The sequence below is a fragment of the Lagenorhynchus albirostris genome, chromosome 2 (assembly GCF_949774975.1).
Source record: "Lagenorhynchus albirostris chromosome 2, mLagAlb1.1, whole genome shotgun sequence".
Classification (NCBI taxonomy): Eukaryota; Metazoa; Chordata; class Mammalia; order Artiodactyla; family Delphinidae; genus Lagenorhynchus; species Lagenorhynchus albirostris.
The window spans coordinates 20027765-20099853 of record NC_083096.1 but is presented as its reverse complement, the minus strand read 5'-3'; positions in this window follow the sequence as shown (position 1 = coordinate 20099853).

Below are 72089 nucleotides of genomic sequence, written 5' to 3'. Positions count from 1 at the left end.
GTTGATTTACAATATTGTGTTAGTTTCAGATATACAGCAAAAGAATTCTCGTATACATTTTTTTAATCTAAAAAATAATACATAAATGAATCTATATACAAAACATTAACATTTTTGATTATTTTCTCGAGATGAATTTTTTATTTCTCCACAACTCCCCACTGACCCTTCAAGCCACAGTCACACATGCAGGTCTATGTCTGTTGGAGACCAAATACCCAAAGACCCTTCTGTCCAGGACACCTTTATCCCTCCTCACCCACTTTCCCCAGATCCACCCATCCTGCCCCTCTCAGCTCAAATGTCACCTATTCTAGCACTATTTCCCCAAACCCCACCCAAGATGGAGAATTCATGTATTTCACATGGGCTTCTATGATATCTTGTGTCTATCTCTATCTTCGCATTTATATTATTTTTACTGATCTGTTTAGATATCTGCTTACTCCATTAGACTGGACATATTTGTGTCTTACTCATTTTTGTTTTCCTGACACCTAGAATAGTGCCTAGGGCATAATAGGTGAAAAAAGGAGTGAATGAACTTAGGAGAGAAACTGGACTTGTTTTGTAAGGCTCCAAGGGTTAAAACTAGGACTAGTGGTTAGATACAACTAACACAACATTGTAAATCAACTATACTTCAACAAAAAGTTGTTTTTTTGAAAACAAACAAACAAAAAATAGATACAATGGTATAACAGATTTTGTTTCAGTGGAAGACAAAATTAGAGAATGTGTAAAGGGAATGGGCTACTTTGGGAGTTAGTGAGTTTCTGGCTGCTGAAGGCTTGGCAACCACATTAGAAATACTGTAGAGCATGGTCAACCTCTAGATTAATTAATGTTAATCTAGAGGACTTTTAAGGCTCATTCAATATTGAGATTCCCTAGTCTTGTATTTTGGAAGTCATAAAATGATGTAATTTGTGATCAGAAATTCCAAGTCTTGGTAGCCTTGACTAAGGTCTGGCCCTTAGGTGCTCATAGATAAGATGAGAGGTCTCACTTCGGTTTTTATGGGCAGAGGATGGAAGTGGAGGGTGGCACCATAGGGCCTTTCTATCCTCAGTGGATCCAGAATCTGCCCCTTTTCTGGGGACCACATCTTAGATCCTTCAGCCTGAACCATTCCTCCAGGGTCCATGCAGCTACCCACTTTTGGAGCTTGCAATTTTGCTCTTGGGTCATCTCACCTTCATGGTTATAATCTAAAAATATTCAGTTTTGTACGTTGACAATATAGTTTCAAGCTTGCTGTGTGATACATTATTTTCTTTTAAGTTTTCTTATAAAATTTTATCATTTATGTCATATTTTATGTTTTGAATAGGTAACAGATACAAAAGTGTATGGTAGTAATAAAAATGTCTCCTTCCTCTTGCTTTCTTCTAGTCCCTGAGTTCCTCTTCCTAGAGGCAATCACCACTGTCAGATTCTTATATCTTCTTCCAGAGATTGTGTTTGGATATATAAACATATATATCTTTCTTTTCTTATAGAAATAGTAGTATGTGATATTTGTTTTTACATCCTGCTTGAAAAAAAGTTACCAATACAGCTCAGAAAGAGCTCCATGTTGGTTCATGTAATGCAGTAATGACCTTTTTAGAGGCTCCACAATATTTCATAGTATGGAAGTTCCCTAATTAGTTTAACCAACCCTTTTATTGAGTCCTTGAAATTTAGTGCTTGTCTGGTCTTTTGCTGTCACACACAATGCCACAAACCCTTGTGCACAATATATCTTGTACAGACAAGTGAATCCATCTATAGGTAGAATAAATTCCTACAAGTAGGATTGATGTATGAAAGGTATGTACAGTTCATCCTTTGTTAATGGTATTAGTAATTTATTAGCATGAGGGATAGTAGCAATGACTCACTCAGTTTTTTACTGTGTCAGTCACTATTTAATTGTTTTGCGAGTAATATATCTCATTCCTTCTTCGCGACATTGAGGGAGGTACTATTATCATCTCCACTTTCCAAAGGAGCAAACAGGCATAGAGAGAGCAAGTAACCTGCTCTTATATTCACAGAGTAAACAGCAGAAGTGAGGTTCAACCCAGGCAGTTGGGCTTTGGACAGCTTAAGGTTCTTCACTGCCCCTTTGCCCTTCAGAGTGGTTGGACCACCAGTAAATGAGAGGAAAGCATACTTCCTACAGACACAGACACAAATGCTCACACACACACACGTTTTTCTTGGCTTCGGTTTAGAGCTAGTTCATGAACCTTTTTGAAGACGCTTGCAGAAGAATAACTTATGATAAATTCTCTTCCTAGAAAATAGCAGAAATACCAAGGAGGTTTTTTATTTTGGGTGGAAAATGCATCTCCTTCTGGTCAGTCAAAACATGTTGACTGTGACAGCCTACTTGAAAAATAAGAAAAGGACCTCAGAATAAATGAGTAACAGCGTTTCTTATTAATTCATGGCCAGTGAAAGCTACGGTCTCCTCAAAGACAAATGGTACTTTTGCCCTTTACTGGTGGGCTTTAAGCCTGTTGGTTTAATCCCACTAGACCAAAGCTATTTTGAAGCCACAAATGAATCATATGATCCAATTGGATCCTTTTCTCCTGTCACCCATGATGAAGACTTTTTTTTTTCTTTAAACCAGGAAAGGACAAAATAATGATATTTTCAGAGGATTTTGCCACTTGAGTTCTGGACATGATCTGATCCAACAGAGTAAAAAAAAACCAGTTCTGGATGTGAGTGGACCACAGGACTTTCTCACACATTATCCATCTCTAAGGATATCTTTTTTAAAATTAGGACTGAAAAAAGAAATACAATAACTTTTTGATTTTTGTTTGTTTGTTTTTCAGTCTCTGCCGATGAGCAAACTCCCCCTCTCCTAGGAAAGTTTTTTCATTCTTGGATTCATCCAATAACGATCTGTGAGTGTCCAGTGTATGTTAATCAGTGTGCCAGGCAGTAGACAAGAGGTGAGGGGCCAGGCAGACATAACACCCACCCTCACTGCTTATCAAGGCTGAGAAAGGCTGCATGAGGCTGTGGAGGAAAGTCTCGTGTTTTATTACTAGGCCAGATTCCCTCTTAGCAAAGCAAACAGTCTTTATTTTTGGCAGGGGTTGCGTGGGAGGGACCACGTGTGTGGCAACTCTACAGATCCAAGAGGGAAATATCAGTATGGCAAACACTAGATAAGAGTAGAACTGGGTGAAGAATACCAAGTTCAAAAAGATGAGATGGGATTTCATCAATTTTTCTGCATATGCCTGCAGGCCCTCTTTCAACTAGGATTTTAAAATGTTGAGGATTTCTTAGAAAGATGTATTAAAATAATCGCAAGTATGAGACTCTCCTAACTGCCATTTGTAAATTGCATCCGCTTTCATGCAAGCCCTTAGAGGCTCTTTCAACCATAGGCTATGGCAACTGGAAAACTTGTAAATTATTTATTTTGGCATTTGTAGTCATTTGTGGTATAAAAAAAGACATTTAAAGCCAAATAACTCAAGGTCCCAGGGTTAGTGCGAGAAAAGAATTGTGGTTTCCTTTATCTGAGATTACCCTTAAATTTCATTATGTCAAGGTATTTTTCCTCCATTGGTGATTCCACCAGAATCTCTGCTGGAAGGATCTGTGAGGTCTCTTTAGTTCCAGACAGGCTCAGGGAACCTCTGACCTGCCATCAATATCTGAAAACTAATGGAGCAATTCGGTGCTCCTGGAGCTGAAAGAACGCTCTGCCTTTGACTTGAGCAGGGCTGCTCTATGATGAATAAGGCACTTAATGAGCAGAGAAATGGGCAGGTCATGGTCAGAGGTGCATCAAGGTCTAGGATGTGACGGAGTGAAGAGATTCATTTTGCTTGTGACTTCTTTGCAGGCAGGGAGGTGAGATCGCTCCTATTTTCTGAAATGCCCTTTTTTCTTCTGCATTTTGCAAAATGGAGGATAATTTTACATGCTTGTGTCTTGGAAATACAGCATTTGTTCTGATCTATGAAGTTTCTTATTTGGACTCCTAAGCAGGAGAACTTGCTACTCCTTTCCTGATTTTGGTGGAAATGTGTGAATATGAGTATTTTTAACCTCAGTGGTAAAACTCCATTTTCTATTGTCTTCAAATTCTTTGTAGTTGAGACCAATACCTCAATTTACTGCTGATGACTCTAAATTCCTGGCTGTGGGTTTGACTGATGACACTTCAAGTGGTGAGGCATCATCTCCTCCCATTACTCTATGCATAGAGGGAGAAGTGGTGATTTGCCCTTGATCCATGTGCTTGGTACCGTGGTGATTTTTATGCAAAGCTGGATAAGGAGCAAATATCTCATTTAGCTGCCAAATTACCTCGCGGTTATGATCACTTCAGTCTTGGGAAATGCACGTTGGTATTCTGCTCTAATCCAGAAAGCACTGAGATGGGGCATTTTTCTCCCTGTTCCACTGGCTGTAATCAGTCCCCGAACAGAATTTATCTACTGCAGGCATTATTTACTATGGGGTTCAAATGAAAGGGATGGAAGCTACCTATAGTTTTATCAATCCTGGGCTCCCAGGGCATGAGATTACGAAGAAGACCTATTTCTATGCACTGGAGCCAGGGTTATGGACATAAAGTAAATGTGGATTATTTGTAGCTACAGGAAAAACTTTTAGCAAATTCAGGAGTGATAGATCTTTTTTTCACTTTCGTTTTCCTGGAGAATCATCATTCTGTTATTTTTTTATTTTTTCCGGTACGCGGGCCTCTCACTGCTGTGGCCTCTCCCGTTGCAGAGCACAGGCTCCGGACGTGCAGGCTCAGCGGCCATGGCTCATGGGCCCAGCCACTCTGTGGCATGTGGGATCCTCCCGGACCAGGGCACGAACCCATGTCCCCTGCATCTGCAGGCGGACTCTCAACCACTGTGCCACCAGGGAAGCCCCATTCTGTTATTTTAATGAAGATTTTATGCCTGAATTTCTTTGTGGGAGGCAGCACAGGAAGTGATGAATGGAAAGATTTTAAATTTAATTCAAACCTTTTCAATGATTCAAAGCTATTCATGTTAATGATGTCATTCACGTGAATGTGAATGTGAATGTTAACATGTTAATGTTAATTCAAGAATTAACTTGATGGTAGACATGCATGTGACAGATTGTGGACATGCATGTGATAGCATTGTGATTTGGTTAGTTGGTCTGAGCTACAGGCAGCTACAGGGTTTGGTAGTAGAAGGCAACACATGACTATCCAGCCTCAGATTCATGACCTTAATAATGGGGTAGAAAAACAGACTTCCTGGGCCTCTCATGTGATCCACTCTACCATTTAGAACTGCTACACTTCGTTCCCTCCTGTATCTGGCTCTCTGATCACACCTCCTGGCCTTTCAGACTGTTTACCTTTCCTTGTTCTCATCCTTCTTATTCTTAGACCCCAGGGACCTCTGTGTTTCATGCCTCTCTCCTCTTCCCTACTTTATCAAGTGTTGAAGGCCTCATGCTTCAGCATCTAAACCAGGGATTGGCAAACTTTTTCTGTACAAGACCACATAGTAAATATTTTAGGCTTTGTGAGCCATAGTCTTTGTCACAACTACTCAGCTCTGCCTTTGTAACATGAAAACAGCCACAGAGAATACGTAAACAATGGGCATGGCTGTGCACCAGTGAAACTTTATTATGGACCCTGACATTTGATTTTCATACCATTTTCTATCATGAAATAGTCTTCTTCTTCTGAATTTTTTCCACTGTTTAAAAATGCAAAAACTAATCTTCACTTTTGGCATAAAAACACAGGTGCTGGGCTTGACTTGACTTGAGAGCTCTGGTTTACTGACCCTTTACATCATTCTTTTCTCAACATTCTTGATTTCTTTACTCCATTTTGTTCTGCTCAATGACCCAGAAAAACCTCAGCACTGGGGCTTTCTTTTCTTACCTCCTCTTCACTCTTTTAGTTGAAACCATCAGCTAATGGTCTCCTGTTAATTCAAGAGAATTAATTAATTCTCTTGAATTAATTAATTCATTAATTTAGTTGAAACCATCAGCTAATGATCCCAGAGAGGAGATAGTTGAGGAAGACAGGTTCTGGAGAAAGTTGGAGGAAATGGGACTAAGGACATAAGTCAATGGTTGGATTAGGATGGAGAATCGTACGTCTTCTGTAGGGGGAAGGAAGGACCAATGAAGTTATACAGGTATTTGAGTTGGAGAGAGAGAGACGAGAAAGCACCTTCATTCTCCAGAGCTTGAGGGAGACAAAAAGTTTGGGAAATCTAAAGCTACTAAAAATGCTTTGGAGGTAGATTCCCTCTGTGCCCACTTTCTGGAGAGTTTTTATCATAAATAGTTGTTGAATTTTATCAAAAGCTTTGTGTGCATCTATTGAGATGATCATATGGTTTTTATTCAATTTGCTAATATGGTGTATCACACTGATTGATTTGCAGATATTGAAAAATCCTTGCATCTCTGAGATAAATCCCACTTAATCATGGTGTATGATCCTTTTAATGTATTGTTGGATTTGTTTTGCTAGGATTTTGTTGAGGATTGTTAGGTCTATGTTTGTCAGTTATATTGGCCTGTAATTTTCTTTTTTTGTGGTATCTTTGTCCAGTTTTGGTATCAGGGTGATGGTTGCCTCATAGAATGAGTATGGAAGTGCTCCTTCCTCTACAATTTTTGGAATAGTTTCATAAGGGTAGGGGTTAACTCTTCCCTAAATGTTTGATAGAATTCTGTGAAGCCATCTGGTCCTGGACTTCTGTTTGTTGAGAGTTTTTAAATCACAGATTCAATTTCAGTACTTGTAATTGGTATGGTCACATTGGTACAGCCATTATGGAGAACAGCATGGAGTTTCCTTAATAAAACTAAAAATAGAGCTACCATATGATGCCACTCCTGGGAATATATCTGGAGAAAAACATAATTCAAAAAGATACATGCACCTCTATGTTCGTAGTAGCACTATTTACAATAGCCAAGATGTGGAAGCAACCTAAGTGTCTATTGACAGATGAATGGATAAAAAAGATGTAGTACATATATACATTGGAATATTACTCACCCATAAAAAGAATGAAATACTGCCATTTGCAGCAACATGGATGGACCTAGAGATTATCATACTAAGTGAAGTAAACCAGGCAAAGACAAATATCACATGATATTGCTTATATGTAAAATTTTAAAAAATGATACAAATGAACTCATTTACAAAACAGAAATAGACTCACAGACATAGAACACTAACTTCTGGTTACAAAAGGGAAAATAGGGGAGGGATAAATTAGGAGTTTGGGATTAAAATATACACACTACTATACATAAAATAGATAAGCAACAAAGACCTACTGTATAGTGCAGGGACCTACACTCAATATCTTGTAATAATCTATAATGGAAGAGAATGTAAAAAATGAATATATATATATATAAAACCAAATCACTTTGCTGTACACCTGAAACTAACAACATTGTAAATCAATGTAAATCAATGATATTTCAATAAAAATTTTTAAAAAAGAAAAAAATGCTTTGGAATAATTCATGTGAGGAACAGGATAGGGTTCAGAGGAAGATGAACTGATTGATTGTTAAACATGATTATAGGAGGGGTCAGGGAGATGGGGGTGGTCCTTCTCCCTGTGCAGAGATACTTTAAGAGTAAGTGGGTGTCTGTGGAGCAGTTGTCACCTCTAATTGCTTGAAGTGAATGAAGTCAATTAGTATATAAAGACATGATTCAGGTCTGTGGTTGTTTGGAATGGAAATGAAATAGTTAGACCTGAACAGCAGAAAGGAAGAACTTTCTCTGGGACTTCTTAGTTCAGTTCTGGGTAACTGACTCCAGACCAAACTGGGGGTGGGAAATTGGGTGGCTTATAAAGGGACAACTCATGCTAACAGTGGACCACTTTATTGAGTTGGAGGGTGCTCCCAGTTACTAACTGTATTTACACAGACTGAATGATCATCGATGAGGTTTACTGCAGATATATTTGCTACTTTTGAGTCAGAAATAACAGATCACCAGTAAAATTCCTTTTTTTCCCTGAGGTTTTATGAGTATGTTGCATGTATAATTCTCATACATTCTAAAGTACAGTAGAACTCCACACCACCACATTCAACATCACCTGGATTCAGAGTCTTCACAGGTTGAATCATGTCTTTCAGACATAACTACAGACTTAAAAAATCTTAGCCAAACCTGCTCATCTTCTGAGGTGAGTAATAAATCGATCACCAGAATCAGCACTATGAAACAGAAAGAAATTAGCATTCAAACAGCTTGCCGTTATGAGGCAATAGATTCTATGGAGTTCTATGCCTCTGATTTTGAATCTTGATTCCACTGTATGAAATTTTTTTTTCGACATTATTGTGTGACCTTGGACAAGTTACCCTTTAAACTTCAGATTTTCATTAGTAAAGTGGGGACAAAAATAGCATCTACTTCACGTGGTTAGTGTGAGGATTAAAGGAGGTAGGTTCACGCGAGGCACTCAGAGCATCTGGTAGAGCGAGTGGTAGGTGAGTGTGAGTCACTGAGTGCACTAAAAAGGGCAGAGTCAAGCGCTTCAAGGCATCAAACCAATGAACTTGGGGACAAGGAGTTTATGAAGGAGATTTGGCTAAGTAAATCTTAAGCACGGGAAGGGGCTGGGCCTGAATGACACAGTAAGAGATGGGATTTTCTCTTTAGGAGCATGGCATTTCCTGTATTTTCCTAGTAAATATGACTAGATTTTTTTTTAAAAAATGGGTAATTCACTTAAATTTATCTAATTACTGAAACAGTAAAACTCTGCATGAATTCATAAAGGCATCATATAATTTCAATGAATAAGCTTTTCACAAATGCCATAACAAAATCTTTGCACGTGGTCAAAACACAGTATAACTTGTCATAGGAAATCACCCTAGTGGTAGTGGCTGGTAGTTTTCGGTGTAGTGACCATTTGTTCTTTGGTCAAGATTCAGCCTCTGGATGAATAGGGACCAGAAGAGATGTTTAGTCCCTTTAATGATGAAGAGATTATAATGTACCCTTCCCTCAGTATTTTAACTTCTAAAAATGTACTGGAAATTTATATTTTCTAGGTTAGTGGGCAGTGGAGACCTGAAGGACTAACCCGTTGGTAGTATAGCAGACACTGCTGGCTATCTACTCCAAAGATATTTACCTTCTTTCTTTCATAGTAGAACCTCAAATCTGTTCAAGGGTGTGTGTTTTTTTCCTCATACCAATCAATTAATTCTCTGACTCCAACTGGGTATCCAACAGTTTAATTCAAATTTGATATTAACTATCCAAAGTTCCTGTAAGAACTATATTAACTTTGTATCCTGTATAATATCAGCAAACTTAAGGACTTGTTATGAAAATCAAATGAGCAAATGGACATAAAGACCTTAGCGCCTTTGTGCTTAGCACAGAGTGAGTACATGATAAACAGAAATTTAAAAAGAGGGGTTGTAGAATCAGAGAGCTCAGGTAACATCACATGAATGTGTGAAGAGGTTAGATAGCAGTATCCCTAAGCTGCTGATGCTGGAGGAGTGTGTTTCACATGTGCTTAATGCTGATTCAGAGGAAATTTAATAGCACTGTGAGTAGGAAGTGGCCATTCTTTAAAAATGAGCAGAAATGAACACACCCACCTTCACGTCAATCTGGTTTTAATAGTAGTGTAACCAGGACAGGTAGCTTAACCTCTCTGGGCTTCACTTTTTTCACCTGTAAAATTAAATGATTCAAGTTATGTATTCATTACATGTTTATTGAATGGCTGATATACACAAAGCCCTACGCTAGGCTCTAGGGACAAAATGGTGAGCAAACCAAGCATGATCTCTACCTTCATGGAGTTCATAATTAGTAGAGGAAATCTATACAGTCACATAGCCATACAACTATATGCAAAATTACCACTGTGATAAATGCTCTGAAGGAAAGGTAAGGCTGGTGTTATAAAAGCATGTCAAAGAAAGATCCAGATCTGGCCTAAGGGATCCATGAGAGTTTTCCAGAGGAAGGGATTTTAGTTGACATCCAGTATTAGTAGAATGATCTAGGTGACTTCTATAGTCTGTTCCAGCTGTAACATGTTACCATGATTTGACACCCATGACAGAATTATGGTATCCTCTGAACTATGATCAACAGTCATCTTAATCAAATTCCATCCTGCATTGTCCCACCTCTCTTCTCTCAAGTTACTTTAAAGGATGGTTTATGCTTACGCCACATCTTACACCATATTTCATATGCTCAGTCACTCTTCAAACCACTGCAATCTGATTTTCTCCTTACTTCCAAATTAAACAACTATCCCAAGTATAACCAAGGGTCTCAGTTAATAAATAGACTACTTTTTGGTCTTTATCTGAACATTTGGGCAGTATTTGACATTGGGCTTCACTTCCTTGAGACATCTGTCTCTTTGCTTTTGGGGTAACATGCTTCTCTTCTACACTTTTAGCTGTTCCCTCTCAGTCTTTCTCCCAGTCTTGTCTTTCTCTGTGCATCTTTTGAATAGTGTTTTTTTGAGGTCCTCATCTGTGGGCTTCTTCTCTACACACATGTACTGACTAATCTCATCTATTACTATGGCATGATTACCAACTCTGTACTGATAGCCCCAAATCTGTCCTTTTTGTTCTAATCTTTCTCTCTAAGCTACAGACTCAATGCTCCTATAGTTCTTTGGTCATTTCTTCTGGAAGCTCCAAAGACAATTCAGTATATCCAAAGATGAACACATTTCTCCCACTGAAATCCATTTCTCTGTGGAATTAACCTCATCTATTTTTTACTTAACATAGAAACACCAAAAAACTTGAACGTTTTGCTCAAATTTACCATGATATTTCTCATTTGGTGACTTTGTACTTGCTAGTAACTGTTTAGAATAGTCTTTCTCCCTCTGCATCTCTTTCTACTCCCATTCAACACTTGCTCTGGTATCATTGCCTTTAGGAAGCTACTGCAGGTACCATCTTGGGGTAGGTGCCTATAGTAGACAGAGTTTGAAGGAGGTTCCCAATGTTTCCCACCCCTATGTAGACTGCATACTCATATAATTCTCTCCCTTTGTGTGCAGGACCTGTGCATATAATGGGATATCACTCCCATCATTAGGTTGTATTACTTGGCATAGATGAAAGAATTTTGCAGATGCAATTAAGGTCCTTAATCAGTTGACTTCTGCATTAATCAAAAGGGAGATTATCCTAGGTGAGCCTGACCTAATTAGGCGAGCCCATAAAAGGGGGTCTAGGATTCAGAAAGATTCTCCTACTGCGTTTGAAGAAGGAAGCTGCCGTGTTATGAGATGATCTGTCAGGGCCACGTGGCAGGGATCTGTGGGAACCTCTAGGAGCTGACAGTGGCCCCTGGCTGACAGCCAGAAAGAAAGGGGACTTCAGTTCTACAACTACAAGGAACTGAACATTCACACAAGCTTGGAAGAAGACCTGAGCTCCTGAAAGGAAGGCAGCCTGGCTGACACCTAGAGAGGAGCTTTGTGGGACCCTGAGCAGAAGACTTATGTAAGTTGTGCCCAGATTCCTGACCCACAGAAACTGTGAAATAATAAAAGAATGTGGTTGTAAACCACAGATTTGTGGTAATTTGATACACTGATCCAGTGCCCCTGCTGGCAGTTCCTTTAAGACTCTGATCTCCATCATAGCCTGGACCCCACTGACTTGAGAATCCATTGACTTATCTGTTCTCTGCTCCAGACTCTGAGCTCATTAAGCTCAGGAGAAACTTCTTTTCTTTGTATCACTACTTGGTACCGTGTCTTAAACAACATTCACAATCAAGAATTATGTGTGGAATGAATGAATACATGAAATGACTCATGAAGAAACAAAAACATATATGGTTGGAACAGATTAATTCTGCCTTTTCCATGGAAATTCTCATTAAAAAAAAAAAGATTCTGAAATGGAATTTCTCAGTAGGTTTCCTGCCAATAATGAGTGAGCTTTTTTTGTGGTTATGTACCTCATTTTCTCAACCCCCAGGCTTTAACTAAGATAAAAGTTTTGAAATGCATAGAAGTCTAAAAGTTCCCACAAAGCTAGATTTTGCAATAACTATTCACTAACCAGTACTTAGTGGGTCAGGAAAATGAATTTGTGCCTTAAGTATCTTGGCTTATGCCAGGAACTGATGAAGGCATCAGGGAGAATTGGGCTTAGTAGTCTGTTTTATTGTTCAGATGACATGATACCTTCTTTCCAACAAGTTATATCAGCTAATGAGTTGTGTGTGTGTATGTGTTCCAACATTGTACTGCTTTTAAGTTATATCAAGTTGGCTTGGATGGATTTCTCTGCTGGGGAGAGTTGAAGAGAACTAAAGGGAGGATATGATGTACGCTGCCACTGTATTTTAGCTGAGGTTCTAAGATATAAAAATCAAGGCAACATGTGTAAGTGATGAGGCACAGTGGTGAACTCTGCAAGACCAGCTCCACGTCAGATCCCCTGGGGGAGAAGGGGCATAGCCAGGGCAGGAACTTAGATGAGTTCCTTTACAAATCGTTTTCCATTTTAATAATGTGACTTCTACATTCCACTGTTATAAAAATGATATATACTTACTATAAAAATCAAGTAATAGTGAAAAAGAGAAAAAACCTACTCATAATTTCACTCATTAAAGACAATTAAAATCAGTGATTCACTTTGGTATATTTCATTGCAGTCTTTTTTCTTTACTTAAAAAAAAAAAACCCATAGGGACTTCCCAGGTGGCACAGTGGTTAAGAATCTGCCTGCCAATTCGAGCCTTGGTCCGGGAAGATCCCACATGCCAAGGAGCAACTAAGTCCGTGTGCCACAACTCCTGAGCCTGCACTCTAAAGCCCACAAGCCACAACTACTGAATCCTGCGTGCCTAGAGCCTGTACTCCGGGACAAGAGAAGCCCCGGCTCACCGCAACTAGAGAAAGCCCAAGTGCAGTAACGAAGATCCCTCGCAGCCAAAAATAAATAAATAAAATAAATAAATTTTAAAAAAAGGACCATAGCTATGCTCTATAATTTCACTCTCTGCTTTTTTCTACTTTATAACATTAACTTTTTTTAGTTTCAATGTGCCTGTGATTCTTTTTTTTTTTTTACGGTGTGCGGGCCTCTCACTGTTGTGCCCTCTCTCGTTGCAGAGCACAGGCTCTGGACGCGCAGGCTCAGCGGCCATGGCTCATGGGCCCAGGCGCTCCGCGGCATGTGGGATCCTCCCGGGGCACAAACCCGTGTCCCCTGCATCGGCAGGCGGACTCTCAACAACTCTGCCACCAGGGAAGCCCCATAAGCATTTTTAATGGTAATTTACTTTAGGGAGATAATTATAAATAAGGAAAAAAATTTCTGGATGATCTAAGATGTTTACCACAGAAGTATTTCATAATAGAAATATCATTGGAAGCAAAATTAGTATACAAAAATGGAGGAATAGCTATATAAAACATGAGACAACCATACCACAGAATACATTCCATTAAAATTATTTCCTCAGGAGAAATCATCAAAAATTGGATTACTGGGTAAAAGGAAATTAATATTTTCACAGATCTTGGTAAATAGGTTTAAAAGTTTACTTTTCATTTATTTTTGTTTTAAAATACATTTTTAGGCTAAAGTATAATGTAAGTACATAAAATGCACAAATCATATGCACAGCATCACAAACTGAACATATCCACTGTGGTTACCATGACCACCTATGCTACCAGCACCCCAAAAGCCTTCATCTTACCCCTCCTCTTTCCTAAAGATAATCCCTATTATATCTTCTCACACAATAGTTTTGCCCGCCTTTCCCCCTTCCCCATCATTATGTAATTGGAATCATTCAACATGTATTCTTTTGTGCGAGACTTTATTCACTTAACATTATGATTATGTTTGAAAGATTTATCATTGTTGCTGTGTATATTTCATTATTTTTAAAATATTTTTTAAAAATTAATTAATTAATTTATTTATGGCTGTGTTGGGTCTTCATGGCTGCTCACAGGCTTTCTCTAGTTGCTGCGAGTGGGGGCTACTCTCCATTGCAGTGTGCGGGCTTCTCATTGCGGTGGCTTCTCTTGTTGCAGAGCGTGGGCTCTAGGTGCATGAGCTTCAGTAGTTGTAGCATGTGGGCTCAGTAGCTGTGGGCCTGTGGGCTCCAGAGTGCAGGCTCAGTAGATGTGGCACACAGTCTTAGTTGCTCCATGGAATGTGGGATCTTCCCAGACCAGGGATCGAACCCATGTCCCCTGCATTGGCAGGTGGATTCTTAAACACTGTGCCACCGGGGAAGTCCCAATACTTCATTCTTTTTAATTGTTATGAGATTTTCCACTGTATGAGTATAATACAGTTTACTCATTCATCTACTTAATCATTGGAGTCATATTTAGCTAATATGAATAATACTGCTATGGATATTCTGGTACATGTTTTTTTGTTGTTGTTGTTTTGTTTTTTTTAAGCAAACTTGTGTTTTACTGATCACAACATCACTCCAACCATTTGGAAAACTGTAGCATATGTATATAAACATTTGGATTTTCAGCTCTCTGGCAGTAAGTCTTTGCCATGACCTTCTCCCCTCACTGTTAACCATCAAGCTTCACAGCTTGCAATTTGGGAAGACCATGTGAGTTTTTTTTTTTTTAACATCTTTATTGGAGTATAATTGCTTTACAATGGTGTGTTAGTTTCTGCTGTATAACAAAGTGAATCAGCCATACATATATATATATCCCCATATCTCCTCCCTCTTGCGTCTCCCTCCCACCCTCCCTATCCCACCCCTCTACGTGGACACAAAGCACTGAGCTGATCTCGCTGCGCTAGGCGGCTGCCTCCCACTAGCTATCTATTTTACATTTGGTAGTATATATATGTCCATGCCACTCTCTCACTTCGTCCCATCTTACCCTTCCCCCTCCCTGTTTCCTCAAGTCCATACTCTACTTCTGAGTCTTTATTCGTGTCCTGCTTCTAGGTTCTTCAGAACCATTTTTTTTTTTTTAGATTCCATATATATGTGTTAGCATTCGGTATTTGTTTTTATCTTTCTGACTTACTTCACTCTGTATGACAGTCTCTAGGTTCATCCACATCACTGCAAATAACTCAATTTTGTTTCTTTTTATGACTGAGTAATACTCCATTGTATATACGTGCCACATTTTCATTATCCATTCATCTGTCGATGGACACTTAGGTTGCTTCCATGTCCTGGCTATTGTAAATAGTGCTGCAATGAATATGGTGGTACATGACTCTTTTTAAAATTTAATTTTATTTATTTTTTTATACAGCAGGTTCTTATTAGTTATCCATTTAATACATATTAGCATATATATGTCAATACCAATCTCCCAATTTATCACACCACTCCACCCCCTGCCACTTTTCCCCCTTGGTGTCCATATGTTTGTTCTCTACATCTGTGTCTGTATTTCCTCCCTACAAACCCGTTCATCTGTACAATTTTTCTAGGTTCCACATATATGCGTTAATATATGATATTTGTTTTTCTCTTTCTGACTTATTTCACTCTGTATGACAGTCTCTAGATCCATCCACGTCTCTACACATGACCCAATTTCGTTATGTTTTATGGCTGAGTAATATTCCATTGTATACATTTACCATATCTTCTTTATCCATTTGTCTGTCAATGGGCATTTAGTTTGCTTCCATGACCTGGCTATTGTGAATACTGCCGCAATGAACATTGGGGTGCATGATTCTTTTTGAATTATGGTTTTCTCAGGGTATATACCCAGGAGTGGGATTGCTGGGTCGTATGGTAGTTCTATTTTTAGGTTTCTAAGGAACCTCCATACTGTTCTCTATAGTGGCTGTATCAATTTACATTCACACCAACAGTGCAAGAGGGTTCCCTTTTCTCCACACTTTCTCCAGCATTTACTGTTTGTAGATTTTTTGATCTAGGCCATTCTGACCCATATGAGGTGATATCTCATTGCAGTTGTGATTTGCATTTCTCTAATGATTAGTGACGTTGAGCATCCTTTCATGTGTTTCCTGGCAATCTGTATATCTTCTTTGGAGAAAGGTCTATTTAGGTCTTCTGGCCATTTTTGGATTGGGTTTTTTGTTTTTCTTAATATTGAGTTGCATGAGCTGCTTGTATATTTTGGAGACTAATCTTTTGTCAGTTGTTTCGTTTGCAAATATTTTCTCCCATTCTGAGGATTGTCTTTCTGTCTTGTTTATAGTTTCCTTTGCTGTGCAAAAACTTTTAAGTTTCATTATGTTCCATTTGTTTATTTTTGTTTTTACTTCCATTTCTCTAGGAGGTGGGTCAAAAAGGATCTTGCTCTGATTTATGTCATAGAGTGTTCTGCCTAAGTTTCCCTCTAAGAGTTTTATAGTGCCTGGCTTTACATTTAGGTCTTTAATCTATTCTGAGTTTACTTTTGTGTATGGTGTTAGGGATTATTTTAATTTCATTCTTTTACATGTAGCTGTCCAGTTTTCCCAGCACCACGTATTGGAGAGGCTGCCTTTTCTCCATTGTATATTCTTGCCTCCTTTATCAAAGATAAGGTGACCATATGTGTGTGGGTTTATCTCTGGGCTTTCTATCCTGTTCCATTGATCTATATTTCTGTTTTTGTGTCAGTACCATACTGTCTTGATTACTGTAGCTTTGTAGTATAGCCTGAATTCCAGAAGCCTGATTCTTCCAGTTCCATTTTTCTTTCTCAAGATTGTTTGGCTATTCGGGGTCTTTTGTGCTTCCATAAAAATTGTGAAATTTTTTGTTCTAGTTCTGTGAAAAATGCCATTGGTTGTTTCATAGAGGTTGCATTGAATCTGTAGATTGCTCTGGGTAGTATAGTCATTTTCACAATGTTGATTCTTCCAATCCAAGAACATGGTATATCTCCACATCTATTTGTATCATCTTTAATTTCTTCCATCAGTGTCTTATAGTTTTCGGCATACAGGTCTTTTGTCTCCTTAGGTAGGTTGATTCCTAGGTATTTTATTCTTCTTGTTGCAGTGGTAAATGGGAGTGTTTCCTTAATTTCTCTTTCAGATTTTTCATTATTAGTGTATAGGAATGCAAGAGATTTGTGTGCATTAATTTTATATCCTACTACCCTACCAAATTCATTTATTAGCTCTAGCAGTTTTCTGGTAGCATCTTTAGGATTCTCTATGTATAGCATCATGTCATCTGCAAACAGTGACATTTTACTTCTTCTTTTCTGATTTGGATTCCTTTTTCTTGTGTGATTGCTGTGGCCAAAACTTCCAAAACTATGTTGAATAGTAGTGGTGAAAGTGGGCAACCTTCTCTTATTCCTGATCTTAGTGGAAAGGGTTTCAGTTTTTCACCATTGAGAATGATGCTGGCTGTGGGTTTGCCATATATGTCCTTTATTATGTTGAGGTAAGTTCCCTCTACTCCTACTTTCTGGAGGGTTTTTATAATAAATGGGTGTTGAATTTTGTCAAAAGCTTTTTCTGCATCTATTGAGATGATCATATGCTTTTTACCCTTCAGTTTGTTAATATGGTGTATCACATTGATTGATTTGCATACATTGAAGAATCCTTGCATTCTTGGGATAAACCCCACTTGATCATGGTATATGATCCCTTTTATGTGCTGTTGGATTTTGTTTGCTAGTATTCTGTTGAGGATTTTTGCATCTATGTTCATCAGTGATATTGGCCTGTAGTTTTCTTTATATGTGACATCTTTGTCTGGTTTTGGTATCAGGGTGATTGTAGCCTCACAGAATGAGTTTGGGAGTTGTCCTCCCTCTGCTATATTTTGGAAGAGTTTGAGAAGGATAGGTGTTAGCTCTTCTCTAAATGTTTCATAGAATTCGCCTGTGAAGCCATCTGGTCCTGGGCTTTTGGTTGTTGAAAGATTTTTCATCACAGTTTCAAATTCATTACTTGTGATTGTTCTGTTCATATTTTCTATTTCTTCCTGGTTCAGTCTCGGCACATTGTGCATTTCTAAGAATTTGTCCATTTCTTCCAGGTTGTCTACTTTATTGGCGTGTATTTGCTTGTAGTAATCTCTCATGATCCTTTGTATTTCTGCAGTGTCAGTTGTTACTTCTCCTTTTTCATTTCTATTTCTATTGATTTGAGTCTTCTCCCTTTTTTTCTTAATGGGTCTGGCAAGTGGTTTATCAATTTTGTTTATCTTTTCAAAGAACCAGCTTTTAGTTTTATTGATTTTTGCTATCGTTTCCTTCATTCCTTTTTCATTTATTTCTGATCTGATATTTATGATTTCTTTCCTTCTGCTAACTTTGGGGTGTTTTTGTTCTTCTTTCTCTAATTGGTTTAGGTGTAAGCTTAGGTTATTTATTTGAGATGTTTCTTGTTTCTTGAGGTAGGATTGTATTTCTGTAAACTTCCCTCTTAGAACTGCTTTTGCTGCATCCCATAGGTTTTGGGTCATCTCGTTTTCACTGTCATTTGTTTATAGGTATTTTTTAATTTCCTCTTTGATTTCTTCAGTCATCTCTTGGTTATTTAATAGTGTATTGTTTAGCCTCCATGGGTTTGTACTTTTTACAGATCTTTCCTGTAATTGATATCTAGTCTCATAGCATTGTGGTTGGAAAAGATAATTGATGTGATTTCAATTTTCTTAAATTTACCAAGGCTTGATTTGTGACCCAAGATATGCTCTATCCTGGAGAATATTTCATGAGCACTTGAGAAGAAAATGTATTCAGTTGTTTTTGTTTTTTTGGTCCCACTGTGTGGCATGTGGGATCTTAGTTCCATTGTTTTTGAATGGAATATCCAGTTGTTTTTGAATGGAATGTCCTATAAATATCAATTAAGTCCATCTTGTTTAATGTGTCATTTCAAGCTTGTGTTTCCTTATTAATTTTCATTTTGGATTATCTGTCCATTGGTGAAAGTGGGGTGTTAAAGTCCGCTGCTATGACTGTGTTACTGTCAATTTTCCCTTTTATGGGTGTTAGCATTTTCCTTATGTATTGAGATGCTCTTATGTTGGGTGCATAAATATTTACAATTGTTATATCTTCTTCTTGGATTGATTCCTTGATCATTATGTAGTGTCCTTCTTTGTCTCTTGTAATAGTCTTTATTTTAAAGTCTATTTTGTCTGACATGAGAATTGCTACTCCAGCTTTGTTTTGATTTTCATTTGCATGGAATACCTTTTTCCATCCCCTCACTTTCAGTCTGTATGTGTCCCTAGGTCTGAATTGTGTCTCTTGTAGACAGAATATATATGGGTCTTGTTTTTGTATCAGTTCAGCCAGTCTATGTCTTTGGTTGGAGCATTTAATCCATTTACCTTTAAGTTAGTTATCGATATGTATGTTCCTATTATCATTTTCTTATTTGTTTTGGGTTTGCTTTGTAGGTCTTTTCCTTCTCTTACGTTTCCTGCCTAGAGAAGTTCCTTTAGCATTTGTTATAAGGCTGGTTTGGTGGTGTTGAATTCTTTTAGCTTTTGTTTGTCTGTAAATGTTTTAATTTCTCTGTCAAATCTGAATGAAATCCATGCTGTGTAGAGTAATCTTGGTTGTAGGTTTTTCTCTTTCGTCACTTTAAATATGTCCTGCTACTCCCTTCTGGCTTGCCGAGTTTCTGCTGAAAAATCAGGTGTTAACCTTAATGGGGATTCCCTTGTATGTTATTTGTTGCTTTTTCCTTGCTGCTTTTAATATTTTTTCTTTGTAGTTAATTTTTGATATTTTGATTAATATGTGTCTTTGCATGTTTCTCCTTGCATTTATCCTGTATGGGACTCTCTGTGCTTCCTGGACTTGACTGACTATTTCCTTTCCCATATTATGGAAGTTTTCAACTCTAATCTCTCAAATATTTTCTCAGTCCCCTTTTTTTTTCTCTTCTTCTTCTGGGACCCCTATAATTCAAATGTTGGAGCATTTAATGTTGTCCCAGAAGTCTCTGAGACTGTCCTCAATTCTTTTCATTCTTTTTTCTTTATTCTGCTCTGTGGTAGTTATTTCCACTATTTTATCTTCCAGGTCATTTATCAGTTCTTCTGACTCGGTGATTTTGCTCTTGATTTCTTCTAGAGGATTTTTAATTTAATTTATTGTGTTGTTCATCATTGTTTGTTTGCTCTTTAGTTCTTCTAGGTCCTTGTTAAACGTTTCTTGTATTTTCTCCATTCTATTTCCAAAATTTTGGATCATCTTTACTATATTACTCTGAAGTCTTTTTCAAGTAAGCTGCCTATTTCATCTTCATTTTTTTGGTCTGGTGTGTTTTTACCTTGCTCCTTCATCTGTTGTGTATTTATCTGTCTTCTCATTTTGTTTAACTTACTGTGTTTGGGGTCTCCTTTTTGCAGGCTGCAGGTTCGTATTTCCCATTGTTTTTGGTGTCTGCCCCCAGTACATAATGTTGGTTCAATGGGTTGTTTAAGCTTCCTGGTGGATGGACCTGGTGCTTGTGTTCTGGTGGATGAGACTGGATCTTGTCTTTCTGGTGGGTAGACTGTACCCGGTGGTGTGTTTTGGGGTGTCTGTGACCTTATTATGATTCTAGGCAACCTCTCTGTTAATGGGTAGGGTTGTGTTCCTGTCTTGCTAGTTGTTTGGCATAGGGTGTCCAGAACTGTAGCTTGCTGGTTGTTGAGTGGAGCTGGGACTTAGCGTTGGTATGGAGACCTCTGTGAGAGCTTTCACTGTTTAATATTACATGGGACTGGGAGGTCTCTGGTAGACCAATTTCCTGAACTTGGCTCTCCCACCTCAGAGGCTTAGGCCTGACACCTGGCCAGAGCACCAAGACCCTGTCAGCTACTCAGCTCAGAAGAAAAGGGAGAAAAAAAAGAAAGAAAAAAGAAATGAAATAAAATAAAATAATTAAAAATAAAAAAATTATTAAAAATAAAAAAGTAATAAAAAAAGAAAGTAAGAAGAGAACAACCAAACCAAAAACAAATCCACCAATGAAAACACACGCTAAAAGCTATACAAAAAACCCTCAATAAACGGGCAGACAGAACCCTAGGATAAATGGTAAAAACAAAGCTATACAGATAAAATCACACAAAGAAACAAACACATACACATTCACAAAAAGAGAAAAAGGAAAAAATATATATTAAAAAAAATAAAGGAAGAGAGCAACCAAATTAATACACAAATCTATGAATGATAATAAACTGTAAATACTAAACTAAAAGACACATAAAACCGGAAAAAAATTAGAGGCAGAAAGTAAACCCCAAGTCTGCAGTTGCTCCCAAAGTCCACCACCTGAATTTTCAGGTGATTCGTTGTCTATTCACGTATTCCACAGATGCAGGATACATTAAGGTAACTGTGGAGATTTAATCCACTTCTCCTGAGGCTGCTGGGAGAGATTTCCCTTTCTCTTCTTTGTTCGCGCAGCTCCTGGGGTTCAGCCTTGGATTTGGCCCTGCCTCTGTGTATAGGTCGCCTGAGGGTATCTGTTCCCACCTAGACAGGATGGGGTTAAAGGAACAGCTGATTAGGGGGTTCTGGCTCCCTCAGGTTGGGGTGAGGGAGGGGTAAGGAATGCAGGGCAAGCCTGTGGCAGCAGAGGTCAGCATGACCTTGCAACAGCCTGAGACGCACGATGTGTTCTCCTGGGGAAGTTGTTCCTTGATCACAGGACACTGGCAGTGGCAGGCTGCACAGGCTCCCAGGAGGGGAGGTGTGGATAGTGACCTGTGCTTGTACACAGGCTTCTTGGTGGCTGCAGCAGTAACCTTAGCATCTCATGCCCGTCTCTGGTGTCTGCACTGTTAGCCACGGCTTGTGCCCGTCTCTGGAGCCTGTTTAGGCGGTGCTCTGAATCCCCTCTCCTCACGCACCCTGAAACTATGGTCTCTTGCCTCTTAAGGAGGTCCAGACTTTTTCCTGGAGTATTGGTTAGGTCTCCCGGCTAGCTGTGGTGCAGTAGTCCCCTTCAGGCTGTGTTCACGCAGCCAACCCCTGTCCTCTCCCTGGGATCTGACCTCCGAATCCCGAGCCTCAGCTCCCAGCCCCCGCCCACCCCGGCGGGTGATCAGACAAGCCTCTCGGGCTGGTGAGTGCTGGTCGGCACCGATCCTCTGTGCGGGAATCTCTCCACTTTGCCCTCTGCACCTCTGTTGCTGTGCTCTCCTCTGTGACTCCAAAGCTTCCCACCCCCGTCCACCCCCCATCTCCACCAGTGAAGGGGCTTCCTAGTGTGTGGGAACATTTCCTCCTTCACAGCTCCCTCCCACTGGTGCAGGTCCCTTAGCTATCCTTTTGTCTCTGTTTTTTCTTTTTTCTTTTGCCCTACCCAGGTATGTGGGGAATTTCTTGCCTTTTGGGAAGTCGGAGATCTTCTGCCAGCATTCAGTAGGGGTTCTATAGGAGTTGTTCCACATGTAGATGTATTTCTGATGTATTTGTGGGGAGGAAGGTTTTCTCCACATCTTACTCCTCCGCCATCTTGAAGGTCCCTCTTGTCAGTTTCTTTAAATTCTGCTGTGTGCAGATATAACAGTATCTCATTATGGCTTTAATTAGCATTTTACTAATGCCTGATAAGGGCGATCACTCTTTGGTAAGTTTCTTGGCCATTTGGTTATCTTCTTTTGTGAAGTGCTTATTAAATTCTTTGAGTACCTTGTTTTCTATTGGATTATCTGTTTTGTCCTTACTGTATTATAGAAGATTTTTGTTTTGGTACACATACATATTTAGATTAAATGTTTAATATAATTTACTGTCCTGCTCAATTAGCTAGTTATTTATATATTCTTTTAATAGTTACTCTAGCAATTACAAATATATCCTTAGATGTTTTACATTCTGGTATAATTTAGTATTTTACCACTTGGTGAGTAATGCGGGGTCTTAGAACACTAACTTCTTTTAACTCTTCCCATGTTTTGTGCTATGTTTGGCATTTATTTTAAATCTGTTATCTATCTATCTATCATCTATCTATTGCAAATCCCATAGAACATTATTATTATTGTTTTTTACTGTCAATGATCATTTATATATTTAAGTTTTTATTGCTCTTTATTCCTTCTTGGGTTTCAACTTTCCTTCTGGGACTATTTTTTTTATTTTTAGCTTGAAGAACTATCTTTAGTACTTCCTTTAGTAGAATTACTCTGTTAACAAATTCAGTTATTGTTTGTCTGAAATGTCCATATTCATCTTTATTATTATTATTATTATTTCAGCTATCAGTTTTATTCCTGTTCTCTTGGAGGTAGTATGTCCCTTTTCTCTAGTTGCTTTCTCCTTGTCCTTCATTTTCTACATCAATTTATTGTGATGTGCATAAGTTTCCTTTTATGGCTCCTGCTTGGTGTTTATGGTGTTTTTTGAATCTGTGGTTTGAAGTGTTTCATCAGTGTTTAAATATTCTCAGCCATTACTTTCTTAAATATTGCTTTTGCCCCATTGCATCTCTTCTCCCTTTATGAGACACCAATTAAATGTATGTTAGAATTTTAAAAATTGTAACCCATATGTCTCTTGTTTTCTTTCTTGTAATTTTTATCCTTTTGTCTCTCCATGCTTCAGTCTGGGTATTTTTCCTCTGACCTATCTTCTCTCTTCAGAGGAATTTAATATTTTGTTAAATCTATCCATTGAGCTCTTAATTTTTATTAAGAATTCCTATTTATCTTCTTTTTGTAGTTTCCATTTCTATCCTAAATTTTTTCATCTTGTCATTTATTTCCTTGAACACATTCAACATAATTACAATATCTGGATCTCCTGTTTATCTGCTTCTATTCTACTCTATTGTAGTTTATTCTATTTCATTGTATTTTTCTTTTATTTTATGATCAATCTTTATCTTTTTGCATGCTGGTTTTACTTTTTTATGTGGGTGCTGGACATTTTGTTGAAAAATTATAGAGATAGTTTGAAGTTGTGAATAATATTTTCCTCCAGGAAAGGAAAATATTTTACTTCTAGCTGGATGTTAGGTGTGGGGTTATTATCTGAATCCAATCAGGAAATGAGCTGTTTGAGGCTAGGCTTTAGTTCTTGTGAGTGTACTTCTACTTCACTCTTTTTCATTGGTTGTAGTCCTTGTATGTCACAACCCAAAACCTGGAATATTTTCCAGGGACCCATCTTCTTTGTGGCTCTAAACTCCAACTTTTACACTCCTTTCCTTGTGAGACTTATGAAAACTCTGTTAGTTTTTCAAATTCTCAGTTGCTGCTTTTGAACTGACAAATGCCTTCATAGAGAGTAAAACACCAAAGGTTAGATTCATTTCTCTGAGATTCCTTCTCTCCAGGATATCAAATTCACAAGTCCTCAGTGGCTTTGTAGCTGTTAGGTGTGTTCAAACAGATATTTCAAAGTATTTTGCCCGTGTTTCCTAGTTGTTGTCAATGAGAGGGTTGGTCCAAACAAGTTACTTCACTTTGCCAGAAGCAGAACTGTTTTTATTTTATTTTAAACAGACAGAAAAAGACCAGAGGCAAGAACTCAGAGGACCACTTTGTGGGCATGTGTGGGAAGACGAGGCAAATATCCAATGTGAGCCCACTGGAACAGACTGTTGGATTGATGATGCTTGTGTACAGAGCACAAACATTTCTTTCATAGAGCAAATCTGATTTTATACCTTCCCATCATTTCAGCATGGAGAACTCTCTCCCAGGCTTAAAAAGAGATCTCCTTTGGAAGTGGAAGCTTTCATCGATGGGAATGTCATCTAATATGACTAACTCTTATAATGATCTTAACACTTGAGATCTAGTTTCCCTATCCTAAAATTTTAAAAGGGTATAAAATACCTTCTCTGGGTTTTTGAAAGAACAAAGTGATATAATGTGTACTTTTGCTGAGTTTGTGAAAGGACTAAGTGAGATAACGTGTGTGAAAGCACTGTGTAAATTTTAGGGTGAAACTCAAATATAAATATAAATGTTTATTTATAATCAAATATAAATGTTTATTTCTGCTTCCTCCAAATTCTCATATGTTTTAGACTCTCTGTGAAAAATTCCAGCTGAAACAGCAGTAATGCTTGCACAACAGGAGTTTTCCCACTAGGCATAGCTTACTTGATCACATAACATTCATGAGTTTGGAAAAGGCTTGGCCTTTTGTTTTTCTCTTATCTATAAAGCATGTCTTGTGTTAATGCTTGGGTTTTATCCTCTGCAAATAAACTTTAATACTGCTATTGTTATTATTACACAATCTGCTCTATTATATCTGCTGAATAATTCCTTGACCAATTCAGTGTAAGTGGAATGAAAGCCAAAGTTTTTTTTTTCTCTTTTATTCATAGACTGTTCACCTGAAAATTAAACTTAAGCAAGCATCAATGAGCAGATTTCTCTGAGTGCTGAAAAGAGGACATTTTAAAGACAGTGATTGCAAAATATATCTCACAATAGACAGTTAAACTGTATTTTAGACCAAATCAGTAAAACTGGCTGTTGGTAGTTTCCTTTCATAAAATTTTCACCAATAAAAATACTACTTCCCAAGACATCTCTGATTTCTTTTCTGGCTCTTTGTTCCAGATTAAAGGAAAAATATTATTCAATTTTCTCTCGTTCTCATTAACTACCACCATTTAAGATGTAACCTCTTCACAAAGGGCACTCTTTTTAGTGTAAGCCTTCAGAAAAATACAAGATCCATTTCATGCTCTCAGAGGGCTTCGGCATAGTTGGGGAGATAGGATATGTGCATGAATATGTATAAATAATAAGTAAGGTATTAGAGACTAAATGATTGGTACAGGGGTGTGTTTGGTTGGAAGTTAAAAAAGTCCTCCACCAGGGCAATTGGGGAAAGAGTCATGGAGGAAGTATGAGTTGAGCTGCACTTTAAAGATGTTAGAAATTAGTTAAACGGAAATGATGAGGGATGGGAGTCAAAGCAGCTGGAACAGAATGAGCAAAGGCTTATCAATGCTAATCCATATAGCACAATGTAAGCTCCACACAACAAAAACACTAGAAGGTAAACTCCAAGGGAGCAAAGCCTTTGTCTGTCTCATTCATGGCTTTATTCCTAGTATCTAGGTCAATTCCTGGCCCACAGCATATGCTCAATGAATACTAATTGATTGCATGAATAATCAGAAACCAAGGAGCCCACCAGTTTGTGTGGTATGGGATTCTTTGCAGGAAGTTCTCAAGGAGAGAACAGGAAGTTGAAACCTCCAGGGAATTAGAGTCCAGTGTGAGAGCCACAGGCAAGGACCGTGAAGGATCTTGTCCTTCAGCTCATATCAGTGGGTTGCATCTTAGGCTGGAGCCATTTGCATTATGCGTGTGGGGAAAGATAAAACAACAATTAGCAAAAACTGCCTACCACAATTGGGCCTTTCTAGATGGTAGTTCTCCCACCCCTACTTTTTGTGAGCTTTTTTGTTTGTTTGTTTTAGTATTGATAGTAGAGACTTTGTGTGGGAGTCCTAATGGAAACTAAAGTTTGGAGATGAAATACAGCTCAATTAATGAAAGGCCATTTTTGAGAATGGGACATGTTGGGGTTTGGAAGGAGCAAACTTCTAAGTCTGATGCCCTTGCAAAGGCTGGAGTTATATATTGGACAGGCGGTTTGAATTCTTTGAGGAACCAGTGATGACTGTAAAAGCCGACACCAATTCATTGAGAACATGTCACGCTAACCTCACTTCATTTTGTGATGGGGTCACTAAACTGATAGACCAGGTAGTGTTCATCAATGCTTGTTATAATCCAATTTTCTGCTGAACAGCCTGTGAATGGAAAGGGGAAAAAGTATCTTGAGCATTAGTTTCACTCTAAACTGAACCCAGCAAGAAGTTGCTCAGCTGGAGTAATGTAACAGATTGGGTAATAGCAATAATGGTATTAAAGCTCACTTTCAGAGCCTAAAATTTAGGCAATAATGACATGTTTTATGGATAACTAAAAAAATGGAAAAGCCAAACTTTCCAAATCCACAAGGTAGCTTAATGCCTACTAGGCTTTTGACAAAGTTCTTTTCATTTCTAAGTTGAAGAAATAGGATAATAAAGCCAAATAAAGTCATAACTGGTTAAAGCACTGTCTGCATTGCAAGAATATTGACTTGTGACCAGGTTGGTCGCTAACGTGGGGTGCCTGAGGATTCTGTCTTCATGCTCTGTCCTGCTCGACATTCTATCAGTGTCTTCAATGAAAATGGAGAAGCTGGCTTATTATATTTTCCATAAGTCTGTAGTACAAGGTTATATGTGGGAAGATGCTTATAATGTGATAATATGTGGTCCTTCTTTAGGTTTAATTTTGTTGCCATAAAAATAAATTGGAACGTACGTCTATAAAACGCAAATATATTGGCTCAGATGTTCTGAGTGGCTGTCATGCTCACTACCCTCCTTGGAGAAAAGTCATCACAAATGATTTGTACCATGTGTCCCTGCTCCCTGGACTCTGTGGATTGGTGCCTGACTTAAGGGGCGCCTGGGTGGTGTTCAGGAGAGTCCTGTCCACAGAGCATGCTTTGTATTGGACAATGACTAAGAGACCCCAAATAAGTCTTTAATGGCTATTTTTATGTGAGAAACAGATGACCCACAGAGAGTGGCAGCATATGTTAAGAGAGCACAGAGAGGACAGTGAATGAACATAAGCCATTAGTCGGGAGGAAAATCAAGGGGCACAACCAAGACTAGAGAGGGGGGAGGCAAGAGAAACAAAGAGAATGAAAGGAAAAGAAGCTCATAGGAGAGGTGAGATAGAAGTTGGAGCTACTGTTGGGACATAAACGTTGCTCTCGTGTCCTGAACAACTTTCCATGAAGTCTGTTTTTTTTTTAACATGCCATTTCTTCCCTTTAGCAAAACACCATGTTGCCTGAGGTAACCCAGTGTTCCTTGAAAGCCTGAAAACGTCCAAAGACTTCAAATAGAGAGGATGATGTGCACTGTTGGACCACCTTCCAGGGTTTTAGACACATATAGTTTAAACCAAAGCCTCAAACGGGTCTTGAAGAGATCACTTCTTTTGGTGACAAAACAAATCAAACAAAGATGGGAAGCTATTCCTCTGTTTCAACTACTATAAAGCATTTACATTTCTTAATACATTTCATGAAAGTTTTCCATTTATTTTGACCAGAAATGACACTCAAATACTATTAAAATGTCTAAGTTTGACTTTTAATTCAGATTAAATCCATGGTAACCATAAAAAATATCCAAACCAGCATCTATCCTTTAATATTTAATAGATTTTAGAGAAATTTCAAATTTAGAGTTATATGTTCCTCTGAGTGAGGCTGACAATCTGAAGCACCATTAGATGTGTGGCATTTTTTTGGTACAATGCCAACTTTTACATTTATTTTCTTAACTCTCACAAAATAAAATGGCATCTCGGGGGAGCCAGGGGTATACAGAAAGAAATTTCTTTTCTTTAAGGATAAAGGTTATCTATAGTCACTTTCTCTTGGCTGCATAAAAAGAGAAACATGAGATTCAATCATCTTCATCTTAACTCTCTCCTTCTGATATTTTGCCTTTTTAATCGTTGACCCTAAAATGTTGAGCAATGTGAAGGAGAAAGAGATAGAAAGCAAAAGAGAGAACATCAGATAGGAAATGTCAGCTCCATTACTTAAATGTCATGGGGATAGGATGACAGGACCACAGGTGGAGAGCAAATCATAGAAATGGGACCAACAGTGGGAGAACCTCAATGTTATCACTCAGTGAGACAAGGAGATCTCAACCCAGGTAAAACTGGAGCTAGAATGTATCCAGATACATGGTGGGTCACATCAGGTAAGTAGTATAAAGTTGTAGGAGTTCAGATTCTGGAGAGTGAGGTAAGAGGGCAAGGCATTAAAACCCCTGTCTAGACACAGTTGAGGGAAGGGGCAGGAGCCCAGGCAGCCGGCACACCCACAATTCCCTCATTCACTCATTTAATATTTAAGTGACTTCTTATTAGGTCCCATGCTGGAGAGAAAATTATGGGGATATATAATGATGAGCAAAACAGACATGGTCTCTCACCTTATGGGGTTTATGGTCAAGTGGGACAGAGGGCATGAGCACTGCCCCTAAGGAAATACACCTCTTACCCAACCTGAAAGTCTGATGTGTTCCCTGCAGGGGAAGGAGCTAGGCCAGGGGAGGGACACTTCGTGATGAGATGAGAATTGGTGGTCTCCATGAAAGCCCTGACGTGTTTTTGTTTTTGTATTTTTGGCCGCACCGCGCAGTATGCAGGATCTTAGTTCCCCCACCAGGGATCAAACCAGCGCCCCCTGCAGTGGAAGCGCAGAGACTTAACCACTGGACCGCTAGGGAAATCCTATTGATGTCTGTTTTTAAAGTTTCTGCTTTAACACCGCCCAGGGAGCGAGTGTGTGTGTGTGTGTGTGTGTGTGTGTGTGTGTATGTGTTTGTGTGTGTATGTGTTTGTGTGTGTGGAAAGGACTATTTATAGTTAAGTGGCTTTAAACTAATACATAGTTTATTAAAGTCACAAAATAAAAAAGCTACTTTTCTTAAGGCTTAAAGTTCAACTTACAAAGTTTGTTATTTTACCTATAAATTTATTAAATATTTAGGTAAGAATAATTACCTTTCTATGTACATTAGTAATGTTTAATAAATTAATAAGTTTACCAGACTGATTTTCTCTAAACAATTAACCCTATTTACAAACCTAATTAATTTATATCTTTTAAATATCTTTGTATACATTAAAATGCAATTTATCTGATTCTCGTAAACACATCAAATGCTTGAAAGAGCAAATTTACACACCCAGAAAACAAGCTCTCTCTAATTCATGTTTATGTGTCATAAATTCATGTTTATGTGTCATAAATTTTTGTTAAACTTTCAAACTGTTTACAAAGAAACTTTCTTACACCTTTTGCATGAAAAGCACAAGTCTAGTGTGTGTATGTCTGCTTTTCTGGTACCACCAAGCAATTCTCCAGTTCTCATTGAATGTCATACAATTCACCTCAGTTCTGACACTATCTACCTGGAGATAGCATCAGCTCCCTTGAGTTAAGGGCTCAGTCCTACAACATTACCCTCTCCCAGCTTCAGATGCCAATTACAAGTCCATGTGTCACCTGTGCTTCTGACCCACCAGCTATTGGTTTTAGGTTTCTACAACCCCCTCCTTGGGTTGTGGAATTAGCCAGAATGGCTTACACAACTCAGGAAAACACTTACCTATTAGATGATATACTGGTTTATTATAAAATGTTGTAATTCAGGAGCAGCCAGATGGAAGAGATGTGTAGGGCAAGGTATGCGGAAGGGCACAGAGCTTCCATGCCCCCAAGCGCACCACTCTTTCAGCATCTCCATATGTTCCCCAGCCCAGAAGCTCTCTGAATCCTGTAGTTCAGGGTTTTTTATGGAGGCTTCATTTTGTAGGCTTGATTGATCAAATCATTGGCCATTGATGATTGAATTTATTTTCCATTCCCTCTCCACTCCCAGGAGGTCTGGGATTGGACTGAAAGTTTCAATCCTCTAATCATATGGTTGGTTCTTTTAGCAACCAACCCCCATCCTTAGGTTACCTAGGGGCTTTCCAAAAATTACCTCGTCAACGTAACAAAAGACACATTTATAGTTTTCATTACTTAGGAAATTACAAGGATTTTAGGAGTTTTGTGCCAGGACTGGAGAGAAGACTAAAGTATATTTCTTATAAATCACAGTATCACAAGTAACTTAAATTTGAAATTACATTGTTTCAATAAGAAAAATATATGAATATCCTTATCCTTATGCAAAACATTCCTAAATTTGACAAAAGGTATTCAAACAAAGTTTTTATATACTTCACCATCTCTGTCTATTTTTGCACCTTCCTATAGTTTTAAAATCATATATCTGATAAATGGAGAAGTTTAATCCTACCTATCAAGTGGGCTAGGGCAAAAGAGGTAAAGGCTAGGGCCATGAAATGGACACAGTTCTCCAGAGATGTGAATGGGATACTTATTTTTTGTGAAATCTAACTCAGTCATAGAAGAATATGTGGAATCCTTTCTTTTGGTTGGGAATTGTCAGCTAAGCACAAGAGTACCCCAGCCTGTGCTCTCAAGTTTCACCTTTACCCAATTTTTATCCTCTTTTCAACATTTTATTGACTGTTTTGGATAGTAGGAATTCTTGAACTCTTCTCACCCCCAGTTTTGTGGTCTCTAGTCGTTTGGCTGGATGATTTGGGTAGTTAAATGAATTTTGTACTTCCTTATCTACGTTGTCAAATTTTCCATTCTCACTGGATTTTGCATTATTTAAACATTTTTTTTTTGCCTGGTTTTTGGCCACAATTCTGTGGTCATTTACCACTATCTAAGAGCTTAATCTGGTTAAAATGGGAGTGATAGGTTAAGTGCTAAGATTAGGGATCCTTCTGAGGGAAAAGGAAGCACAACATTCTGGAGAACAGTTTTCAACCACCTTGGGCCTGTGAAATAAAAATTCAGCCCTCAAGAGGACAGCTGTAATGCTGTATCTCTCATCTCTGCAGCTAAAGTCTTGGCCTGACGGATCTCACAGGCCATCAAGAAGAGGGTCCCGGTGAGCCACAGCACAAGTTGACCCTGGGTACTGCACACAGGGGATGCTGCCACACTTCTAAAGTTCTGGGTAAGAAGTAGATCCTGCAGCATGAAATTGCAGAGTCAGGATGAGGGATAAATAATGCAAATTCATTTAGCAACAGCAATTTCCTGCCTGTATTGTCAAAAGTTATGAATGGTTCCTTTGCTCACTGGCTGGACTTGCTTTCTCCTGCCCGAAGACCAGCAGAAAGAGAAAAATGACATAGTTCCCCACTGCGTGGGATGATTCTCCAAAAGAAGGAAAACCACTGGGATGGCTCAATGTGTAATCAAGAGGACTGAAAAGCACTGATTTAATTAATTATCCTGAAGTTCCTTTGGGGAGGTCTGTGTGGACTCATCTGAATGAAGTCTCCGGAACACACCCACCACCCTCAGGGAGAACGTGCATTTCTGCTGTCAGACAGCAGACCCTAAAATGGGCATCAACACCCACTGGATTTCCGGGGAAGGCCATTCAGTATGTCATACGCTGTGGAGCAGCTGCAGAGAATGACAGTGGCAGCAGCTGACGGTGAATGTAGACAAGGGACAAGAAACTGGCTTCATTGAGATTTTCTTTACCAAGATATCTGGAGAGATTTTTCTTGGTCATATTATACAATCCTAGAGTCTATGGTGGTCAAACTGCTCATCTGAGAACTCAGAGCCATGATGTTAGTTATCTTTATGTCCATGGCCAATTCCGTGAAATAGTTTATAACACCATAGAGATTTTGATTAATATTAATTTGAGATGATTCCTACCATGAGTCTTCTCTTTAAGATTTACCTTTTCCTTACCATTCCCAGCACCCTAATCCAGGCCCATATCGTGTACTTGCGTTACCACAGTGCTTCCTCGTATCTGATTTCTCCCTGCTAGATCTGTTTTGGGTTCCACTGTCAAGATAATTTCTGGAAAACACCACCTTTCATCATACTACCACCTTGCTCTGGAATCTATAAGGGCTTCCTGTTATTTACAGCATAAAAACTCTGGCTTCCAAGGACTTCCAGTGTTTGGCCCTACCCTCCTACCCAGCAAAACTTCCCTTTGTTCCTCTGCAGGGCTAGTCCTCTTCAGTGAGCTGGCCTCCTCACTCGACCTCACTTCACACTGGGCTCTTTTCCAGAGCTTGTCTTACATCTTGTTGACTTCTTACCTCTTCCAGGAAGCCTCTCCAACCACTCGAGGCCATACTAATTTATTTATCATTCATCCATCCATCTATTCATTAAATGTGTTATGTACCTTTCATGCACCTCTAGTGTTAACTGAATTCAGGTTTGGCTGCTGGCTGTTTGAAAAGCCGATACTTGAGAGACAAGTACTGGTAGGAACAGAAAGGTTGCTTTATTTAAGAGGCCGGCAACCTGGGGATAAGGAGGACTAATGTCCCAGAACCAACTTGGAAGGTTCTGCTCTGCCATGAAAGTTTTTAAAGGGAAAGTCGTCTCAGTTAATCACTGAGGTAGAGGGTCATATTTGCTGTCATTTCCCATTGCATGCAGACTTGTTGACTCTATGTGATCTTTCTTTAGATGGCATATCATTCACACAGTTTGCTTGTGAGATTACTGAAGGGGAAGCTGGGGAAAAGATCTGGTCATCTGTTAATTTCTTATTCTTCATTTCTACTTCTTTGATCTAAGGAAAGAATCAACAGGTTAGGCAAGTCTTTGTGTCATCAAAAGATTTGAAAGGTGTGCTTGGGCAGAGGTGAGTTACAATATATCTTTTCTAGAGTGACAAGACAAAAGGGGCCTCCTGCAGAGAGCTCTTTCCTGCAAAGAGCTGCTTACACATCCCCACTGCCAGACATCATTCCATTTCTATGGGATTATGGGCAAAGGTCTGTCTTCGTAATTTCTTCATGCTGATATAAGGCATCATATTCTCAGAATGGAAGATGTTGTCATAGGTCTGTAGCATTTCTTTGCTGACAATTTTAGTTGCCCAGGCAGAGCAATCTACAATTTTTTTGATGCCCACAAAGGTACAGATTATTATGAGCAATTGTATTAATCTCATTCTCTTGAGGTCAAGTTCTGGAATTGTGCTAGCCATAGATTCAGTACTGCTCAAGATGAAGCAGCTTATGTCACGGCTACTGTCTGGTCATCATGCAGTTAGCTTTTTCCCTCTGTAAAACAACTCAGGAATGTGCATCAAACACTGAAACATTCTGTAGCTCTATTGTCCTAATCATTAACTGCTCGGCCCTGATCTTTTGTGATTCAGGGAGGCCTGGGAGACTTTGCCTTTTCTACAAACTAGAGGCAGGTGACATGGAGGGGGCTTTGTCCTTGGCGGACACAGGGTTCTGCTCAGTTTCACTAGGCTCTGTATACATATTTCTAACCCTTATCATCGAGGCTACTGCATACACATTTGTGTAGTTTGTGCTCTCACAAAGGGGCTGAGGGGACCCTTAGTGAAATCAGAAATGAAGCCTGATATTCTCCCTCTCCAAAAAGGAAAAAATAATCTATGGTACATCTATAATTGTATATTCCAAATTACTGAATATATTCCTGAAGGAGAGAACTTTTGTTTTGATCAGAGGATGAAGAGAACTAACTTATCTTTAACACTTTACACATCTGATGACTGGAAGAATTTCTCATAGACTAGTGTCTGTCTTTATGCATTTCAAGTCTTATTTCTCCTCTCCTGTGTCCGCAACATTGTTGGACAGGTTCCTATCTCCATATGACCTCTGGACACACCCTTCATGTCACAATGCCAGGTGAGTTCTTACAGCGGATGATAGAAGTAGTCCTGAAAATCATTTTTATACGTGGATGGCTAGCAATAACTTTATCATATCCCAAAGTGACTGTGAATTGCATAAGTACATCCCACTAAATCCAAATTACATGCATCGCCACTTCAACTTTGTTTTAGCTGTGTCCCCTAATGCTACCTTAAGAGAATGAAAATGTGATGGAGGGAAAGTTGGTGTGGAAAGAGGCAATATTCTTAACCAGGTGCAGTTAAAATATCTCATTGTTGAGCATTTCACAAACATATATAACAATGTAAGGGTAGGACATCTCTGACATCCTTGGAAAGTGCTCATGCAAGTGGGGGATGCCACCACTTTGACTTCATTAGTTCAACATTGGTTCATCAAGGTAAATCTGCTTTACTGAGGGTGGGGAAGGGCACTTCTATCCCACGCAGCCTGCCCTGCCCTCTCCCGTGCTGGGGTTGGATGCTCCAAGGCTGCCCCCATCACAGTCTTTGCAGAGGCTCTGCGTGAACCCTGTAACCCCACTTCCCCCCTGCCTCCAGACCTTATTCACTCTTCTTTTCAGCTTTGGCCAGGTCATCAATTAAGAATTACTGCCTCAGGACAAATCCTAGTATTATTTTTCTCACTACTGGTCTTTCTTTGGACCAGTTGTGGTGTTATGACTTGCTAAATTAGCATTTGCTAGGTAGAGCTCTGGGGGTGTCAGCTGTGAGCCACAGTTCAACAAAAGACCACAAAGGAATTGAAACAGAGAAGTTTGTTACTCACAGATCCTAGAGGAGGTCCTCCACACAAGCCTCAAGGAGCCACAGGCAGAGGTCAAGGCAGGGGGCAGGCAGAGAGACAGGCAGGACCTGGGACACATGCCTTTATTAGGGTCTGTGGGTAGAGTGCTTTGGGGTTCCCAGCCTAAGGCTGGATTGGTCAATTCAAACCAAATGAACAGGGATGTTGTAAGCTTCTTTCGGGGGGAGGCGGTCTTATTGAAGGGGCCCACAATGGGAAGGCCCGGATGGGAGAGGAGACTGTTGGTCTCAAGGGCTGTTGGAAAGTCACATCAGAACTTACATTTGCTTGTGACTCTGAGGCTGCTCTCCAGGGCTCGTGCCTGCATGAGGGGGCTAGTGGTGGGTTATGGTCCCACAGGTCACTTGGCCAAACAGGATGGATGCTGAGGCAGATATGTTGCAACGATGTCCCACCGGGTTACCGGAGGCTGGTGACCAGCAGAAATTCTCGAGCCTGTTTTACAGAACAACAGATAAGGGAACAGCTTGTTAAAAACCCCACCACTTGTAAACTGCCTTCTCTGACTAAACTCGCTTTCGTTGTTATTTTTTCCTCTCTTTAATTGCATACCCTCCAAGCTTCACATTACTTAGGTGATATATCACAAGACTTCTTAACCACTTCCTATAGATAACACCTCTGATGTATGTCTTGCTATAGTAATGGGGGCTTAAGGGGTTTTTCAGGAACTTGGAGTCACCTCTTATCCAGTTTGAGCCAGGTAAAACTGGTTGGGACCACCGACCCTAAGACTGGGCCGCACAGGTATCTGATGAGTGACTTTTGATGTCAGAGGGCCAAAAAACTCCACCCTCAGATCATGCTAAGCATCTCCATTTTTGAACATGCCTCCCATGAAGAAACAGGTAAATTACAGAACACTGATTACCGCACTCTTTCCCATGCTTAAGTCTACCCAGCTTACCCCAAACCCCTTACCTTTGGGGAAGTGGATTTTAGATCTTTTCTCTCATCTCCTTATGTGTCTTGTGAATAAACTTTCTCTGCTGCAAACCTTGGCATCTCATCATTTGGCTTGCGAGTCAGGTAAATAAATCTGGTTCCATAAAAATATCATGAAGTAGCTTAGCTAAACTCTCAACATAGGGTCTGGGAAGCAACGAAAAGATTCACATGCCTGGGATTTTTGAAGGGAGTTTAATGTTGGAGCTAACTTCAGGGGAGTGGTAGGTTTAAGAAACACCCAAGGGAAGTTGAGGCACGTGGGAGGAACAACGGCAGGAATCTGTCACCTGAAGAGGTCCTTGCAGGAAGGGTCCCCATGGGGCTGTTTTCACAGAGCCGAGTGTCTCACCCTCGGCAGCGTCAACACTTCAGGTCATAGAATTCTGTGTTGTAGAAGCTGTCTTTTCCATGGTAGGATTTTTAGCAGCAGCCCTGGCTTCTACAAATGACATGACAATAGTACCCAGCCAACTAGTTATGAAATCCAAAATGTCTCTATACTTGGCCAAATACCCCCAGGGACCAATTCACCCTCTTGCCACACCCAGAGCAAGGTGTGTGGATGGTGAGGGAAGGAAGGAAGCAACCTGATGTCTCACTCAGTCTGCCTTCTGATTTCCTGTCTACCAGCCATTGCTGAACTTAAATAAAAGGCAGGGGACAAAGTTTTGTTTCATTCAGGGTACTTCTTTCTTTTACTTTAAAACTAAATCCAACAGGCAATAGAACTACAGGTGGAGCAGAGTCACAATGGTGACAGAAGCCATTCATTCACTCGCTCATGACAGCTGATAAAGATTGTCTCTGGCAGCCCAGAGGCTGGTTATTAAAGTCATTGCTAGGGACAGGCCTCTGCCTCTTGCCTTCCCCTGTTTTTGCTCCACTCTAATGCACTGCTCGCTTATTTCCTACTATCTTTAAGTTAGCATCTTCATTCAGATCTGCCTGCCCCCTTATCAGGAGAGGCACTTTGGAGAGGTCTGCAGAGGCTGAAGGGAATAATCATTGCTGTACTAATATACTTCAGACTCCCAGGGCTCCTTTTGAGACAAATCCCATGTGGCCCAAATTTCCTCTCTCATTTGTCCCTTTGCAGTATGTCCAGTGCCTTCCAGAGAACTACTGCCAAACTGTCATTCTGTTGATGTTATTTTGCATAAGTGTTCTAGTGTTTGGATAATGCTTTGGCTACCCCATTGGCATCATGTGCAGAGCAGACTGTCAGGAAATATGTTGTTGATTGATTGACTGGATAGGCCCTCAGTCATCTTGGGGCAGAGTTTCTACATTTTGTTGAGAGCGTTTGTTTATAGCAGCGATTATAAAACTTCTAATGAGCATATGAATCACCTGGGATCTTGTTAAAATTCAGATTCTATAGGTGGCTTTGGGGAGTAGCCTGATTTTGCATTTGTACCAAGCTCCCAGGATGCTGCTGCTGGTCTACAGACCACATGTTAAGTAGAAAGGGTCTAGATGACAGCAAGACACATGGTGCTTTCTGATATGAGCAATCCATCCAATAATAATTTACTAAGAACCTGTGGCAAAACACTGGGCCAGGTCGTGTAGGGGAGACAGATACACACTTCTTTTGTTCTAAAGGCCTCATGCAACTCTGTATTAAAAGACAGAGATTTTGTGGCTATTATATTTCTGCAGAGGTGTTCCTCCGTCAAAGGTAGACAAAGCTTTCAACGGCAATGAGTCTCAGTATTTCCCCAGATGTGAGCTAGATTTTGCTGCATTTGTCCTGTAATCTCAGCTTTGCTCCACAAGCAGTAGTTTTTAACTTGATGTGCAAAGAGAAAAAAGGCATTTCTTGTTCTGCGCCTGGATAGAACTTGGCTATTTCTTTTGTCTGCTAGGGATGAATCATTTTGGTGACAAGGAAATCAAGCATGGCTGCTTTTCCACAATGGGGAAGTTGGGGTGTGTGTACTCACTTGTAGGCTGTGGATTCAATTTAGTTTTACAGTAAAGTTCCCTTCTATGAAGGGTAGATCCTTTTTAATTGTTCCTGTATGCCACCCCAGTGCATCAAGAGAAACATTATAGAGACTCTGTTATCATAGGAGCCATTTCTGTTGACCTCAGAATTTTCACCCATGGCTCATTGCTTCTGAAGGACTCTGCTTTTGGTCAGTTAGTAACACTAACTCAGTGCTTACTGAGTGATGCACCCTAAGGAAGGCTTGACATAGATCCAAGTCTGGATAAAATATGGATTCTTCTCAGGTAGTGCATGGGTGGGCGGGGTCCGCAGGGTATGTGATCAGCTTGTGCACAATTCTCTGATTGGCTGATGGTGAGGTAGCAGGGTGGTGTCATAGGGGTTAACATTATCAGTCCTTGGGCTCCAGGAGGCCTGGGGCTATGTGCTCTTGGTAGTTAACATCTTCCATTTGTAGGAGAGGTGTTTTTTGTTTTTTTTTTTTACTTCTGCAAAACAAGTCAGGAAATGTGCATCAGATACTATTATCTAGGTACTTCAGAGAGGAGCTAAAGCAGAGGATATGGGGGAGGGCATGTCCCAGGAAGGGCCTCATGGGGTCCTGCTTGGTTACAATCTACCAGCATACCTTCTTAAGAACTATGGTCCCGGAAACTCTAAATTATCTACAAAAATGGCAAAATCTTACTAAGACAACCTAGAATTTTGTGTTCTGAGAACTTGGCTTGGTAAACATCAGGTTGAGGGTCCCAAAATATATCCAGACAGAGATGTGGGTTGCATTCCATCTGCGGTTAGATATGGCTGGATAGAAATATGAGTTAAACTCCATTTGTGGCTAAGGTCCTACCAAACTGATGCCAGCCCTAAGGGGAAATTACATCCTAGAATTACAATGGCTATTATGAGGAACGTTCCAACTAGATATGATCATTTAAGAAGTACACTTGAAAGTAAGGGTTCCTATATCAAACAGAATGGAATACCTATTTTAATTGGTAATGCAGAAACCTCCAAAAGACTTCAAAATTCCAAACTAGCTTCATTAAAAGATTCATTGCAAATGGCTACTGAAAAATTAAACACACAAGAGGTATCAAAAAACAAGACAGAAAAAAAAAAAAGACTGATGTAACTTCTACTGCTGCCCTCTGTCCTCTTTTACTTGAGTACTCACTGTAGTAGTATACTATGTATGTAGAGCCCTGTTGAGAGAGAAAAATAAGATTTCATGTTGTCTCCCTCCTGCCCAAATCCAGATCCATTTGTTATTGATCCTTTCCTTCCCAGGGACAACTGTTACCTTTTTGTTTGTTAGTATCTAAGTCTTTCTTTCTTTTGGCTATTTTTGGGATTGGCTCTAAGATCTTGGGAAGATAATATTTTCTGCATCCTCTTTGGGAATGGATCCTAAATCCAAGGGGTTGTTCAATACTGCCAGATATAGTTATTGTTTCTATTGACTGAAAACTGATACATTTGAAACAACTTAGTAACTCTACGATCAGAAACTTGGCCACATTGGAAGTGGATATTCAGAGTCTTATAAGAATTAGTTTAGGCCTTCTCCCCTAAGCTAAACTACCCAGGGGGAAAGAAAAAAACATTCCAACATAGGTGTATGGGTGTGATAGTCCTCGATATTTATTGGCAGACCAATTCTTTGAGTAATTAAAAACAGCTGCCCTTGTTTTACAAATCTAGTCTTTACAGGACCAGATATGTGGCTCCGGAAACAATTCAGAGCCCATCAGTTGTTTTGCCAGTCCCCAAACCTCCCCCATTTATCTGAAATGTCTGTAAAATAAATATTGGCCTTAGGAAACCAAAGTTACTCTTGGAGAAATTTGCATTCTTTCCCTGAGTAAATGTTAACTCTTATCTAGGCCATCTCTTTAAAGTGCAAACTTCAGGGAAGTAATTCTTATCTGAAGGAAAAAAGTAGGGGTAAGGTCATCTGAAACTTAGGCAAATGAAAAATCATGTGTGAAAGCTTTAGTCATCCTAGCAGATAAACTTAACTTATTCCATCTATCAGTAAAGTAACTTAGATCCAACTTCTTTTATAACTGGTGAGTTTTGTATTATTGTATCTGATGCATGGTGGTAATTAAAAGAATGGAAGTTATAAGGTCTCTGTGTCTGTTTTTATGTTAATGGGTGTCTATATATGTGCATGACATATGTGTGGCATTTTCTATCTCTAGATGGTATTGCCAAAATTAATTTGTAAAGGAGCTGTTATTTAATTGGCTTGAAGAAAATTAAGTGCTTATGTAAATTAAACTCTGAGAAATATAATAACAAGTGGCTCAAATGAATTTCAATTTCATGTGATTTGGGAAAATATTCATTATTAAAACTAGTTTGTTCGTTAGTTTAATTAAAACAGGCATGTCTTTAGAACTGTCAGCATTGTATATAATACTTTTATTCTACTTACTTAGGCTTATTAAAGGTCAAATGAGTTCATGTTATCTCTTACAACATTTGTCAGCAAGAAAAATAGCTTGGGGTCTTTCGTGTTTCCATACAAATTGTGAAATTTTTTGTTCTAGTTCTGTGAAAAATGCCAGTGGTAGTTTGATAGGGATTGCATTGAATCTGTAGATTGCTTTGCGTAGTAGAGTCATTTTCACAATGTTGATTCTTCCAATCCAAGAACATGGTATATCTCTCCATCTATTTGTATCATCTTTAATTTCTTTCATCAGTGTCTTATAATTTTCTGCATACAGGTCTTTTGTCTCCTTAGGTAGGTTTATTCCTAGATATTTTATTCTTTTTGTTGCAATGGTAAATGGGAGTGTTTTCTTGATTTCACTTTCAGAATTTTCATCCTTAGTGTATAGGAATGCCAGAGATTTCTGTGCATTAATTTTGTATCCTGCTACTTTACCAAATTCATTGATTAGCTCTAGTAGTTTTCTGGTAGCATCTTTAGGATTCTCTATGTATAGTATCATGTCATCTGCAAAGAGTGACAGCTTTACTTCTTCTTTTCCGATTTGGATTCCGTTTATTTCCTTTTCTTCTCTGATTGCTGTGGCTAAAACTTCCAAAACTATGTTGAATAAGAGTGGTGAGAGTGGGCAACCTTGTCTTGTTCCTGATCTTAGTGGAAACGCTTTCAGTTTTTCACCATTGAGGACGATGTTGACTGTGGGTTTGTCATATATGGCCTTTATTATGTTGAGGAAAGTTCCCTCTATGCCTACTTTCTGCAGGGTTTTTATCATAAATGGGTGTTGAATTTTGTCAAAAGCTTTCTCTGCATCTATTGAGATGATCATATGTTTTTTCTCCTTCAATTTGTTAATATGGTGTATCACGTTGATTGATTTGCGTATATTGAAGAATCCTTGCATTCCTGGAATAAACCCCGCTTGATCATGGTGTGTGATCTGTTTAATACAAAAGACCCCGAATAGCCAAAGCAATCTTGAGAACGAAAAACAGAGCTGGAGGAATCAGGCTTCCTGACTTCAGACTATACTACAAAGCTACAGTAATCAAGACAGTATGGTACTGGCACAAAAACAGAAATATAGATCAATGGAACAGGATAGAAAGCCCAGAGATAAACCCACGCACATATGGTCACCTTATCTTTGATAAAGGAGGCAGGATTGTACAGTGGAGAAAGAACAGCCTCTTCAATAAGTGGTGCTGGGAAAACTGGACAGCTACATGTAAAAGTATAAGATGAGATCACTCCCTAACACCATACACAAAAATAAGCTCAAAATCGATTAAAGACCTAAATGTAAGGCCAGAAACTATCAAACTCTTAGAGGAAAACATAGGCAGGACACTCTATGACATAAATCACAGCAAGGTCCTTTTTGACCCACCTCCTAGAGAAATGGAAATAAAAACAAAAATAAACAAATGGGACCTAATGAAACTTCAAAGCTTTTGCACAGCAAAGGAAACCATAAACAAGACCAAAAGACAACCCTCAGAATGGGAGAAAATATTTGCAAATGAAGCAACTGATAAAGGATTAATCTCCAAAATTTATAAGCAGCTCATGCAGCTTAATAACAAAAAAAACAAACAACCCAATCCAAAAATGGGCAGAAGACCTAAATAGACATTTCTCCAAAGAAGATATACAGACTGCCAACAAACACATGAAAGAATGCTCAACATCACTAATCATTAGAGAAATGCAAATCAAAACTACAATAAGATATCATCTCACACCAGTCAGAATGGCCATCATCAAAAAATCTAGAAACAATAAATGCTGGAGAGGGTGTGGAGAAAAGGGAACCCTCTTGCACTGTTGGTGGGAATGTAAATTGATACAGCCACTGTGGAGAACAGTATGGAGGTTCCTTAAAAAACTACAAATAGAACTACCATATGACCCAGCAATCCCACTACTGGGCATATACCCTGAGAAAACCATAATTCAAAAAGAGTCATGTACCGAAATGTTTATTGCAGCTCTACTTACAATAGCCCAGAGATGGAAACAACCTAAGTGTCCCTCATCGGATGAATGGATAAAGAAGATGTGGCACATATATACAATGGAATATTACTCAGCCATAAAAGGAAACGAAATTGAGCTATTTGTAATGAGGTGGATAGACCTAGAGTCTGTCATACAGAGTGAAGTAAGTCAGAAGGAGACAGACAAATACTGTATGCTAACACATATATATGGAATGTAAGAAAAAAAAATGTCATGAAAAACCTAGGGGTGAAACAGGAATAAAGACACAGACTTACTAGAGAATGGACTTGAGGCTATGGGGAGGGGGAAGGGTAAACTGTGACAAAGCGAGAGAGAGAGAGAGAGAGAGAGAGAGAGAGAGAGAGAGAGAGAGAGGGGCATGGACATATATACACTACCAAATGTAAGGTAGATAGTTAGTGGGAAGCAGCCGCATAGCACAGGGAGATAAGCTCGGTGCTTTGTGACCGCCTGCAGGGGTGGGATAGGGAGGGTGGGAGGGAGGGAGACGCAAGCATATGGGAACATATGTATATATATAACTGATTCATTTTGTTGTGAAGCTGAAACTAACATACCATTGTAAAGCAATTATACTCCAATAAAGATGTTAAAATGAAAAACAAAAACAAAAACAACAACAACAACAAAAAAGAAAAATAGCTTGGGATAATGGTTGAGTTTGTCTAATGTCTCATGAGGTTTTTGTGGGTAGTCTAAACATAATTGTTAAGAACAAGTAAATTAAATAGATGTACACTGGATTAAAGTTTTTTAGGTGAACTTTTCAAATGATCTCCCCAAATATTTTTGATAAGCTGAAGGCTTAAAATTTTGCTAAGTTAAATTATGGAAGTGAAACTGGGGGGTGGAGGGGTGTTGTGGGGAAGGGGGAGAAGGGAGTCCTGTGGGCTCCTGGGCACAGAAGCCTCTTTTTGTCCCTGATTTCTTGTAGGCAAGACTCCAGCCTCCATAACCTACCCTGTGCTCCAAAGGGTGGATTGCTAATCAAGGGAAGAGCAGCCAAGAAACCACCTGAGGGAGGATTAAAGGAAACAGAGAAGCTCCTCAAGATTAGGAGACCCTGAGGCCCTGCACGCACCCTAATCTTGTCAGCAACCTCACCCTTGAAATATTTTTATAAAACTCCTCATCAAATACTCCCAGATTGGGACACATAATTTTTCAAGGCAGGAGCTTGCTGTGTCCCCACTTTGCCTGGCAAAGCAATAAAGCTATCCCTTTCTACTTCACCCAAAACTCTGTCTCCGAGATTCAATTTGGCACCACTGGTGCAGACAGGCTGTGCTTTCGGCATCTTAGGTTCATTAAATTTCTGGATCATTTGTAAATAGGACAAAATACTAAAATATTAATTGCTGAACATGGCTTATCTGCTTTAGACTTCTTGTTGCTGAAAAATTCAAGATTTTTGGGTTTGTGAGTACACGTGTCTTGTGCTACATTAAAACATTTACTACGAGAAAGCATAGAAATTATAAAAAGTATTTACAAATCTGCCAAGCCACATAATGCTAATATAAAAGAGTTTATATGTAATACAAAATACTTCTATATTACCCTGAAAATTTAAAATCTTTTAAAGGTTAAGATTTCTAGTATATGTTATTAGGGCTACTGGAAATAATGGGGGTAACAACTCTATGCAAGGAAGATGGTATGTGTTGTTTTCAGTAAAAGAGGTTATGAGGAATGGAAATGCATTTTGTTGAGAGAGAAGAAAGTAATTTTGTCCTAAAGTGAGGCTGGTTATTTCCGAATGGGAAAAGGGAAAAACACAGGACAAAATCTGAATGTAAAAAAGAAAGTTGTAAGAAGGCTGTGGAAAAGAAATCTCTAGAAAGGAATTTTATATGTGGTCAGAGCTGGCTAAGATTAAAATGAATTTAATTAAGTGAATGAGTTTTAATATCAAAAGTATGCTGGTAAGATTAAAATTTGGTTTTCTTATTGTTAAAAGGAGAAAGACTTATTGGACTTTTGGTTTGATTTTTTTTTTTTTTTTTTTTGCGGTACGCGGGCCTCTCACTGTTGTGGCCTCTCCCGTTGCGGAGCACAGGCTCTGAACGCGCAGGCTCAGCGGCCATGGCTCACGGGCCCAGCCGCTCCGCCTCACGTGGGATCTTCCCGGACCAGGGCACGACCCGGCGTCCCCTGCATTGGCAGGCGGACTCTCAACCACTGCGCCACCAGGGAAGCCCCCTTTTGGTTTGATTTTGATAACAGATGGTAAAGTTTTCTTTAGATTTTAGGTAATCTGCCTAGAAGGAAAAGATTTTGTATTTTACAAAAAATAATTTCCTGTGCCTTATCAGGTTTTTGATTACTTAAGAAAACAGTCTTCTCAACTGAAATAGTTAGGGTTTGTTTTATCTTTTGATTTTGTTTGTTTTGCTACTATGTAAATTTTTGTGCCTGTGAAGTCTTTAATTGTCACTTTGGTTAAATAGGTGACTAAATATTGTTTCACAGTAATCTATGATCTTACTTGACCAAGGTTTTTTTTTTTTTTTTTAATTTTTTGATATTGTTGGCAAACTTTCCCAAATCAAATGCTCAACGAAATCTTTTCGACCTTGAACTAACTGGGATTTTTCAGAGGGGTCCCTGAAACACCTCAAAAGACTTTTTTCTCTTTCCTTATAAAAGGAAAGATGTTAAACTAATTAGGCTTATTTGTTATGTTAAATTACATGGGAAGCATTGTTAAATAAGAAGTAACACTATGCCTTCTATATGTTGTGTTTGCATAGGTATATGTATAAGTTTCAGAAATTATGTGAAATTCCTGAAAGTCTGATATATCCTGGTATAATGTTGTCATCATAATTCTAGCTGTTATCATAAAATGTCGTACATCACAAAAATAACTACATTTGCTTACCAAATGAGTTCCAACAATAGGCATTTAAAAATCTTTGTCATTTACAGACAGTTACTATTTTACTCAGAGACTTTTACAAAAGTGTTTCTGCAAAAGTACTTCACTTTCAAAAAGATTCATGGAAAGGGCTTTTGACAATTACAGGATTCTGATAACTTCAAAGACATAGAACTGAACTGGGTAAGAATTTCCAGGACTAATGGAAAAAAAAAACTGGATTAAAGCAAAACAAGAATTAATAGTATGGGACTGAATGAACTGAGGAGAATAATTCTAATTTTTTACAACTTCTTTTCTGAAACATTGTTATTTTACCAGATTTGAGGAAATCGTTTCTCTTAAGCTACCTAAGGCCTACAGCAAGTTAGTAAATTATACCTCTCTAGACAAAGATAAAAACATTTACTTTTTCTCCTACCTAATTCCTCCAGTAGTTATTTGCATAGTTCAATAAGAATCTGTTCTTCTTATAACAGGACACAATTGGAAACATTGGCTGTATTACCAAAGCTTTGACTGAAATGTTATTGCAGGTAAAATCTAGTGGTGAGTTTTTGACTTGGCTTCCTGGCCTCAAAAGCTTTTAAGAATTCAATCTGAGATAAAAAGTTCCAGCAAAGCAGTCTTTAAAAGACCTTATATGGTCAATTACTATTCTTGCTACATTTATGTAAATAATCAGGCCAATTTTAATGCAAAAACTGGTTTTACTGTGATTATCTTTGGTAAAAATGGGAATAATTGTAGAGAGAAAAAAATTTTGTTTGCACCAATGTAAGTATTAGATTCTAATTCTATTAATTGTCTTTGAGGCTTTGTTATATGCAAACTGGACTGGATCCTGAATTCTTCTAGTTTTCTCAAATAGCTGGCTACAACTCTCCAAACTATCATTTCTAATTTCTCCCACTCTTCTGATTTAGAATCCCTAAGAGCAAAGGCTGCCTTTGAATGTCCTTGGAAGAGACTATACCAGGTCCCCCTCATTACACAATGGCAGCCAAACTTCAGGGGTTTGAACCTTGGTTATGCATCTGAAAGCCAAAAAGGTTCTGCCTGATGTGTGGTCCTGTACAAATGCTGTAGGCCTTCGAGTCAAATTGACTAGGAAGAAAGGTAGCTGACATCAATGTGGACTGCTTCCACCCAAGACACTGAATCAATACTTAATACTTCAACTAAACATGAAACCCTCTCTTTTCCCCGCATTGGTCTGGAAACACCATTACCCATGTCTCCTAGGCCATTGCAAAGGGAGTACTCTCTGGAATTTAGAACTACTTTTTAATTTCAGGCTAGGAAAAAATCTAACTGACCCCTGGCTTGAACAGGCAAATGCAACAATATCTGAAAATGAGTCCATTACCTGTGCCGCCTTAATGGAAGCTCTTTGTGTCTCTACGGGATTTATCTTTGTTTGTAGTGGTTATTTTTCTCTTTGAGCCTATTAATGCCTAGATGGCTGGCACATAACAGGACAATGCCTTTTAGGTTGTCTTAACTGTGTTCCTAACTATCTATAAAGAAACTGAGACACTTCATTTGTCAGCTCCCCTGGATTTACATCATTGAGTTAGAAGGGACCTGCCAGGAGGTATTTGTTATTCAGGATTCACTTCTTTTGGCAAGGCTCTACTTCCCTAGTTAGGAGTGAGTACAAATGGGGTTATGATCAGGAACCTCTCCTTAACTCTTGAGCATATTGCAGAATCTACTGCTAAAGCAATAGATACCCAACAAAAATACTTAGACTCTCTGGCCAAATTTGTTCTTGGTAATAGAATAGCCATTGGTTATCTTTTAGCTGAACAAGGAGGTGTCTGTGCTGTGGTCAACATCACCCACTGCACTTGGATTAACACTTCCAGGGAGATTGAAACTCAGTTACATAAGCTCACTGAGCAAGACACTTGGCTTAAAAAGATGACTCCCTCATTGAGGTCTTTCTTAGACTTATTTGATTTTGATCGTTTGGGTCTTGGGGACCATGACTCCAAAGTTCACTCCAAACGTTGGTAATTATCCTGTTTATAATAATCATAATAAACTCCTGGGTGCATTGTATTCTCTCAAAAGTTCTAAGGGCATGTTTGCAGCTGCTAACCGCCAAATGATCTCCCTAAGATTGGAATACCGAAGAAGAAATGAAGGGAATGACCAAGTTAGAAAATGTGAATCTGAAGTTGTGACCTGTGAATGCCACAGAGATTCAGAACAAAACAAAACAAAAACAGAGAATCAACAAAAGTTGCAGGAACTACAGAATGGTAGCTGAGGGTGGTGTTAATGCCTCAAATCGTACAACTACTCAGAATGCCTTTCTTCTTGCTGGATGGGATGCTGCCTGATTAATAAATCATTGAATAAAGCCAATTAGGTCTTCAAAGTTACTCACCTGGATTTTGTTTTATCAACAGTTCCTTTACATTGGATCCTTTCTTGTGGGCATTAATGTGTATTCTGTACATTCTTACATTTTGTACCCATTCTTAAAGTTTTTCTTTCATACCACCTTGTTCCTAATCTTTCAGGCTTGCTTCTTCCAAGTGCCTGGCCAACCAGCCAAGGCATTTACCACAACCCAGGAGTCTATGTATACTCTTACCATGGCTGCTTCTTTCTTCATACAAAGTGGATGACCGAATACATCACTTGAAGCTCTGCTTGTTGTGGTGGTTTCCCCTCATCACTGTCTTCAGGTCCACTTGTGAGGCTGTAGGGTCACAGCCTACCTTTGGCTCATATCAATATTGAGTTGATCTATTCATGAACCAGTCCTTTGTTCGTTTCCCCCTACTATCAGGTTGTGTAGAGCTCACTCTACTCCACTCCACTCCATGACACAATAGGTGTAAACTGAGGAAGAGGTGTCATTGCAACAGAGAGGAGTGGCATGGGAATTTGGGCCATCTATTCACAGACAGTTTCCAGCCTGATGATTTGCTGCTGTGCCCACCTGATTTTTGTGTATCTGACAGCACCAGGCTCATGAGGGACAGCTCTAGAGACACGTTCATTTGATGCCCCATGGTCAGACACTCCATTGTTGCCACAGTATATGAGGAATTGTTTTTCAAATGGTGTATAATTCTCTGTTGCAGACTGCATGCTCCAGAACTTTAGATTTCTGTGTTATGACTTTCCTACTGTGACTTGTCAAAAACTCCACATGATAACTTTATCCACTGCGTATTCTCCTATCATTGTGATAACTGCTGGTTCATGTGCCAACTGGCCTCCTTGTCATACAACCTATACTTATTGTAGAGCTCTCTGTTTCTTTGGATGCCCACTCAAAACTGGCAGCCAGACTTCCCCTGGTGGTGCAGTGGTTAAGAATCCGCCTGCCAATGCAGGGGACACGGGTTCGATCCCTGGTCCGGGACGATCCCACATTCCACGGAGCAACTAAGCCTGTATGCCACAACTACTGAGCCTGCACTCTGGAGCCCACGAGCCACAGCTACTGAAGCCCGTGTGCCTAGAGCCCATGCTCTGCAACAAGAGAAACCACCACAGTGAGAAGCCCGCGCACCGCAACGAAAAGTAGCCCTCGTTCGCTGCAACTAGAGAAAGCACGCACAGCAATGAAGACCCAATGCAGCCAAAAATAAATGAGAAATAAAGCCAAAAATAAATTAGAAATAAAATTTATATAAAAAAATAAAGTTCTATTGTGGCTCAAAAATGTTTTTTTTTAAAAAGGCAAAACAAAAACTGGCAGCCTATTTTGGCCCCAATAAACTGATCTCAACATCAGTTGTTCCAAGTGCAGATAATACATTGCTTCTAAAATCTGAATAGGCTTGCCAGTTTCTTTGGTGGAAGGAGAGGGAAGGTACAGTAACTTATATTTTCAATGGAGGGGATGCTCTATCATGTGCAAACCACTTTGTTGCTCAAAACTTCACCAATGTATCAGGCCCCTGAATGAATCTTCCTACCTCTGGAGTGCATGCTTCTTGCCAGGACATTTACAGTTCTTTCATTTCTTACTCACTGGGTCTAATTAACTCATATCATCATTATAATGGACGAACCTAATGTTTTGTGGGATATGCAAATCAACAATGGTCCCTCAAGCTATATTGAAACAGAAGGCAGAAGTGTTGACATAGCCCGGGAGCAAGACTAGGAAAGTACTGTTCTCTATCCCATGTGAAGTCAGGCACTTCTGCTCTGTATTTCTGATGCATATTGAAAAGAATTCATTCACCAGATAAATATATACACCTTCTAGTAAAAATATTACACCCAGCATACAAACTGTGATTAGGGACACAGATTAGCTAAATTTGCGATAACCTACCATCATCTGCCAGAACGCAGGGAGGCATATTCATTTTTTCAAGGGCTATATTGGTGAGTTAAATGTTTTATGATAGGTCCACCGATCCTGCATCCCTTAGGTGTTAGGTGTAGAATTAATTGCTGCCATTCCACCCGGGATAGAGTATTTCTTCTGAATTATTATTTGAACAGGAAAACAGGAAGTTTCAAGGGCTTCCACTTGCCCTTTCCTACCCTGATTGCACCTACTCTGCTTGTCAAGTAACCAATGTGAGGGCTCTGCCAGAGGCTAAGTATATCAATATCAATTATGCTCTCTGGGACCGTAAAAATGATCAGCCAGTGGACCCATTAGCACATTGTGAGCTAGACTTGGGCCAGGACTGCACTTATTGCATGGTGTCTATATGTCCCTTCTCTAACAGAGCCTGTTATCAGTGCTATTTTAGATTGTGTACCTAGTAGCCCCCGATATATCTGGCTCTCTGTAAGAGGCTTTCTCAGGCATCAAGTTCATCCACCTTGGTAGCTCTGCTACTCTTACCAGTGGGTCCTGGGCCTGACCTTTAGCATAGAAATTGTGTGCTAGCCTGCCAAATACAGAAAATCTCCATATTTTGTTGACTCTACATTATTTTTTATTTTTATTTATTTTTGATAAATAAAAATTGTACATATTTAAGTTGTACAACATGATATTTTGATGTATGTACACATTGTGAAAAGATTACTACACTCAAACTAATTAACATATCCATCTCGTTCCATTGTTAATTTTTTTTTTTTTTGTAGTGGAAAGACTTGAGATCTACCTTCTTAGCAAATTTCAAGTATACCATACATTATTAATAACTATAGTCATCATGCTTTACATTAGGTCTCCAGAACTTATTCATCTTATAACTGAAAGTTTGTACCCATTGATCAATATCTTCCCTCCCCCTCCCCTCCAGCTTCTAGTAACTACCATTCTACTCTCTGTTTCTATGAGTTTGACTTTTGTTTAGAGTTCACATATAAGTAATATCACGTGATGTTTGTCTTTCTGAGTTTGGATTATTTCACTTAGCATAATGATCCCAGGTTCATCTATGTTGTTGTAAATGGCAGGATTTCCTATTTTTTTTTTAGGGCTGAATAATCCATTGTGTGTACTTATGTATGTGTGTGTGTATGTGTGTATATATATATATATATATATATATATATATGTACCACATTTCCTTTATCCATTCTGTGTTGACTATAGTTTGACATCTCTGAAATATAGGGGCACTCATATTCAGTAACATAAAATATTTGGAGAAATATGCTAATTTATCATTGGCTTCGGCCCTACTGTTCTTTTCTATGATAATTGTTCCTGTGAAAGTGTCTGGGTAGGGATAATGATTTGGATAATGATGACTGCTAGACACTATATTTGGGAATAAATGCAAATATGGGTTATTTGGCTTTTGCTTCCCTCTTGAAGAAAGAGTGAATCACAGACTGGCCTGATAGTTGTTTCACTGAGTACAAATGGCAGGGGTAGGTTGATGGCTGGAGTGCTGGCTGAGAGCAATGGCTCCAGCCACTGGTGCCTGAGGACTGTGGCCATGATAGACCAATGGTCCAAGGGAGGTGGTCACAATGGGACTCTGGGTTGGTTGTTTCTCTGAACCCAAGCAGGTGGGGTCAGTGCCCAGGAGATCAAGCCACCTGTACTTGAGCCTTAAACCTCTGTGGTTTAAGATCAGGAACTGTCTCCAGGGAATAACACTTCTAAAGGTAAGTCAGAGCTCCAGATCTAGGAACATGGATATAAAGGGCTGTTTATAAGGTACAATGGGTACATTAGAACTAGAATTGAAGAAGCTGTTATCAGAATGAAGGTGTCCAGTGGAGGTGGGGGGTAGAGGTGAGCCACAAACCTGGAGAACAGATAGGTTCTTTTACATAAATTCTTGCCATTTGAGAGAGAAATGTAGAGATTTCCCTCAGTTCCACTGCATCCTTTGTCATGGGCCAATGAAACATCTAAGACTTTCAGTCCAGAAGAAATATGAGGACCTTTCAACTTCCAGTTTGGAAATGTGAGGGCCTCTCCTAATCTCAGTGAACTCCACATCTTCAAATCAGCCCCTATAACCCAGTGTCATGTGATCAGTGTCTGATAAGAACACTGCTCTGCTCACAATAGATGTCCTGGGCCAGATGGCCTTGTCCCTGCCTTGCTCCTTATCAACTGTTCCATCCTTCTGTACACTTGGCTCCTGACTTCCCAGTCTTGTCCTTAGTCTTGACAATGGATTTAGCTTCACCAGGATTGATATTTGGCATTTTATTTGGACACGATCGTACTGCCTCATTGTTTTTTTCCACCTCCTTCTTTTTAGGACATTAATATGTCTACTGAAACCCAAATTGAACCTTGCTCTGTTTGGCCCTGTGCCCATCTGACCTGGCTTTACCTCCCTGGGAGGGGAAAGGTAGAATATCATAACCACCTTGGATTTAGCTAGTTATAAAGATGTATGACTTAATATTTCATCAGCTCTGGGTATTTTTTTAAAAAAATCATTATGGGAAAAAGAAAATAAAGCATCTCAGTAGCTTTTACCATTTTGAAGATCAGTCTGCAGTGGAGTTGATAAAAAATACCAGCAATGCAAACATCTGGGTGAAGAAGCAGCAAATCAGATTATAATTCTTTTTTATAGAAAAATATTTATATTCTCCCAGGCCTTGGATCCTCAGTTAGTGTCTGATGTGGAGACAAAGGAATGTTTCACTACATGTAGTGATGAACATAAGGAATGAACCACAAGTGTGGTGTCATCTGCAAAGCAGTGTACATTTCAAGTTTGTTGACAGGACTTCCTGGAGGCGAACTGGAAAATGATGCTCAATTCCTAATGAAAGTGTAGCTTACTTTTTGCTTTCACTATGAAAAGAACCATTTATAATTTTGTCTAATTATAACACTAACAATTTTAGCACTAAAAATTTGGTTCCGTTTAGTTAAATCCTAATGGGACTGGAGATTTGTTTCCCCAGAAATCTCCTCTGTGCTAGGGAATGAGATCTGGTCTGGTACAGGAAGCATTAGCATTGTAGGAATTAGGACACACAGTTACTTACAAGTTTATTTTCAGCTTTAGAGAGTCTAATTTTTGGACAGAAAGAAGTCTGTCCTATATTTGTCTTGGCCTGGAACAGGGGTGGAGCCAGAGAAACAGGGGGACAGAACAGTTGGTGAGAAGCACAGTGAGGAGCAAGAAATGTAGAGATGGGGATTGTGGGCTGAAGTGCATGAAACTGGGTAAATTCATTATTAACTGACCGACCTAATCCACTGCCTCTCATACTGAAGGGGAACTTAAAAGAAAGATTCTCTCAGATACCAATGCTGGTTCAGATTATTTTTATTATAATATTACAAAAAGGGGAAGAACTAAAAGGTAGCTATAAATTCATTATGTGATAGCTTTTATTGAGATGTACGTATGGCAAATTAAAAAGTTCTGCATGAGCTTGCAGTTAGAATTTAGAAAGTTACAAGAGAATGTAGCTCTCATCTTAACAACATGAAAAAGCTAGATTAGTTACACACTAGTCATTTAAAAGACCCATCAGATAGTTGAAGTTGCAAAGAAATCTAAATGAACTTCAGTCTAGCAAGGAACAGGACTTTCCAGGAGAGAAGAGACCCATGCTGCTTGCATCCCTGTGAGTGTAATAGGGAAGAACAAATCTGACTCCATATTAGATCTGTTTCTTTTACTTTAACCTTTATATTCTATTGCTACAAGTTAATCACTAAAGGGATGTTGCCTATAGTTTAAAGTGTACCTAACGGCCCATCTCTGGGAACTCTGTCTCCCATGCCTGAGCATTAAGCTAAAATACCTTTGTTCAGCTCACAGGAAAGATCCTGACCAGACCTACCTGTGAATTAACACATCTTCTCTGGAGCCTGGCCAGAACCAGGAAATACTTGCAACAAAGTATCTCCTTTTTTTACTTTACCTCCTCACCTTACCCTCTTTGTTCTACAAAAGAAGCTAGCATCCAAACCTGGGCAAGATGGTTCTTTGGGAGGCTAGTCCACCATCTTCCTGGTCTGCCAGCCTTCTAAATGAAGTCCTTGTTCCTTGCCCCAACAACTCATCTCTTGATTTATTGGCCTGTTGTGTGGCAAGCAGTACAAGCTTGGACTCGGTAACACAAGTACAGCTGAGGGAGTAGCTGACCCTGCCATAGATGGAGAAACCAGCCACACTTTAGAGAGCTGGCTGCACAGACTGATGCAACAGAATAGAAGTCCTAGATTCCTAGGGCCGCCGTAACAAATGACCACAAACTTGGTGACGTAAAACAAAAGAAATTTATTACCTCACAGTTCTAGAGGCTAGAAGTTCGATATTGAGGTGTCAGCAGGGCCAAAGGCTTTCTCCAAAGGCTCTAGGGAAGAATCCTTTCCTGTATCTTCCTAACTTCTGGTGGCTCCTGGTGCTCCTTGGGGATCCTTAGTTTGTAGTTGCATCACTCCCATCTCTGCCTTTGCTTTCACACTGTCTTCTTCTATGTCTCTGTGTATCATTTTCTGTCTCTTATGAGAACACTTGTCATTGGACTAGGATCTACCAGTATAATTGCATTTCTATCCTTACCTTAATTATATCTGCAAAGACCCTATTTCCAAATAAGGCCCATTTTGAGGTTCCAGGTAGACATGAATTTTGGGGGGACACTATTCAACTACACTACAGAGCCCCAGGTGCAGGATGAGTCCACGCTTATCCTGTTCTGTTATTTATTGCTGTGTAAAAAACTAGGACCAAACCCAGTGGCATAAAACAACCACCATTTTATTATGGCTCAAGATTTTGTGAGTCAAAAATTCAAGCAGAGCTTGGCCGAGCAACTCTCCTGCTCTATGTGACATTGGGGTCACTTGGTGGTCCTCAGCTGGTGGCTGGTCCTGTCTGGATGGTGCAGGACAGCCTCACTCGAATGTTGAGTCTCTCGATGGGGACAGCTGCAAGGCTAGATGCCGCTGGGCCCTCTCTATTTTCATGGTGTCTGTCTAGGGCCTCTACCTGTGGTCTCTTCAACTGGGTTGTTGGACTCAAGGCTCCCAGATGAGTGGTCCAAGAGATCAGAAGTGGAAGCTGCCAGTCTCTTAAGCACAGCATCACTCCTCAATGCTTTAATTCACCAGGCAGTGAGAGAGCCTGCCGAGATTTAGGGGGAGGGAACTCCATGTGACCCTTGGTACTAAAAGGATCTTAAATCAAAAACAAAAATATTCATAGCACTTTTATTCCTAATAGCTAAAAACAGGCAATGACACAAATGCCCATTTAGAGGTGAATTGATAAAATTATTGTGATATATTCCTATAGTAGGCTACTAGTCAGCAGCAAAAAACAAACAAACAAGAAAAATGTAATAACATGAATTAATCTCAAAAACTTTATGCTAAGCAAAAGAAGTCAAGCGTACATGCCAAATATATAATGTCTGTTTCCATTCATATAAAGTCCAAGAAGCTATGGTGATAGAAATCAGAATAGTGGTTATCTTTTGGGGGAAGGATGAATTAAATAAAAAGGGTATTTTTCTGAGAAACAGAATCTCCCTGGGGAAAGAGAAATTTTCTCTGTTTTGTTTGGGACGGTAGTTACATGGGTGCATACAGTTGTCAAAATTTATCAAACTATAAAGTTAAAATCAGTACATTTTTTTTATGTAAATTATTCACACACCATACAATCTAACCATTTAAAGTACATAATTCATGGATAAAGAAGATGTGGTGTATATATGCAACGGAATATTACTCAACCTTAGAAAAGAATAAAATAATGCTATTTGTAGCAACATGGATGGACCTAGAGATTATCATACTAAGTAAATTAGACAGAGAAAGACAAATGTTATATAATATCACTTATAAGTGGAATCTAAAAAATAGTACAAATGAACTTATTTCCAAAACAGAACCAGACTCACGGATGTAGAAAACAAACTTATGGTTACCAAAGGGGAAGCAGGGGGAGGGATAAATGAGGAGTATGGGATTAATAGATACACACTACCATATATTGTAAAATAGATAAACAACAAGGATTTACTGTATAGCACAGGGAACTATATTCAATATCTTGTAATAACCTATAATGGAAAAGAATTAAAAACAGAATATTTATATATATCTCAGAATCACTTTGCTGTATATCTGAAATGAATACAATATTGTAAATCAACTGTACTTCAATAAAAAGGAAAAAATAAAGTATATAATTCAATGGTTTTCAGTATATTCAGAGAATTGCACAACCATCTCCTCAACCAATTTTTTAACATTTTGTCAGCTCCAAAAGAAACGGTGTATCCTTTGCAGTCACTCCCACTCCTACTCCCTCTTACCTCATGTCTCCCTCCCCAATGCCCAGTCCTAGGCAACCACTAATCTATTTTCTGTTTCTATTGATTTGTCTATTCTGGAGATTTCATATAACGAAATCATACAATATGTGACCTTGTATGTCTGGCTTCTTCCATTTAGCATAATGTTTTCAAGATTCATCCATGTTTTAGTAGGTTTCAGTACTTCATTCCTTTTTATAGCTGAATAATATTCCACTGTATGAATATGCAAGAATTTTATAGTTTCAGTTCTTACATTTAGGTCTATGACCCATTTTGAATTATTTTTGTATATGGTGGAAGGAAGGGTTCAATTTAATTCTTTTGAATGTGGGTAAATAGTTGTTTCAGTGCCACTAGTTGAAAAGACTGTTCTTTCCCCATTGAATGGTCTTGGCATCCTTGTTGAAAATCTATTGACCATAAATGTAAAGGTTTATTTCTGGACTCTTATTTCTGTTCCATTGATCTATATATCTACCCTTATGCCAGTACTACATTGTCTTTATTATTCAAATTTATTTTAATGATTTTTTTTCTGAATTTAAATCACTCCTACTACTGTGAATATTGTCCTTACTGCTGCTACCCATTTTCTTCTGAATTCAGCTGTAGGCCAATTAAGGCTCTGTCCACTTTTACTATTCAAACTACTGTGAAACCTTCATTTCCACAGCCTGATATAACCTCATATTTATCCTTTCCTTGGCTTGAGCCCATCTTTCAAAATTTTTTCTCAGATCCCTTTGGGATTTTTCATATTACTTTGTGGCAATTAATGAAGTGCTACTTCTTTACTTTGAAGTTTTCATAATGACAGTTTAAAACCTTACTTTACTAACTTAAGAAATGAAAATGTTTTATTCTTTAAAATCTGATCATTATAACTGGTGAAAAAATTTAATTTGAATGTTATACTTAAAGCAAGTTTGTTGATAAGAGGATCTACTAAGCTTGTGGCTGTAAGCATACTTCTCAATCCACTAATGATTAAACACTGTCACTCCAGGTGATCTCTTGTGCTAACAGGATCCTGAAGGCAAACCCAAACACCAGCTTTAGAATGTCAAATTGTTGAACTCAAGGAGTGGTCATACAAATTATCCAGAATATGCTTAAAATAATTTTAGTTTGGCATAGGGATGAAAACACACACACACACACACACACACACACACACACACACACACACATAGCTATGGGACCCTTGAGATTATATCCACTGACCTCACCTGTGCAAGCCAAAATTCTAGGAATCATCTTAGATAAATTCTTTTCCTATATTTTTCATATCCAGTGGAAAGTCCAACTAAGGCTTTTTGATTTTACTCTAAGTATTTCTCAGGTGTACTTCTCTTTCTGTATACCATCTCCACACTACACCAAACAACCATCACGTCTTGGTTGGACTACTGTAACTGATGGATCCCTGTTATTGGCTCTCATAGGCTTGAATATTCCTCCTTTACTGCACTTATTACAGCAGTGTATGTTTGTGTGAATATTTGATTAATGTCTTTCTCAGTAGTCTATAAGCTACCTATGATTGGGGCCATTGTATCCTTTGACTCATTATTTATATCTTTGATGGCAGGCACACATTAATAAATGAATAAGAACTCTGACATAACCCAAAGGAAGTGTTAAAGAAGTGGTGAATGATGTTTTCTTGTAGGGAGGTCTCAGGACTCTCAAAGAGTCATGTCTGCCCTATGATCTTTTATCCTGACCCAAGTAAATATGTAGAGATATGGGTTAAATTGGTGGATATCTCAGAATAGGGGGAAAATATGATGGGATGGGGATAAAATTATTTTAATGGTTTGTAACAGTACAGGAAGTTTAACAAAATGAAATTTAATAAGAAGACATGTAAATGAAACATAGATGGCAGCCAAAACTATAAGATACATATGAGATAGGAGAGTTGTGTCTGAACAGCATCATGGAAAAAATTTTGGAGGTTTTGACTAATATGCAGATAAACTCATATTACTCAACAAAGAGGTGTGAATGACTTTATTAATTAATAAAAATGTAAACATCCAGTAAAAATATGGGCAAAAGATATGAACAGGCAATTTATGAAAGAATGTTAACTTTGGCCAATAAATAAATGAAAAATGCAAACTAAAATATAATTTTAAAAACTATTTTGGGCCCATAAAATGGACAAATATTAAATAAAAGATAACATACAATGTTTGCTAGGGTTTGTGATTATCAGTTTTCATACTTTTGGTTGCAGTGTAAATTGATTCTTTTGGAGGTATATTTGGCAATTCAAATAAGAAAAATCCTAAAATGTGAATATCTTTGGCCCAGCAATGCCACTTTTGGGTATACATTCTATGGAAAGGATACAATAGATGTGCGGAAATATTTAGCTGCAAGGATATTCACTTTAGTATTGTAACAACAGCAAGAAAGATTAGAAGCAAGTCTCCCACGATGGGGCACTGGTTTAAATAGAGCATATTTATATAAAGAAATATTATGCAACTACTAAATTGATGTCATGGAAAATAGTTAAGTACAGGGACAGATAATTAATTGAGTTTAAAAAGCAGATTTCAAAATATTACGATATGATCTTATTTATTACCAAATGTGTGCATAGGAAAATGGTTAATAGTGGTTTTATGTGGTTGATGGAATTTTAGATTATTTCTCTTTTTGCTTGTCTTGTTTTCTACCATAAACATATACTGATTCCATAAATGGTAAAAAAAAAAAATATTTAAATAGTGTGGGCATGGTGCCAATGAAGCCATTTTGAATTTGGGCTGCATGAATTGAAGTGGCATGTCAGAACAAAGGACATGGAAATTCTACCCTGCTCTGTGTGCTCGCCCCACCCTTGGTGTGTAGGATTTAGTAATGAGTGACTTACTATAGGTTTGTGTCCACAGAAGAACATGAGAGATCATGAGGGGACTCAAAACCATGTCTTCTCCAGCAGCAGAAGGAGCAAAGGACTGGGAATCAGGAGGCTTGGGTTTGAGCCAAGGCTCTGTCACCTGCCAGCTGGTAACTTTAGAGCAACCACTTAACTCTTCTCATCCCGCACTTTCTCATTTATAAAATGGGTATAACAGCATCTCTACATCAAAGATTATATTATAAATATTAACTGAAATAATAACTTGAAAAGAAGTTTGTAATGAGGAACTACCTGTGATCAGTTTGGGACCAAGAAGGGATGGGGAGAATGAGTTTTCTGCCTTCTAGCATTTGAAGGGTTGTCTTGTAGGGCAGTACATAGACTACTGGGTGCGCATTATAGGGAGGCAGATTTTGGTTAAAGTATGAAAGATTTTCAAGTACCTACAATTGTTCCAAAATATAAGGAACGGTTTGGAATTTTGTGACTTTCCTGGAGCCTTAAGATTTCTAAAGAGAGAGCTACTCATTTATTGAGGATATTAGAGTGGAAATTCAAATGCCAGTGAAAGAATAGAGATTGTGAGGGGTTTTAAGATCTCTTCTGACTTGGATATTCTAAGATTCTTTGCATTGAAAATCATGGTACCATATGCATTTCAATACCATCAGAAAAGTTACTGGGTTGGGAGGACCTATGCATTTTGAGGCCATAAAATGTCCATCTGTGAAGGGAGACTCAGTGCTCTCTAAATTCTGCAGTTCTGAGGCAGCTGTCACTGAAGTAATATCCATAACATCAGTGGGAATCAAGGGCTTAAAATAGGAAGCCATGCCAAGAGAGGAAAAGGCTGGTGAATGGCAAATCATTTTGAGGCAAAAATGTAGAGGAAATAGATGATTTATGTTCCAAGCTGTATGAAAAGATCATTCTATCACCTATGAAGAGGTACATGACAGGTTACGAAAACTCAGTGTGTGAGACCAAGTCATCAGTGTAGAGAGACTTCTAGTTATTTCTTCAAAACTGCATTTGGATTTTTCTGATTTGGGCATTTGTTCTACAGGTGAAATTCACACACATGTTTGCAATGAAGGTTTGATGAGCTGGGTATGACTTCTTCTAAAGCCTGTGTGTCATGTAATGTCTTTACAAATATAGGCACAGTGGGTGGAGACCATCGGGATGGTCCTCAGAGCCATTTTCAGCTACCACCGCAGTGGTGAGAAGCCTACGTGTACTCTGAGGATGTGAATTGTTGCATCTCCCCAGTGTTTGGGAATAGCCCAAGTTGTCAGCACTCACCAATCCTGGCCCCCTCCTGGCTGTCTGCAACATCATCAGGTTACCCACATCTGGTTCCACAGCACCCCAGGAGCAACAGAAGCATGGCAGGTATTCACTGGAAAGTGAAGATCAGAGCTACATGCTGCCTTACTAAGGTTCAGATACTCCAAGGACCAATGATAACAGCAAGTGTGTGTCACCCTAGATCTACCCCAAACCTGAGAAGGAGGATCAGTGTGTTGGTTTGGGCCTCTTTACCACAGGCCTTCAGAATCTCTTGGTGTACCCATTGCTGGGGAAATGGGGTCATTCCTATCTCTGGGCAGCCAGATTAAAGTTATCCCATTCCATTAATTCCTGCCAGCACTAACTTATCAAAGTTGACTTTCCTCATATTCACAGAGCATGTTTCTCAACTATAAACAAATCCATTGTTAATGTTCCCACTGCTTTCCAAAGCTCAGGCATTCATGTATTCCTTCCAGCTTGACATTATTCAGTTATTTTTTTGAACCCCTATTATGTGCCAGACAATTTTCTAGATGTTGGTAATATAATAGGAAATTAGTCAGACATTGTAGGTCTTCCACTATAGAAAGGAAATGGATAATATATGAAATAAGCAACAAATTGCATTATTGTGATAAGTGCTCTTGGGGTACTCATCATACTGGAGGTGCCATGAATCATACATGGTGGACCTGAGTGCAATGCAGGAAAAAAAGATATATTAGGAATGCTTTCAGCTGCATTGACCAGAAAGCCCAACCAACAGTGGCTTAAGCAATAAGTGCATTTAATTATCTTAATTATAAGTTTAGAGTTTTGCAGTTCGGAATGGAAACTGCAGCTCAGCCATGTTCTCAAAGACCCCATCTCTTTCTGTCTGTCCTCTCTGACTTAACTGGTTGGTTTGATTCCTCCTGGTTGAAGCTGTCTGTTGTAGCTCCAGGCATGACATACACATTCATGACAGGGAGAAAAGGGAAAGCAACTGTTAGCTATGTCTATTTCTTCCTTTAAGAATGCCAAAGCCTTTTCAGAACTGAACCCCTGTTCATTTACACCTGAGTGGCTATAAGTGGAGCTGGCAGCCACACATCCTGAGGCTCAGAAACGGGGGAATGGGATAGTTATGTTTAGCTTAACTAACTGTAGTTCTGGAGCTGAGCACATTGCAGTTCCAAGATTGAGGCTGTGCTAGCAAAGAAGAAGGGGAAATGAGTATTGGGTGGATGACAAACTTTGTCTGCCACATAGATTATGGTGGGAACACTATTATTGGTGGGAAGTGGAGGTGGTTGGTGAGTTAGGTCAGCTCACAAAGGATGGTCTGGGTTTGAGGACTCAGTTTAAGATGGCTCTCACTTTGGTGTGCCAGTGGACCAACAAATGAGTCCACCCAAGACCAAGGATACAAGTGGGTGGATGGGCTTCCCATCATCTCCCTTCTTTTCTCAGAGATTACCCATGTGGTCCCCATAGAATGAGATATTTTCAAGTCCAAGGATTCCAGAGCTGTGACCACATTGCTGTTTATCCAGCAGCTGGGGGAAGGGCCATGTCAGTGTTTGGATATCTACCTACAAAAAGCAATTTTTGCTGTGGTACAGTGTGTTTTTGGTTTGGCAATCCATATATTAACAATTAATGGCAAGAGAGGAAGTGGATGCCAGTGACCAGAATATATGAGGAGGATGCATAGGTATGAGGCATACATACAAAGAACATTGCATCTGTGAATCTATCCTAGAAGCCATGGACCCATCCCAGTCAGGGGAGGGGACTAAAACCTAAGAAAAGTTTTATGTACAAAGATGCTCATCCAAGGGGTGGAGTCAAGATGGCGTACTAGGAGGACGTGGAATTCTTGTCTCCTCACAACTAGGGCACCTACCAGGCACTGGTGGGGGACCACAGACACCTAAGTGGTCAGGAGGAACCTCCAGCAACCAGGTCTTGAGTCTAGGCCCCGGGCCACACTCAAACGTCACCCCCCCACTCGCCTAGGTCCTGCCCCACCCTAAACCCCACCCCTGCCTAAGTTCCACCCCCACCTAAACTCCGCCCCCATAGCCAAGGTTTCCTTTTGTTTTTCTTCCTCTTTTAGATTGGGGTTCTGTTTTACCTTGTAGATTCATTGTTATTGATTTTTTTATATTTTTATTTTTCCTAATAAATCTTTTATTTTTCTAATTTTATTTTATTCTTTATACTTTGTTATTGTTCTCTCCTTTTGGCTTGTTCTCCTCCCCCCCTTTTTTTTCTGTTGTAGTTTTATTTTACCTTGTTGCAGTTGTTTCAATTATAGTTTTATTTTTCCTAATATATTTTTTATCTTTCTAATTTTATTTTGTTTTTTATTCCTTGATATTATACTGCGTCTTTCTTTCTTTCATTCTTCCTTCCTTCCTTCCTTCCTTTCTTTCTTTCTTTCTTTCCTTCTTTCTTTCTTTCTTTCTTTCTTTCTTTCTTTCTTTCTTTCTTTCCTTCTTCCTTCCTTCCTTTCTTTCTTCCTTTCTCTCTCTCTCTTTCTCTTTCACTCTCTTTCTCTCTCTCTCTCTTTCTTTTTCTTCCTTCCTTCCTTTCTTTCTTTCCTTCTTTCTTTCTTTCTATCTTTCTTTCTTCCTTCCTTCCTTCCTTCCTTTCTTTCTTTCTTTCATTCTTTCTCTCTCTTTCTTTCTTCCTTTCTTTCTTTCTTTCTTTCTTTCTTCCTTCCTTTCTTCCTTCCTTTATTTCTTTCTTCCTTTCTTCCTTCCTTCTTTCCTTCCTTCCTTTCTTTCTTTCTTCCTTTCTCTCTCTCTTTCTCTCTTTCACTCTCTCTTTCTCTTTCTTCCTTCCTTCCTTCCTTCCTTTCTTTCTTTCTTCCTTCCTTCCTTCCTTCCTTCCTTCCTTCCTTCCTTTCTTTCTTCCTTCCTTCCTTTCTCTCTTTCTCTCTCTCTTTTGCTCTCTCTTTCTCTCTCTCTTTCTTTCTCTCTTCCTTCCTTTCTTTCTTCCTTCCTTCCTTCTTTTCTTTCTTTCTTTCTTCCTTCCTTCCTTCTTTCCTTCCTTCCTTTCTTTCTTTCTCTCTTCCTTTCTCTCTCTCTCTTTCTTTCTTTCTTCCTTCCTTCCTTTCTTTCTTTCTTCCTTCCTTCATTTCTTTCTTTCTTCCTTCCTTCCTTCCTTCCTTTCTTTCTTTCTTTCTTTCTTTCTTTCTCTCTCTCTTTCCCTTTCTTTCTTTCTTTCTTTCTTTCTTTCTTTCTTTCTTTCTTTCTTTCTTTCTTTCTTTCTTTCTTTCTTTCTTTCTTTCTTTCTTTCTTTCTTTCTTTCTTTCTTTCTCATGCCACGAAGCTTGTAGGATCTAGGTTCCCAGGCTGGAAGTTCGGCCTGAGCTCCTGTGGTGGGAGCTCTGAGTCCAAACCAATGGAATAACAGAGAACCTCAGACACCAGGGAATATTAATCAGAGTGAGGCCTCCCTGAGGTCCTCATCTCAGCACAAAAACCTGGCTATATCCAACTGCCTGAAACTCTAGGGCTGGATGTCTCTGACCAAACAACAAGTAAAAGAGGAATACAGCACCACCCACCAAAAAAAGAAAACATGAAACAACGAAAAAGTATGTTACAGATGAAGGAGGTAAAAATCAAGAAGACCAAATAAATGATGATGAAATAGGCAACCTACTTGAAAAAGAATTCAGAGTAATATAGTAAAAATGATCCAAAATCTTGGAAACAGAATGGAGAAAATACTAGAAACAGTTAACATGGATCAAGAAGAACTAAAGAACAAACAAACAGTGATGAACAACACAATTACTGAAATTAAAAAGAACTCTAGAAGGAATCAATAGCAGAATAACTGAGGCAGAAGAATGGATAAGTGAGCTAGAAAATAAAATGGTGGAAATAACTGTCAGGGACCAGAATAAAGAAAAAAGAATGAAAAGAATTGCAGACATACTCAGAGACCTCTGGGACAACATTAAACACACCAACACTCTAATTATAAGGGTCTCAGAAAAGAAGAGAAAAAGGAAAGATCTGAGAAAATATTTGAAGAGATTATACTCGAAAACTTCCCTAACATGGGAAAGGAAGTAGTCAATCAAATCCAGGAAGCACAGAGAGTACCATACAGGATAAACCCAAAGAGAGACATGCCGAGACACATATTAATCAAACTATCAAAAATTAAATACAAGGAAAAAATATTAAAAGTAGCAAGGGAAAAGCAACAAATAACATACAAGGGAATCCCCATTAAGGTTAACAGCTCATATTTTAGCAAAAACTCTGCAAGCCAGAAGGGAGTGGCAGGACATATTTAAAGCAATGAAAGGGAAAAACCTACAACGAAGATTACTCTACCCAGCAAAGATCTCATTCAGGTTCGATGGAGAATTACAGATACAAATTTACAGATAAGCAAAGGTTAAGAGAATTCAGCACCACCAAACCAGCTTTACAACAAACGCTAAAGGAACTTCTCTAGGCAGGAAACGTAAGAGAAGGAAAAGACCTACAAGGCAAACCCAAAACAAATAAGAAAATGGTAATAGGAACATACATATCAATAATTACCTTAAATGTAAATGGATTAAATGCTCCCACCAAAAGACATAGACTGGCTGAATGGATACAAAAACAAGACCCATATATATGCTATCTACAAGAGACCCACTTCAGACCTAGGGACATATACAGACTGAAAGTGAGGGGATGGAAAAAGGTATTCCATGCAAATGGAAATCAGAAGAAAGCTGGAGTAGCAATTCTCATGTCAGACAAAATGGACTTTAAAATAAAGACTATTACAAGAGACAAAGAAGGACACTATATAAAGATTAAGGGATCGATCCAAGAAGATATAACAATTGTAAATATATGTGCAGCCAACATAGGAGCACCTCAATACTTAAGGCAAATGCTAACAGCCATAAAAGGGGAAATCGACAGTAACACAAACATAGTAGGGGACTTTAACACCCCACGTTCACCAATGGACAGATTGTCCAAAATGAAAATAAATAATGAAACACAAGCTTTAAATGACACACTAAACAAGATGGACTTAATTGATATTTATAGGATATTCCATCACAGAACAACAGAATATACTTTCTTCTCAAGTGCTCATGGAACATTCTTCAGGATAGACCATATCTTGGGTCACAAATCAAGCCTTGGTAAATTTAAGAAAATTGAAATCATATCAAGTATCTTTTCCAACCACAGCACTATAAGACTAGATATCAATTACAGGAGAAAACTGTAAAAACCACAAACACATGGAGGCTAAACAATACTCTACTAAATAACCAAGAGATCCCTGAAGAAATCAAAGAGGAAATCAAAACATACCTAGAAACAAATGACAATGAAAACACGATGACCCAAAACTTACGGGTTGCAGCAAGAGCAGTTTTCAGAGGGAAGTATATAGCAATAGAATCCTACCTCAAGAATCAAGAAAAGTCTCAAATAAACTCCCTAAACTTACACCTAAAGCAATTAGAGAAAGAGAAACAAAAAACCCCCAAAGTTAGCAGAAGGAAAGAAATTATAAGCTCAAAATGGACTAGAGACCTAAATGTAAGGCCAGAAACTATCAAACTCTTAGAGGAAAACATAGGCAGGACACTCTATGACATAAATCACAACAAGGTCCTTTTTGACCCACCTCCTAGAGAAATGGAAATAAAAACAAAAAAAACCAAATAGGACCTAATGAAACTTAAAAGCTTTTGCACAGCAAAGGAAACCATAAACAAGACCAAAAGACAACCCTCAGAATGGGAGAAAATATTTGCAAATGAAGCAACTGACAAAGGATTAATCTCCAAAATGTACAAGCAGCTCATACAGCCCAATATCAGAAAAGCAAACAACCCACATCCAAAAATGGGCAGAAGACCTAAATAGACATTTCTCCAAAGAAGATATACAGATTGCCAACAAACACATGAAAGGACGCTCAACATCACTAATCATTAGAGAAATGCAAGTCAAAACTACAATGAGGTATCACCTCACACCGGTCAGAATGGCCATCACCAAAATATCTAGAAACAATAAATGCTGGAGAGGGTGTGGAGAAAAGGGAACCCTCTTGCACTGTTGGTGAGAATGTACATTGATACAGCCACTATGGAGAGCAGTATGGAGGTTCCTTAAGAAACTAAAAATAGAGCTACCATATGACCCAGCCATCCCACGCCAGGGCATATACCTTGAGAAAACCATAATTCCAAAAGACTCATGTACCACAGTGTTCATTGCAGCACTATTTACAATAGCCAGGACATGGATGCCACCTAAGTGTCCTTCGACAGATGAATGGATAAAGATGTGCCACATCTATTCAATGGAATGTTAGTCGGCCATAAAAAGAAATGAAACTGAGTTATCTGTAGTGAGGTGGATGGACCTAGAGTCTGTCATACATTGTGAAGTAAGTCAGAAAGAGAAAAATAATACCTTATGCTAACACATATATGTGGAATCCAAAAAAAAAAAGTGGTTCTGATGAACCTAGGGGCAGGACAGGAATGAAGACACACACATAGAGAATGAATCTGAGGACAAGGGGAGGGGGAAGGGTAAGCTGGGACGAAGTGAGAGAGTAACAGTTACATATATACGCTACCAAATGTAAAATACATAGCTAGTGGGAAGCAGCTGCTTAGCACAGGGAGATCAGCTCCGTGGTTTGCGACCCCTAGAAGGGTGAGATAAGGAGGATGGGAGGGTGATGCAAGAAGGAGGGGATATGGGGATATACATATGCATATAGCTGATTCACTTTGTTATACAGCAGAAACTAACACAACATTGTAAAGCAATTATACTCCAATAAAGATGTTAAAAAAAGAAATTACTACGTGAAAAAAAAAATGCTCATCCAAGTGTCTGGCACACAAAAAGGCCTGAAAGTACAGCCTCCATTAACTCTCTGGCTTGGATCCCCTCTTTATTCCTGGAACTTTATTCTTTCAAAGTAAATCATGATTTTAAAAATGTATTATATTTGATCAAGCATTTAAATGATTTTGAAAGAGGCTTTTTTTTTCTTTCTTATCAGTTCAGTGTGCCATATTGTTAGAAGACCCCCCTATGCCAAATGTCTATTGTTAGACATTTGACATAGGGAAAGGGCCACTGTTCAGGGAAGGGAGAAATCTCTGAATTGAAGTGGGAGCCTAGATTAGCAGAGCCCTGAAGGGAAACAGAGGCCTGGGTGGACAACAGAGCTTATGTATTATGGACTGTTGGTCACTTCTCTACCCCTTTCTCTTCCTCTTTCCCCTACAGCAGTTGAGAGAGGTCCACTTCCCTTCCATTCTTCAAGGCTTCCAGTGTACGGGAACATAAGAGAAGGTCTGAACCTTCTTGCAGTCCATTTTAGAGGTTTACAATGAACATATCAATGCTATAAAGCACAAAGCACAAGTGAATTCTTTCTATTTAGAGCTTAATTATAGCTTGATTATAATTCATAGTGCATTAGGCATTAGGCATTCTGATGATTGGATATGAGTTTAAGTCTGGGTGATAAATTTCTTTCAGTCATTCAGTATATCTTTGTGACTGATACAGGACTTCATTTGGCAGTAACTTCACAAGTCTAAATTTGAATCCCTTTGTGAATGTTAAGAACTTGTCCACATAGTTCTACTGTCCCCCTGCTCTTGCATGAGGGTGAGGATTATGTGTCAGAGCTCAGGGCAGGCGCCAGAGCCTGCTTATTGACTGAATGAATACATTGTGTGCTGTAGGTAGATGGGAGAGAGCACTCATGGGAGGGGGAAAGCAGGGAGTGTTAGAATCAGTTTTCTTTTTACTGGCTTGTGCATTTGGGTGGGCTACTGTTTACTAAATGGTCATGCCTTTCTAGGCCTGATGAGACTTGGAAACAATAGCCCAGGGTCTCTCCCAAGTCTGCCTTTCACAGCAATGCAGACTCGTGCAGAGCCCATCAAGGTGTGCTTACACAGCATGTCCCTGTGGATTAAATGGTCCCCTCTGATTCGGGGATGAGTGCTAAATGCTCTTCTGATAGCAGATCACAGGGGAGAGGGCACAGTTTCAGCTCAGCAGCAGTAACCTGGGAGATGTCCTGCCACGGTGGCAGTGGCAAAGGAGCAGATGGCATGGAATGCACGGAGAGCAGAAGGTGTACACAGTGCAGCATGAATTTGTCACAGTCTCCGCGTGATGCTCCAGTGAGCTACTGCCTGCTGTGTTCTGTGGTCAGGCCGTATTTGTATTCTTCTGGTTTAGTAGCCAATATTAAGCCTATCTGAAAAGTGACAGCTAGACTTAAACTAGTCCAAGCTGCTATTGGCAGTTTTGCAGCGTTCACTACTATTTTGGAGGGAAGGGGATTTATTATTGAGGAGTTGGGGGCTGGATGGATTGGCACTGAGAGGTTTCTCTTGGGTCTTTGATTCTATTGCCTTGTTTGCATGGAGAGCTCAGTTGTATATTCAAAACTGAATGCCTCTCTCCCTCCCCAGGTGGCTTTCTCAACCAAACACTGGCACAGAGGAGAGAAGTCCCTTTTATTCAAACATAATTGACCAATTTAAGGTACTGATGAAGTGTGTGTGTGTCCATGTGTGTCCTTTGGTGTCCTAGGGAAAGACGTATATCAAGTCAGGATGGTCATTGTTTGCAATAATCCATCAGAGTGCTACTTAAAAACATCATCAATTTTCCCGAAGGGAAAAGGTGGGGGAGGGATAAATTAGGAGTTTGGGATTAACATACACTACCATATATAAACTAGATAACTAACAAGGACCTACTGTATAGCACAGGGAACTATACTCAATATTTTGTAATAACGTATAAGGCAAAAGAGTCTGAAAAAGAACATATATATATATGTATATATATATATACATATATATGTACAATATATGTATAACTGACTCACTTTGCTGTACACCTGAAACAAACACAACATTGTAAATCAACTACACTTCAATTAAAAAAAATCATCAAGTGTGTTTCTATGGAACAGGAGCCACAAGCCTACTTTTTTCTAGAATGGGAACTGACTAGTAACAAGGACAAGGTATGCTAAGTCTAACCACATAGAATAAGTCAACTTTCTGCAGTTATTTTCCAGGAAACTAAAAAATGTGCTGTGATCCCTTCTTTGCTGGTAGATAAATTGAAGAAAAAAAGTTCAACCTCTCTTTAATTCAACTCAATTAATTATGACTAATAGCCCCTGGCTTTATTACAGCTGCATGAAATGTGATGCCTTGTGCATGGCTCTCTGCACAGGGACAAATATATTTCCCTGTTTCCTCTCATCTTGACAGACCCTGTCGCAGAGAATTTGTGAAATCATAGAAGGGGTTCTAGGACAGCATTAGCTCAGGGCCTAATAAAGAGATTTCTCTCATAGATGAGGGTAATTAGGAATGACTCACTAACTGTGGAGTGCAGGATTAAAAGTGTTATTATTGTCTTATTAGAAGTGATGAGCCATGGGCAAGAGTATTTGGCGGGGAATGAGTCTACTGACAGCTTCTTGTAACTCTCATCTGATTAAAATGCTTAATCGATTCCAGAGCTTGGGTACTAAAAACCCTGGTTCGTTTTTGATACTAATGAGAGAAAAATGTTCTCTAGAGATGTACACATGTGGAGAAAGGAGGAGGGCATCCTTTGCTAATTAACAGCAGGTCAGCTGCTGAGTGTGAGATAGTGAAGAATAGCAGACCAGGAAAGACAGGTACTCCTTTCAGTCCCTGCTCCACCATCTTGGCAGAACAGGTCTCTACCTCAGTTTCCACATCTGTAACGTGAGGATAATAATATCTACCTCAAAGGGACCTAGGGGCATGAGATGAGGGTCAGGGACCTTGTGGGAGCTTATTAAAACCTTTCTTTAAAAAAAAATCTCTTGATCCTGTCCCTTCCTTGCAAATCTGGACTATGTTATGCGATCCCATTTAATGCATTATCATACTAGAGATATAGGCCAATACAAAAGGATTATTAAAAAATCTCCCTCTATAAACTGGTAAATTACTCCAAATTAACTCTTATCCCAAAAGTGTGTTGGCCCCAAACTAATTTAGAAATTCTCCTTCTTTCGTCCATCCTGTCCATTTCCATCCCTGTTCCTCCTACCTCTCCCCACTTCATTCAGTTAAGACAACACTTGGTCAGTGGAAGGAGCCAGGAGGGAACAGAATGGAGAGGCTGAAACCATACTATCATAGTGCTGTCTTCATTTTCCTTGGGTCCTGTGATGGTTAATTTTGTGTGTCAGCTTGATTAAACCATAGAGTGTCCAGATATTTTGTCAACCATTATTCTGGGTGTGTCTGTGAGGGTGTTTCAGGATGAGATTAACCTTTGAATTAGTAGTCTGAGTAAAGCAAATTGCCCTCTCCAATGTGGGTAGGCCTCATCCAATCAATTGAAGGCCTGAATGGAACAAAGTAGTGGAGTAGAGAGAATTCTCTCTCTCTACCTGTCTTAGAGCTGAAGATATCAGTCTTCTCCTGTCTTCGGACTTGGACTGAGACTGGATCCACGCCATCAGCTCTCCTAGGGCTCCAGCTTGCCAACCTCAGATCTTGGGACTACTTACCATCCATAATTACATCAGCCAATTCTCTCTCTCTCTCTCCTTCTATTGATTCTATTTCTTTGGAGAACCCAGACTAATACAGATTTTGATGCTGAGAAGTGGGGTGTTGCTGTAACAAATACCTAAGCATGTGGAAGTGGCTTTGGAACTGGGCAATGGGTAGAGGCTAGAAGAATTTTGAGGTGCACTCTAGACATGTATTTTTTAAAAAATTAATCAATTCATTAATTTTTGGCTGCCTTGGGTCTTCGTTGCTGCGTGCGGGCTTTCTCTAGTTTTGGCGAGTGGGGGCTATTCTTCATTGTGGAGCATGGGGTCTAGGCGTGTGGGCTTCATAGTTGTGGCTCGTGGTCTCTAGAGCGTAGGCTCAGTAGTTGTGGTGCATGGGCTTAGTTGCTCCATGATATGTAGGATCTTCCCAGATCAGGGATCGAGCCTGTGTTCCCTGCATTGGCAGGAGGATTCTTAACCACTGTGCCACCAGGGAAGTCATAGGCATGTTAAAAGGTGGTTTTGGTGAGCTCTCAGCTGGAAATGAGGAATGTTATTGGAAACTGCAGGAAAGGTGATCTTCTTTATAAAGTGGCAAAGAACTTGGCTGAATGATGTTTTAGTGTTTTATGGAAGGTAGAACTTGTGAGCAATGAAATTGGTTATTTAGCTGAGGAGATTTCTAAGCAAAGTATTGAAGGAGTAGCTTGATTATTCCTGACTGTTTATGGTAAAATGTGCAAGGAGAGAGAGAAACTGAAGAAGGAATTATTAAGCAAAAAGGAAACAGACCGTGAAGATTTGGAAAATTCTCAGCCTATTATCTATCTATCTATCTATCTATCTATCTATATCTCTATCTACCTATCATTTTTAAATTCTGTATATAATTTTTAAAGGTTACACTCCATTTATAATTATTACAAAATATTGGCTATATTCTCCATATTGTATAGTGCATCCTTAGAGCCTATATTTCACCCCATAATTTGTACCTCCTACTCCCCCACCTCTATAGTGCTCCCCCCACACTGGTAACCACTAGTTTGTTCTCTATATTTGTGAGTCTGCTCCTTTTGTGTTATATTCACTAGTTTGTTGTATTTTTTAGATTCCACATATAAGTGACATAGTACAGTATTTGTCTTTCCCTGTCTTATTTATTTCACTTAGCATAATGCCCTCCAAGTCCAT